Source organism: Carassius carassius, chromosome 17, assembly GCF_963082965.1.
Source record: "Carassius carassius chromosome 17, fCarCar2.1, whole genome shotgun sequence".
Taxonomy (NCBI): domain Eukaryota; kingdom Metazoa; phylum Chordata; class Actinopteri; order Cypriniformes; family Cyprinidae; genus Carassius; species Carassius carassius.
The window spans coordinates 25436434-25502125 of NC_081771.1; the positions used below are offsets into that span (position 1 = coordinate 25436434).

The following is a 65692-nucleotide window of genomic DNA, read 5'->3' on the forward strand; positions in this document are numbered from 1 at the left end:
AGCACGCGTGAAAACCAGCAGCTCTCAACACTAGACCGTTGGTGAGGATGTAAATGGATTCAAATAGAGGAATGACAATGGAGAGAGGGTGTGAAGAGACCGCCTCTGAAACACCCGATCCTCAGACAGAAACTGAGTGATAGACAAGTGAGAGCTTGTACTGGCCATTGAAAAATCTGTGTGTCTGGCTATTCTTTGTTTTTAACAATAACCACCTCCCGGAAATGCCAGTCAATAGATTCATGCTTTCATATACAGCGATATTTTAAGCCACACAGTTATTTTAGGTGGTGAGACAACTAGGACATGTCTAATGCAGTTTATTTTAGTAGCATGCAGTCATATTCATGAAATAAAGTGACACAACAAAAAAACTACAAAGAGTCTTTCATATTATATTCCAAGGGTGTCTTTCTTGAACGATTGCTATGAGCGATTGTATTTCTTTTTTCTAACGAAGCTTTTTTTGATTTGTGGGTCACTCTGCTTCTTGAAAATCTAGTAGTTCCATGAGTCAGCTCTGTTCTCTTTCTCTGGTGCTCTTTCTCTCTCTCATGACCAAGGTATCTCCATGGCTACAGGATCCTCAGAGATTCAGGTTGCAGACGTGGGTGTGTGGGTAGGTGTTAGATGTAGCCGTGGTAAATGAGCCTGAGAAGACGCATTGAAAATGCAGAAGAACACAGAAAAGTGATCATGAATTTGCTTGATTCAGATTCTTTTAAACACCTCCTCTTAACCCTGTTCCTGTTTTAAAGAACGTGACAGAAATGTACAGTCCTGAATGAAAGTAAAAGATACAAAAAGTGAACGGATGTCTAGAATAATTGTAATAGAAACTTCTTACAATGTCATTTAGCCATTTTGCATTTAGCAGAGGCTTTTAACAGAAGCGACTTACAGTGGTGGGACATCGGTGTCAAAGAGCCAACAATATTCGTGTACACAATACAAGGTTTATTATAAAAAATAAGACTTGTGTGTATGTGTAAGTGCACTAGTTTAAGATTTTAATTGTTTATAGATACTCATTAGGTTTATAGATTTAGATAAATCTATAAGCCTCTCAGTTATTCTCAGTGTTCTTCATAAAGTAAAACTAACCCTGCATTTCACGGATTTACTTGAATAATTTAAAAAAAATGTATTGAGTACATGTTTTCTGTCTCGTAAATGTCATTATTTTTACTGTCAAGCATTTGTGGTGCATTTATTTGATTAAATGCTTTCATATCCCTTTACACACATTCACATAACCGTGCTCATCCGCCATCAATCAAAGGGAGATTTTCGAAATTACAGCTTTGAATGAAAGAGAATCGTTCCCTTCAATTACAGGGAGCACTAGGCAATCACAGGTTTGATGTATCCTGTATAGCATGACACACCAGAGACCGTGAAATGAATTTAGCTCTCCCCGAAGAAGAAAACAAACACCGTGACTCACACCCAGCACAACAGCAGATCAAGGCTCTGTCACATATTAACAGTCAATTAATAACATACTGCTTTTCCGATCTCAGAAAGTAAGTTGAAACATCGGCATGAGTCAGAGATGAACGTTCATGAATAGAATGCTTATGACTCAACAGAAATGTGAAGTTGCTTTGGCTACAGTGTGCAGAAGAGGCAGATACGTTAGGTACTGCAGCATGGTGCCATTTGATTGAATTTAGAGCATATTGTTATATAATAGCGGCGTTTGAGAGCTATATTTAGCATGGCCTCACAGTCGCATGGAATGCTGATGAAAGCTGTGGCAACCTGTTTAATTTCACTATTACTGAGCACTATTACTCAGTTTAATGAAGTTTATGATGCTTAGCATTCATTGACAGGGATATCAGCCCTCAAGCAATTTACAGATCGGTTTTTCTACAGTATATTAAAGAAACAAAATAGTCAATGATTTTACTGGGGATGAGGCCTGCATTTGTGTGTGTGTGTGTGTGTGTGTGTGTGTGTGTGTGTGTGTGTGTGTGTGTGTGTGTGTGTAGAGAGAGAGAGAAGGCTGAAAGATGACTCACCTAGACAGTGGTGTGCAACATTCATGTTGCCATCAATGCAGCGGGAGTGCACAACATTTTTCGTCTCGCACAAATATTTAGTTTAATAAACCATATTAGTGTTCATGTTAAACTTATTATACCCTTAAATACAACTACAAGAAAAAGTAACTGATCCCTTTGGATTTACCTTAGCTCACACTAAACTCAGATAGCTTTTGAAGAAACCAGTCTAACTGTACTCTTTCAGTCCTGCACTGTAAATGTTTTATTGTTCAAACAAAGACAAGAACACCTATGATTATTTGTTTGAGCAGACTTTTGTTGTGTGTTTTTAGGAAATATCCAGAAATCTGGGTTTACAAACTGCACCTGAAAGTGATTTTTCTATTCCATGCACTGAAGATAGCATCAACAATTTATGAACTTTTTAGTAACATATAAAAATGGTTATGAATACTTTCTTTTCTTCAAACAGTAACCTCTCATAAATCTCTCCATGCTACCTTGCACAACCCTGAAATTGGTTATTCTTCCATGGCCTCCCACAAATTAAGCAATACGTAGGATATCTAAGCATTTGTGATCAAACATGATTATTTGTTCTGTGTACCAAATGAAATGAACTGAAACATAAGTATAGTAAAGTAATAGAGTATAGTAGAGTAGACATATTAGCTTTGAAGTTTTTAAGGTTGTAACCTATAAGCAGGGAAACCAGAGATCAGACATCACTGTCTGATGTGCAGATGTTTCTTTGAGGGGCTGGCATGAATAATAGATCAGACAACAAAGTGTTTTCCCACAGTGGATTTTCCCAGCAGGCAGTAACACTGATTTTATAATCTACCTCCTGACAGGGGATAGACTATAGTTGTGGTACCATGATCATTTAAGGTGGTATATTAATCTGTCTGTTTTTTAAAACTGGTGTGAATAAAGGTGGTCTCTGAATTGGCTTTAAAGAATGAGCAAAAACAGAGATGTTGTGAGGAACTTTTTCATTGGAATGAGATTATCACAGAGGATTCCAGTCATTGTCCACAGTGACACGTCCACTCTTCTGTCACCCAGGATAGAGGTCAGTGGTTTCTAAAGCCCAGTCAATACTCACACCAAAAAGGCAATAGCTAAACATTTTACACTTTCTACTTTTTATTTGTACATTGTATTTCTAATTTCTTTATAACTTTGAAAAAGTATGGACAATATCAAACAAGAAATTAATAAATTTAAACGCGCCCAAGCCTAAACCTGCAGGCTTTATTTAAAACGCAATATATATATGTGTGTGTGTGTGTGTTCTTGTTTTTGTGACATATCAGGACACAACTCTGTATAATGACATGGGTATGACCCAGGTATTACAAGGAGAGGGTGACTTATGAGGACATAACTCACGCTTATAAATCATACAGAATGAGTTTTTTTTTGAGAAAGTAAAAATGCATAAAGTTTCCTGTTAGGGTTAGGTTTAGGGGTAGGGTTGGTGAAGGGCGATAGAATATACAGTTTCTACAGTATAAAAACCATTATGCCTATGGGATGTCCCCACTTTTCACAAAAACAAACTTGTGTGTGTGTGTGCGTGCGTGCGTGCGTGCGTGCGTGCGTGCGTGCGTGCGTGCGTGTGTGTGTGTGTGTGTGTGTGTGTGTGTGTGTGTGTGTGTGTGTGTGTGTGTGTGAAAAATGAAGGTCAGAGCGGATTGTTAGTTTAGAGACCCAGTTGCCAATTCACTCTCGTCTCTCCTCGCTTCTGGCCCTTTAAAAGCCTCTTTGCGGTGGAGAAACATCTGGTTGTTGAATGAAACCCAGCCATTCATAAAAACACGACAGAGAACTGCTCTGATTGGCTGACTGCAACTTCAGGATGGCGTAGGTCATGCAGAGACAGCCATTGGTCAATCCCTTGCCTGACGTAAAGAACTAACCAATGAGCGTGAGCTGCAATGTTAAGCGGATGCTCTCGGAAAAGCAAGCGATCCCATTGAGAAAATTTCAGTCGCGTCAAGTTGAGGGAGAGCGCATACCCATAACAGATCGCAAACGCAGACTGTTTCTCGCTGGGATTTACCAAATCACGATTTTCATACAAGCAGAGGATTTAATCACCGCTGGGTGAGTATTTTCTGCACGCTGCACTAGTTTTGTATTGTTTAATTAAACCCCAATGCAAGTTTCATATTTTGCTTGATTTTTTATAAAGTTGTATTTACTCCAAACGACGCTTTTAATTTTGCTGTCTCGTACGCCATTTTCTTTGTGCTCATATTTGACAACCATTTCCCCGCTGTTTGTTTTCTCGGTACTTTTTAAACTCGGCCATAATCGCAGTTTGAGTTCTGCAAAATTCATATGCGGTTTGATGAAATGCTTCTCGCGCGTTTGCTATTTTTATGAATGGAACGACTGAGTTTTTTTCGGGGTCGCGCGCACGAGGATCAAATTTCACTTCATTGAGAAAAACAAGCGGCCCAGGGAACAGAGGGAGGGGGAGCGCGCGGCGATAATGGGCGCTGGGGGGAAGGGATTGAACTTCTTGAACTCGTTCCTATACCTGTTAACTCGCTGTTGTAATGATATAATCTCGATTTATTTATTTAACCGCTATAGTTTCCGCTGGCAGTTTTTTATTATCGCCAATAAAATCTTTAAAAGCACAAACTCTTCATTTTCGGCACGAAATGTGCAGACGCACGTTCCTCCTGTTTTATACGTGTTTCTGATAAGCTTCAGGAAGCAATAATGTTAAGCGATGGATGTTTAATTAGTTCTTGGTCCGGAGAGGTTAGGCGGTGTTGGATGTGAGGTGTTTTCTTGGCCTCGCGGCTGTAATACGATTTTATAGCCTGAACACTTGCGTCAGGGAAAATAAACACACGTGTGTGATAAATTGTGATGAATAGCTTAGGCTTCGTTGTTTTATTCCTGCCTTTCCACTGTTTAAATCTGAACCTTATTTGTTTTAAGACGTGAAGCTGGTTGTTTTTCCTCTAAATTATTAATTTAATTTAGACTCTTAAGTATGGAGTCTTGGGTAGTCTCACGGGCAACAGATGGCACTGTATGGTTATGTAAGGACCCCCATCTGTACCGTGAGTCTTAAATGGTTTGTGTGAGGAGAGGATGAGCGAGTGTAAGTGTCCTTCACTAATGCAGCACACTTCATCTGAGATGAGAGTGAGTGTTACACAAACAAAAAGGCTAGCTGAAGTTTTCACAGATCAAAGGGACAGTTGGTTCTGGACTGTCAGGGCATGGGACGTTCACTGACAGCTGCATCAGATCCTGACAGAGTGCGTTGTGTGTCTTTCTCTAAGTGCCACTTTTCTCGGCTCTTCTTCCGACAGGTGACGATAACACCCCCCTTTCTCCCAGTTTATTCCCGCTTTCCCTCCTGCTGCAGGAGAAGCAAGCGACATGGACGGGTTTTACGACCAGCAGGTCCCTTTCGTAGTGCCCCCAAGTGTAAGTCTCTGCTTCAACTCGTCATACCTCATTTTCTGGTATGAGGTCCAAACTCGATGGCTGTGAACTATGATCACTTGTTCAAACTTTCATTATTTGAGCTTTTTTTTTTCTTATCTTTTTTTTATACAGAAGTCTCGCATGCAGGAACCATTTTGCAGGCTATTCAATGACCGAAAAAGGAAGTTTGTTGACACTGAGTTGGCACAGGATACAGAGGGTAAACAAATTAACATGCAATCAATCCATCCAGATCCCTCTAAAGCACATCATTTAACCCAGGCCCAAACAAATCAGTCTGTTTATTCACAAATCAATCTTTGTGTCCCACAGAGCTCTTCCAAGATCTGAGCCAGCTTCAAGAGATTTGGATAGCAGAAGGTATCGCAACAGGCCTAAGCTCTAGAATAGTCATGGTTATGGAATATGTTTCATAACTACTGTTAAAACGCAACTTGGTTGTTAATGCATCATCCAGTGGTTTGATCTCTGGGGCCCCATTCAAACTGGATGAGACATTACGGCATATATAAATATACAAAATATTTATATTCACTTTAAATGTATCATTTATTTTTCTAAATAATTAAATTTTGTTTTCCCTCTCTATGTGCAGCCCAGGTACCTGATGACGAACAGTTTGTTCCAGATTTCCAGTCGGATAACTGTGAGTGCTCTTTGAATATTCATGCAGAATAACCTATAGAACTTGCCTTTATGAATTCTAGAAACTGCATTTGAATTAGAGAATCAATCCTGACACCTTCCTCCTTGAAACCAAGAAAACCAATTGAATGAATCTCAAAACACTGCATTCCAGAAGTTTCTGTGCCAAACCCGATTCCTAAGCATGACTTTAAGATGTTTCTATGGAGTGTGCGCACATGTGAGGCCCAGGCTGCCGCTGCGGTGCTGTAACTCATGGCAGCCTCCAGCTTGGTGACATTTTAATGGGGCTGTATCGTAGGCGCGCACACACTCTGGTTTTATGTGCTGGTAAACAGTGCTCTGGCTGTTTCGCTTGTTAGTTTTTCTTCCCATTTGGTTCTGAATAAGTCTGATTGTGTGCATTTTCTATGGTGTCAATGGTGTTTATTGTAGAAGGTGAATGCACGTGGAAGTGTTTGCATAGAAATTGTGTGTGAGAAGGGTATGTGTGTATTTGTCTGGCACAATTCCCCTTATCTGGAATCATGCCCGTAGCTCTCACAGGCCCCTCTTTCACCACAGCTGGGCAGTGGGGCCCTTTTTCCATAGGAATCATGTGATAGTCTGCAAGTTCTAACTTGCAGCCTCCTTTTCTAGAGGGAAAGGTCTTTTTTTTTTTTTTTTTTAAACGGAGTAGTTCTAGTAGTCCAGTACTTGCATATCCATCAAACATCTGACACCAGATGACGCTAGGTTATGATACCGGTCAAAAGTTTGAAGTAATTAGGGGCCAAGCACTGAAGGTGCAAACGCACCTAATGTATTTGCTGGAATTATTTTTCTTCTTCCTCTTTGAGTCTATGGCAGCCCATAGAACAGGCATAGGCAACTTCGGTCCTGGAGGGCACCTATCCTGCAGAGTTTAGCTCCAACCCTAATTAAACACACCTGAAAAAGGCAATCAGTGTTTTCAGGATTACTTGATAGATACAGGCAGGTGAGTTTTTATGAGGGCTGAAGCTAAACTCTGCAGGATAGTGGCCCTCCAGGACCGGAGTTGCCTATCCCTGCCATAGAACCACTTGTGGGAAAGTTTTGAAACTGTCGTCTAATGTTGAGAACAAATTTTACTACGAAAAGTGCATAAAAATGGATCTAAGGCTATTGAGACTAAACTTGGTGTGTGTTAACCATAGTAAATTTGGAGTCTCTAACTCGAACTCTCTAGCGCCACCACTTTTTCACTCATGTTTATGCTAATAAACATTTATGCTAAATATTTATGTTAATAAACTATTATGATAATAGTTTATTATACTAATAAACTATTTTATACCATAAGTCACAGAAGGAAAATTATTTAAAATGTTATCCTCTGAAACCTTGGCAATAAAAAAAAAAAATCAAAAATCGTAAGGCTTAGTTTTTTCTATCCTGCAGAGTTTAAAACACACTTTTTCGAAATGGTCCTAGACGGTTTGTCCGATTTTCACCAAATTTGGCTCAGGTCATCTTCAGATCATGCTGGCAAAAAGTTATGAAATTCAAGTGGATTTATCAAACCAATCTTGAATAACACATGAACAAATTCTACTACGAAAAGTGCACAAAAATGGATCTGAGGCTATTGAAACTAAACTTGATGTGTGTTATATCAAACATGCCCTGAGGCTACCTGCAGTGTTTCAGCGCTGTGCCACCTAGTGGTCAGGATATAGGAAAAATTGCTATTTTTTGCTTATAATTTCTGAATGGTTTGGCCCAAAATCATAAAATGCCATTTTTTTTATGAATGCATTGACATCATTACAAATCTCTATGTATATTCTTCACCATGCCCTGATGATACTCAAAAGGTTTGGGGGAAGTGCCACCATGACATTGTGGTAAAAAGTTATAATGAAATTTTGAATAATGCTAATAACTTTTGTTTATATCAGACTATTGTAATGAAACTGGTCTTAATATATTCCTTGGGTCATGCCGAGAACATCGATACAAATTCATAATTTGATGAATTTCTTGTCCACCATTTTGGATTTTGTTGAAAACCTACTTTTTCAAAACTCTTCCTAGCCCATTAGTCTGATTTTCACAGAATTTGACTCGGATCATTTTCAGACCATGCTGGAAAAAAGTTATCCAGTGAAATATACGAAACTGTTCTCGTTTAGCTTTCCTTTGCTGGAAAGATGCCAAACTGCATCCTAGGCTTTATCTCTGAAAAGCTTTGACATATTAACACCAAACTTTGTATGTGCCATTGTCAACTCACACTGACCATGCCACATCAATTTGGTAACAGCGCCACCTATTGGTCAAGTGATTCAAGCCATTCATTAACCATAAATTATGAAATTTCCAAGACTACTAATGACATTTTATAGAATAAGCCTATTGTAATGAAACTGGTCTCAAAATATTTTTTGGGTCATGCCGACAACATAGATACCAATTATTCCATAGTCGGCCCTACTTCTTGTCCGCCATTTTGATTTATGTTGACAGCATACTTTTTCTAACTCTTCCTCGATTGTTGATCCGAATTTCACCAAAATCGAATAAGATCATCTTCAGACCATGCTAACAAAATATTATGGATTTTGTGTTGATAGACAAACTGTTTTTGTATAGTGCCACTACAAATTTGAGGCATGAGGCCAAAATGATTCTGAGGCTGTATCTCTGCAAAGCTTTAAAATAATGACACCAAACGTATGTGCCATTGTCACCTCACACAGAACACACAACATGCCAACTATTAGTCAAAAGTGATAAGCCAATAAATCATATTACATCTTAAAATGTTTTTAATTACTCGTTATTAGAGCTGGTCTGATACTCCATGCCATGTTTAGCTCCTCATTTTGCCTCTGTAGTGCTTGGTCCCTTAATTGCTGCTTGCAGCTATATAAAAAATTTTTTTATGTTTTTGAAAAAAGTGTTTAGTGCTCCCCAAAACTGCATTTTAATTTTATTTAAAAAAAAATTGGTAAAAACAGTAATATAAAATATTACAAATGACAGTTTCTATTGAATCTATTTGAAAATGTAATTTAGTAAATTTTTATTGACACATTTTGTCATTTATAATGTGATGAGGAACCTAATTTTTTAGCAGCCATTACTGCAGTGTGTCGCATGATTCTTTAGAAATGATTCTTATATGCTGATTTGGTGCTCAAGAAACATTTAACAATGTTAAAAATGGTTTCCTCAAAAATATGAAACATTGAAAACTGTGCTACACTGCCATTCAAAAGGGGTAAGAAAAAATGAAGGAAATGTATTATACACATTAGTGAGCAATAAAGTTATCAATAAAAATATTATTTCTAATTATTTAATAATTATTTGACCAGTAGTCTAGGTTCCAAGTTAAAGAACTGTTTTTGTCAGTATTTGTGAGACTTAGAATTTTTTTCCCTCTCTCTAGTGATGTTCCATGGGCCCCCTCAAACAAAAGTAAAACGGGAACTGAGCCCAAGCAGAGAGTATTCCCCGTGTGGACAAGAGCAGAGACTGTCTCCATATGGAGAAAAGTGTCTTTATAACTACAGGTATACATTTCTTTATCCTTACCTTTTCCATTTTTCTCTCTCTCACTCCTTCTCACTGAATCATATTTATTTATATTTTGTCTTTCAATTTTAGTGCCTTCGACGGGAAGCCATTTACTTTTAACAAGCCACTCACTCCTCCTTCTACACCGGCATCACCCTTTGGCTCCTCCACCAGTGCAGCAACAAACCCTGTGCAGAAAAGAGTGATGCCACCAGCCCAGACTCAGACACAAGGCCCGCCACTATTACCTGGTCCCAACCACAGCTCCACACCTCCACATCAGAGAGCACAGACTCCACTCCACAGTCAGAGCCCACCTTTTGCTGTGCCCTGCCCACCTGTCAATCACCCAGATGCCTCCTACAGCACAGAGCACAGGTATGGATATATGATCCAGTACTTCGTAGTCACTTTTTGGGACACGGTGATCATTTTCTAACCTAAATTCTATCTTTACCTCCTACTTGAGCTGCTCGTGCCTATTGAAAGTGCTGTAATCAGCTCAGGTTGAGCCTTTCATTGGTTTTATCTTGTTAAAGATGCCACATTGACCTGGAAAGTAGTTCTATATTTATCCTATTCAAGTCTCCAGGTTTAACTAATGGAAAAAAAGAGCTTTAACACCAGACTTATCCCTTTGACGTTACACTAATGATCTCATTTCCCCTTGGTGTTGTGAATAATGCCATCTCACATAATTTCTAATCTTTTGCCTTTCTCTTTGGTTAGGTTCCATCGGCAGCTTTCCGAGCCCTGTCTGCCATTGCCGCAGTCCGATGGCCGCTGTCAGACACCTTACCCCACGCAGGCCCGTGGCCATTTTCCCCGACACGGCCGGCCCCATTATCAGCGCCAGATGTCAGAGCCATTAGTGCCAATGCCTCCCCAGCGATTCAAAAAGGAAATGCTGGATCCCTGTTACAATGAGCAGGGTTTGCAAAACATGGGACCTCCTCGTGCACCATTGTTCCACCAAATGTCAATCAAACAGGAGCCCAGAGACTTCGGCTATGACTCAGGTAGGTGTAAATCCCTTACGGTACATTCATACGTGGTGTCGATGCTTGATGGAGGGCATTTCTAAAGCTTGGTGCTGATGCGATGGTCATAGTGTTAACAGCCACTCACATTATTTCCCTGGTGTTGCATGAACATGATTGTCTGCACCAGGGTATTTGCATAAGGCGATTTGATTGGCTGACGCCTGCATTGGCACTTGAAAAGTTGAAAAGTTTTCAATTTCTGCCACGAGCAACGGACCCACATTTCATTTCGGCAAAGCTTAACGCCATTTCATTTTAAAGTAAACGAGAGATGTTGAAGCTGAATCCCCATGTGAATGTACCGTTAACGAGTTGCTGTAAAATAAGTCACACTGGCTGTAAAATTGTCATAATGGTGAAATTTCAACAGCAAAGGTCAATTCTTAATAGTTTAGACATGAATAAAGCACAGTTTACGCTGTCACTTTCTGTTGGTCAACATGGATAATTTATGAAAGTAAATCCAAATGAAATTCCAGTACATTCCTTTTGCAATGACTCTTATTGGCAACGAAAATCACCTGACAATAGTATATGTGACTGTACCATTAGTGTGAAACAATTAATGGTATAGATCTGATAAACATACAATTTCAAACTTTTTCATTTTTTTTCTTCTTTTTTTTATACTTTTTTAAACATTATTATATCGTATAGTTTTTATTACTTTTAATTTTATTTAAATATTATTTGAAATTTTACTTGACTTTAGAATTTTATTGTATTTAATATATTATATTATTTTAATCTGACTGTATAATTTTTCTCAATTGTCTTGCAGAAGTGCTGAACTGCCAGTCATCTTTTGGCAAATCTGCAAACTTCTATGGCACCAACAGCGAGGGTAAGACTTTTGTCAGTTTAGTTTAATCTACTTCTGCTTCCTTCAGGAGCAGATAATTTATTAATAAATGGCTTTTAATTAGTCTTGCATCCCATATTAAACTCAAAAAATGTTCCCTGGCTGCCAAATACAGGTTTTGGGTATGATGCAGAATCCCACCTGTATTATGATGATACATGTTTAGTGCCAGACCGCCTGGAGGGAAAACTGAAGCAGGAGGGTGGAGTTTTCCGAGAGGGTCCTCCGTATCAACGAAGGGGGTCTCTGCAACTCTGGCAGTTCCTGGTAACTCTGCTGGACGACCCATCCAACAGCCACTTCATCGCTTGGACTGGTCGTGGGCTGGAGTTCAAACTCATTGAACCAGAGGAGGTCAGTGTGTTATGAAAGAAAATGGCTTTATAACCAATTTATTTAGCCAGCAAGCAGAATTAACACGTGTTTTCAAAAGGTTGCTCGCCGTTGGGGCATCCAGAAGAACAGGCCTGCGATGAATTATGACAAACTGAGCCGCTCCCTGCGCTACTACTATGAGAAGGGCATCATGCAGAAGGTAAAGGCACGTTCCCGTTCCAATGTCATTTTTCTTCTTTCAATCCCTTTATCACAGTTCCCTCATTATCTGTAGTTAGTCAGAGCTACCCCATCAAAACATATCAGCCATTCATTCTCAAATATGTTTTTCTAAGCCATATCTCTTTATCTTGTTCATATGCAGGTTGCTGGAGAGCGGTATGTGTATAAGTTTGTCTGTGATCCCGATGCGCTCTTCTCCATGGCATTCCCTGATAACCAGAGGCCCAGTCTGAAAGCAGACCCCGATGGGCTGCAGGTTCCAGAGGACGACACTGTTCCACTTTCACATTTTGATGAGAATAACAGTGTCCCGTATACAGGCGATTCCAGGGACCAGTGCTTAGTGGGGCTGTCTTTTCCTGAAAATTACGCTTTCTGATCTGTTTCACCACTGATGAGCAGACCAGAAGAACTCTAAAATGCATCTTCACACTCCAAATGCAGCTCATGTCAAATTGTAATCGCTCCAATGAGGAATCTGTAGCGCCTGCTGACAAGTCTCTAGACTTTCTTGCCACACTTTTATTGTTTGTTTGTTACTAAACGGGTTCCATGATGGAATTTTTAAAAAATTACAAACAAAAAAAAACTTAGAGACACAACAGTATTTTCCAGTGTAACCTATGATTTTATATATATATATAAATAAGTGTATATTTTAAAATATGGCTTTTGTGCACTGCTTTTTTTGTGTATCGGGGCTGGTGTCTTTTTCAATGCTCTGCTTTAGTGAGATTTGTAACAACTTCTGACAATGCATTATGATGCACCTCAGGCTGTTGTCGTCATCATCAAAGTGTATATAGCTTTGATCATATTCTGGAAAAATGCAAAATTTTTCTCCAGCTGGCCAAGTAAAATGCTTTATAACTGTTCAGAAATAGTTATTTCAATTGCTTTTGTAATGTGATTTTTATGGTATGGGGTTGGGTAGAATGGACAAAAAGTAGGTAAGGGAACTGAAAAGTGAAATCTATGTATATTATGAATATATTTTTGCAAAAGCTGAATTGAATTGCATTGTATAAGCTGTACAACAGACTTTTATCACTTTTAATCGGTTTAATTGGTGTGTGTAATATTGCAAACCAGCTCTTGATATAGGGGAAAATCAAGGCTGAAATATCTGATCCAAGATCAGTCATGCTTGTGCGACCTTTAACTGTTTACCAAAGGATTATAGCGAGACTGTCTGATCTCTGCTTAGTAGTAAACAAGCATGGCAAGAAGCTCTTTTCTCTTTCACTGTCAACCTTATTTGTCCGTACTGGGTACAACCCCCCCCCCCCCCCCCCCCCAAGTTTTGTTTCACTGTGGATAAAACTCATTGTCTTTTGAAGACAATTGTCTTTTGAATCTCTTTCATTAAGAATTTTCAAGTACAGTTTTGGTGTACAATTACAGGTCTGTATTTTCTAAGCTATAAGATACAGGATAAATAAACGTCCATAAACAGATATGGTGGGTCTTGGATTTTTTTCCTCCCTATGTGTTTCATTTAATAACTTAACTTGGACAAGGTAAAATTTATTCAAATCTATTCTGATGAAGAAACTCATCTTGGATGGCCTGAGGATTAGAACATTTTCAGCAAATCTAGTTTTGGGTTAATTTGTTGTGTTCGGAGCCGTGTTGCCAAGTCCGCAGGTTTCCTGTAATTGGGCTACTTTAACACTGCTACTGCTGGTTGTTTTTTGAAACGACCACAGTAATGCAATATTTAGCCCCTGAAATGTGAATTTGACTGGGGAATCCCTTCAAAAAAATTTGTATTTTATCCCCCCAATTGGGCGTGTTTTGTTATGAAAACCTGGCAACCCTGGTTCTGAACAACTCTGGTAGTGTGTGACCTTCAGTTCAATGCACATTTGTCTGTAACCATTTTCAATGTTGACCAATGTATAAGTATGAAAATCTGTACAAATTTAAAAAAAATTGTGCATTCTGTTTCAGCCTTTACAGTCTGACTATTCAGTCCATTGGCACATTAAAGGGATACTCCACCCTAAGATTAAAAGTTTGACATTAATCACTTACTCCCATGATGTTCCGAACCCATAAAAGCTTTGTTTGTCTTCGGAACACAATTTAAGATATTTTGGACGAAAACTGGGAGGCTTGTGACTGTCTCCCTCCACATCACTGTAGCGCAGGCTGCGTACGCTTTTCTATGTCAGCCATGCCGCAAGGATGCGCTGTTTTTCGTTGAAATAAATGCATAAATACACGTAGAAAACATATTCTTGTGGCACGGCTGACACAGAAGAGCGTAAGCAGCCTGTCAGCTCATATTCAGCTCATATTCTCCAAAATTGGGCTACGGTGATGTGGGGGGAGACAGAGAAGACAAATTGTTGAATCAAGTCATTATTTTTGTTTTCTTCTCATACAAAAAGTATTATTGTCGCTTCACAACATTACAGTTGTCTATAGGACAGTAACAAGCCTCTCGGTTTTCATCCAAAATATCTTAAATTGTGTTCCAAAGACAAACAAAGCTTTTATGTGTTTGGAACATCACTGGGGTAAGTGATTAATGACAAAATTGTAATTTTGGGGTGAAGTATCCCTTTAAGGAATCTCATATACATGGGACTGTGATCTTTCCTGGAGCCTCTCTGACCACTAAAACTGTAGCCCAGCAAAGCCTGTTTAAAGAGGCGATGCAAAGTAATAGGGTATTGCATAACAAAGTGACGCTCATTCTCTTTCTTCTCTGCTCTTTTCTTTAGCAGGGTTAGACTTAATTCTACTGGTGACCTTGTTTCATGGAGCCAAAGAGCTGAAGAGTTATTAAAATGTCATATAGTCTGATCATCATAAAGGAACTCAAGCTGATTCAAGAAATAAAAGTTACACTTTATTAGTGCAAGACTACAGCAATATTACATATGCCTAAAAGGTATTATTCTGCTTTAGGGTCTGAGTATCATATATACTGTTATACAACAGTTCCACTTCTCAAATTTGATTGGCCAAGTGGCAGTTTAAGAATAGTTATATGTAGTATAACAGCAATAGATTGTTTCAGTATTCGTATCGCTCAGTTCATTTGTGTTCATGCCATTCCAAAGGGATGAAAACAGTTCTGATTACTTTATGTCAATTACTGTGGTATAACAGCAATATCACACTCACTGTTGTGTTTAATATCAGATGTGATTTTCTGTAGCACAGGCTGCAGCCATGCAGATATTCAGTGCCCTCACACTCCTGCTCATGTGATATTACTTACATAAATTAACAGTTGTTGGTGTGAACCGAACATAAGACTTCTAAAAAAGAATAAAAAATGATTTCATTTTTCATTATGTCATTTTAATGTAATTCTTAAATAATAAGAACAACAGCAGATCTATAAAACAGCCCATTGGACTCCCCAAAGAACACTGTCGGTTTACAGTTATTAAAAAACATTGTTTTCCGAGTATGAAGAACATTTGAATAATCTAAAGAATGTTTTTTTTTTCTTTAATATAAAGAACCTTTTGTGCACTGTAAAGTTTCCATGTTATTAAACGTTATTAAACTGTTATTAAACGTTCTTCATGAAACCGCAGCTGACAATAAACATCCTTTATTTTTTTAAGAGTTGAGTAATGGCGTCAAAAATATACGCCCCAAAAACATCCTGAATGGAAGGAAACGGCACTGCCCAAAACTTACCTCCAAAAAGTCTGGTGGTCAGGTTGAGTGAATGAGCTGCTGGTTAAATTTTAGTGTAATAGCGCCGTCTGGTGGTCTTCAACATAAATGACAGGTTGAAGTTATATAAGCACGCACGTCACCGAACACAGAATTTTACGTCAACGAGAGGAGTAACTCTATTAGTTACAAGTAACTACATCTGTGTTCACTTTGGGCGTAACTAAAATTTTCATGATGAGCTAGCTTGTTTAATAAGTAAAAATGCAAGCACAATATCATTGGCCACAAAGGTAATCAGTCAAATAGCCAGAAGACTTCCGTGTAAGCTTGGTTTTGTTTTAGAGCTAGCTGATCCAAAACACGCTCTCCATAGTATATATATATAAAATGACGTCAGATTAAACTTGAATTGAGCGATCAAAGCCTGTCTGGCAGTCACCCTTCCTACCCTAATGACGTCATCAATCACTTCCCGTTACAGTCGAAGTACGGAAGAGATAGCACGTAAACTTTCCCATAAGATTCATTTTTAGGTTGGTTCTATTCGCAAGTGCGGTCATCATAAAGTATGGCGTATCAAGGATATAACAATGTAAGTGTCACTTATATTTTTATGTTCAATTGCAGTTTGTTAAATGTAAAAGAAATTGATAATTAGCTTAAGAGAGATGACCTCTTGCTTGAAAAAAATCGATGTAACGTTAGCGTGTTATTACGCCACAAATAGTTTAATCAAACTGCATTTTCTTTCATATGAATTAGGCATAAACTACAACACACAGCAAGTCATTTGGTAAACAGAGCCCGGGTCAGAAAGTATTTTTAAGTAATGATACAGGGCAATATTTTCCCGCTGGAATTGGTTTTCAATGGCATTTTTACCTTTGTAAGGACACAAAAATAAAGAAATAAAAAAGAAAAGAAAATATTTCGAATTATTATTTTTGCCTTACTAGCAAATATGTTTTCTCTTCTTTTAAGCATAGACTTAAAAATGTGTTTGATTAATGCTTAAAACATGTCTTAATGTATTAATATATCAAGTGAAATAAATTAACTATCTGAAAAATTATGCTATTATCTAAGGTGTCAGAAAAAAATGCAAAATCTGCAAATTATAATTTATATTAACAGGTTTGTCACTGTGGCATTACCCTTAAAAGCACAACTTTATACCGTATCTATCACAGAAAGGTACACATGCACCCTTAATACTTTTATGGGGTAAATAACGTAAAAAGAAATTAAAGATACTGCCCCAGTGACAGGCTGCTGTAGCCCAAAAGGTACAGTTAATTAAAAAATGTTTCTAAGATTTTAGTCAAATACAGGTAGCAGAATAATAAACAATATACCAAGTAGTTGTTCAATACTACTTTATAAGCTTATTAGCCTTTTAAACAAATGTTTGGTCCCTATGCTAGCATGTTACTTATTAATATCACAGTTATATGTTAATGTAATCTCTGTTCACTACTGAGAAATTCCTCCCCCCGATATGGTCTTTACTACACACACAAGCCACACTTGTATATGTATCGACCTCTCAACTATATGAACATGTAGGCTGGAGTTTATTTAGGTCAAATAGTGATTGTCCTGTCTTTATTCTTGGTAAAACCCTGTGGGATGTATCAGACTATATATTTGTTATCTGTCTAATTAGGTAATCGTGCGTTGTGGAGCAATTCCAAGTGGAATTATATTTACGTTTATACAGTGTCTAGCAAGTGGAATACATTGCTCACCATTCAGTGTTCTTTGAACAGAAACTAAAGGTTGATTTGTATTGCACTTTTTATTCTAGTTGTAAATAGGACTATTGTCATGGGTGGACCACTTGATTTTAAATGATAGTCCTTGTTCTAAAACATTTTAAAAGTAGCGAAGGGCAGAAATTTCATCAATCAGGAATACTGAGCGGATATGTTTGCTTTTAATATTTGTTTTATAACTTGGTATTTTAGTCTATATGCAGTTATTAGGTGATGTATGAACAAAATCCAACTATAAATTTGTTTTAGTGTGCTGGCCATCCAGTAATTGTAATATGCATTGTACTTTGTTAACTTTTATGTGAAACAAATTGTGAGCGTTCAAATTCTGTCAGTTTCATAAATGAAATTCAAACAATATATGTTGATTTTTCTATCTTTCTTTTTTGCCAACACTTGTCCAAAGTGCACGTGGACCAATCATCTCTTTGCTACTAGTTATAGCACAAAATAAACATGAATGAAAATCAGAAAGTATCAGTTGAAAGAACCAGCACACTTTACTAAAATATATGATTAATCAGTGTTTCAACTGTGGAAAGCCATCAGTAAAATAGCATGTAAATAATGTGATGTTACATATACCTCAGGAAAGCCATTCAGTGTCCACATTCAGTGTCAATAACTGGTAAATTAGTACTAATAAACCTAGTAAATTGGAAAAACAATCTTTAGTTAGAAAGCATTTTGCTCATTATTTTCACTGTATTACATATTCACCATAACCTGTTTTCTTCATTATTCAAAGAGATAGTTCACCCAAATTCCCTATGATTCACTCAAGCCATCCTAGGTGTATATGACTTTTGTCTTTCAGATGAATACAATCAGAGTTTTATTAAAAAATGATTTCGATATAAGCCAAGAGGAAACTGATTTTCCTTAACGTTGTTCTCATGAGGCTAACATAGTCTCACCGGAGCTTATGCTGCATTCTAGACAACTCTAAATTCAGATTTTTCCCACCTCCTATACGTGCAAATAACATCTAGAAGGCCACTTGAAGTCGGACATACAACCTGTGAACTCAGGGCAGATCGATCAACCCCCACTTCAGTGAGATGTGTCATTTGACATCACTGCTTACAAAAGCATAATGTGGAGCTACCTAGTGACCTACTTAAAACCAGTAAAATGATACCTTAGGTTTTGCTTTCATCAGATGTTTTCAAACCGAACAGCAGCATTTATGTAATTTTTTTTTCAGTTTTTGCCATAACTGACACAAAAACAGGAAATGCTCCCGTTGTGTCATAGCGACATTGTTTAAAAGTGACAATAATGACTGGAAATCACTGAGGTTGGAAGTGGGATATTTCAACTCAGATCTTCCTAGTTACAACCTTGTCTTGTCTCTCTTGGCAGGTCTTCTAGCCATTTCTATCAAACCTCTACAATAAATTCAAAATGCAGCTGCAAGATTAATCTTTAATGAGCTGAAAAGAAAGCATGTCACACCTCTGTTCATCAACTAACTAATGGGGTTTGGAAAAGTATGGAATTTGATTTAAGTAATTTCCAGGTTTCTTTTGGCCGTCACAGAATATGCATTAAAGAGACATAAGGCCTTGAAATATGACATACTGCCCTAAGCCACATTTTGAACACTTTCTTTTTTTTTTATCGACCCTTGAACTTGGTAAATAGGACAATGCACAGAGCCATATTATGCCATCAGCCCATTTCTTGTTTTTCTGATGCCGCAGAGGCCAAATTGGATATCGGGCCTTGATATTAGAGGTACTACTAAGAAAAGAGCAATTAGATCTCTATTAATTTGTGCAGTGATGCACAAAGTAAATGGGTTATATAAAACTAGAAATTGTGTATGCATGTACATCTTAGTTTCTCGAAGGGCACAAAAAAGTTTCTTGTGTGCACGCAAAAGTCTGTTTTTATTTTTATTATTATTATTATAATTATTATTTAATTTTAAGGTATGTTCAATTGCATGTTTCTATCACTTAAAGAATATCAATGAAAACAAATCCTGAAAAAATAAAATTATTTATAGATGACTGTACTATATATCAAACATAAAGCTGAAAATAGTTCTGTATTAACTATTTATGTTAAATATGGGCTAAAAATCTAGAGAAAATCTTTTTTGAGCCAATGACGATTCCGATATTAGGGAGAACAAAAAGACCAATATCAATATATAAACAGATATTCTTTGTGTTGGCTGTATAACAGTACAGTATATTCAAAACCTTGGATACACTTCCCACTTGTGTGTCCAAACTTTTGACTGGTACTGTACAGGTGCTGGTCATATAATTAGAATATAATCAAAAAGTTGATTTATTTCACTAATTCCATTCAAGAAGTGATACTTGTATATTGTATTCATTCATTACACATAGACTGATGTATTTCAAATGTTTATTTCTTTTAATTTTGATGATTATAACTGACAACTAAGGAAAATTCCAATGCCGCTGTAGACACCCAATTAGGAAATGTTATGTGACCGATGTGATAAGCATGACTTCTGGGCCGCGGCACGGCCAGTATTAATACAAGCATTCACTGAGTGGCGGCGATCAGCTCCATTGGCCGTGGAGCCGTATGCGCCACAGAAGCATGTCGTGATGTGCAGATCAGCTCTAACGTTAAAGTAAAAAATTGACTATACATTCATTATATCATCATGTAAAACGAAGACTTTGAATCATTGTAATATGATGATTAAATATAGGTGCGGTGGGTGACGGGCAGATAATTTATTTGAAGTAGTGAACTCGGGAGAAGTTTGAGCTAATCAATGCATCTCTTCATTACACTGACCTGAGACGTCAGTAGCAAACAATGGAGCACGCTCTGCTGGACAAACTAAGTTATTACACCAATTAGAAGCATTTCATCCTCATTATACTGTATGTTCTATAAAAAAATAAATTCATATCTGCACTTTGGCAGCATATTCACCGATACCGATATATCTGCAACAGGCTCATATTGGCCGATAACATCGGAAAAACAATATATCGGTCGGGCTCTACAAAAATCTATTGAGAAGTTTGGAATTGTGAGTCTATAAACGTATGGAACTTTGAAATGGGAATTGTGTAGGAACCTTGATACATATATATATATATCTTACTACGCATACTGTGTTAGCCTTAACGAGACTTGTTATTTGCAATTACATGTTGCTCATTTGTTAGTTTTGATTGCTTCTATTGTCCTCATTTGTAAGTCGCTTTGGATAAAAGCATCTGCTAAATGACTAAATGTAATGTAATGTCTTGAACGTAAAATTACGCTACACCTGTCATCCACTGGAGTGGCACTCTTATGAATGTATGACAGTTAGTGGAAGCCAGAGAGTTTATAAAGTTTTAAATAAGGATATTTTTCTTGCACAAATTCACTTCAGAAGGCCTCCATTAACCCCTGTAGCCGTGTGGAACAATTTTTATGATGTATGGATGCAGTTTTTCTGGGCTTCATAATCTTAAACCTCATACACTGCCATTATTAAGCTTGAAAGAGCCAGGACATTTTTTTAATGTAACACCATTTGTATTCGTCTGAAAGAAGTAAACCATGTACACCTAAGATGGCATAAATGAGAGTAAATCATGGGGTAATTTTCATTTTTGTGTGAATTATACCGCGGCCCTAAATGATTAGTTCATTTTTAAACAACTAATTAGAGTAGAATCATAACTGGATCATGAATTAAATTTAATATAGACTGTCTTATGTGCAATCTAAATGTTTATATACTTGTGTATATATATTCACCTATTATTAACTTAATTTCAGTTTCATTCATTTTGGTGCATTGATACTTAAAAGTACAGCTCTTTTTCTTGCAGTTTGGTGGATCACCAATGCCAGGAGTTCCTGCTCAGGGTATGGCAATGCCAGGAGTTCATGCTCAGTGTATGGCAATGCCAGGGGTTCCTGCTGCAGCTGGTTACCCAGCACAGCCATATGGGGGTTACCCTGGGGCATTTCCTGCTCAGGACCCAATGTGGGGCTATTTCACAGCAATCGCTGGTCAGGTAAGAGCAGCCTGTTTGAATATGGAATGGATATAACCTGATGTCTTTTCTGTCCCCTCATGTTGTTCATGGAGTAACTTGATTGTTATATCAGGATGGTGAAGTTGATGCTGAAGAACTTCAAAGGTGCCTCACCCAGGCTGGATTCAGTGGCACCTACACTCGTAAGTATAGAGTGAATAGAAATAGAAAATCAACATGTAACACTCTATTTTGATAGCCCACTATAGAGGTTTGAAATCTTGAGATATGCAATGGCTTACACTAATAACTGTCTAATATTATTCCAAGCAGCTAGTCCCATTTGTAGTGTCCATTGTCAGCCCAGCAACACAGTTCAATAAATCCACTTCAGAAACGTTGTTGAAATAAAAGATGAAAATCTCCGGTTTTATTCCTTGGTTTCAAATTTACAAAAAAGAAAATGTGAGCTGACTAATACACTTATTCTATAGTTGCTAATGAAATAAAAGATTACTAATAAAAGTAGCTAGAAGTTAGCAGGTAAGAAAACCGTTTGCTTCCACAGCTCTCAAGATCTGAATAACATAATGAGAATCAACGTAATATAGTTTGCCTTTTCTTAAAGAGGCAGTACACTATTTTACCAATATGTACCAAATCCTATAAACACATGAATTCTAAGATGCTTTTAACCTTTTAAGTAGTATTTAAAATTTTAACCATTACATGAACTTCTAAATGAAATTATTTACATTTTTAACATTAATTCTTATTCACATTAATATGAATTGTACTTTGGCCTCTACACCCACTTTATACATTCTTTTAACTACAAGCAACTCCATGTCAACTACCGGTCGTTATAGTGTTAGTAGACTCTTTGCTTAATATGCTAGACACTTTATTTTAATGGTCAACAGACATTTGACCGACTTTAAGTAACTTTGCAAGAACAGGTCAACTTATTGTACTTAGTGTTAGTAGATTAAATTGACCTGTTCTTACAAAGTTAGTTAAGGCTAATAGTCTACTAATACTCTATTGAGAGTAAGGTGTCTAAACTGCTTTTTTTCCTCAGCCTTCAGTTTGGAAACCTGCAGGATTATGATTGCCATGCTGGATGTATCCTTCACATAAACATGAAACAGATCCGGCTCTGTTCTTATCTCTCTAGCTTGGGTCAAAAGTTTGCTTCATGCTAGTCCCAGTAACCCAGAAGATTCCTTGTTGTGGATAAGTTTCTTTAACCATGCGTGTGCAGATAGATTACACTGGAAAGATGGGTTTCAATGAGTTTAAAGAACTCTTTGCAGTGCTAAACGGCTGGAAGCAGAACTTCGTAATGGTGGACAGGGACCGCAGTGGAACAGTGGAACCTCATGAGATGTCTCAGTGCATTGCTAACATGGGTGAGCGGTAACTTAATTTCTATCAACTGAGATTAAAAAGTACCTAGTTCTCAGGGCAAAATATATCTAAAAGAATAAATAATAGGTCACTCATTTGGAGCTTCAAACTGAATCAAAATCAAACTGAAAACTACATTTTTCTATAAGGGATCTCTTAGCCAACACAGTTGCACCAAAAGGGCTATGTGATGTAATCGAATATTTTGTGTCATGATTGCACAGGCTTCCGAATCAGCCCTCAGGCTCTGAACGCAATCATCAAACGTTACAGCAGGTCAGGAAAGATCTACTTCGATGATTATGTGGCCTGTTGTGTGAAGCTAAGGGCACTTACAGGTGAGAATTTTTGTAAAAATGGAGCAATGCCAGTCCAAAACTTGATTTTAATAGTTGTACTGATTGGATATATACTGAGTATTCTGTTTAAATACTAATAGTCTTTTTAAAATGTATTAATGATTAAAAATGTGACTTAATTTTTTTTTCAATAGACAACTTCAGGAGGAGAGATACTATGCAGCAAGGAATGGTGAACTTCCAGTATGATGATGTAAGCGATCATTAAACTAATTTGTCACATTTAGTGCCTGTTTTACTGCCTCACTGGCACTTAATTGTTTAACTGGAACAGTTGTTTAACACTGAATAATTGTGAAAGTAAAATGTTACTTCATTGAAAGCTTATGGGAAGCTGTTTTAACATGTTGTAACAATATCTTCAATTTCCCCTTGCAGTTCATCTTGTGTACTATGTCTCTCTAAAGGGAGTTACAGACAAGTACAGGATGCACTCCAGGAAGAGCACCAAATCACTGAAAGTCCAGAGAAATATATATAAACTACTATTTATATATATAGTATGGGCATTATGAAATTATTTGCTGATTTGCCAGTATGATGTTTAATATATGAACATAGGAGTAAAACATATATTGACTCAAAACAGCTTTCAATATTTGTGCCAAAGTAGACAGTTGTTTTTTTAACAATCTTTTTCATATTCACTCTTTATAACGTCATTGTATTAAGTTAAAATGTAACCACATTCAACACATATTTAGCCAATTAAACATCTTGTATCTTAAGAGTTGTGTTCTGGCTTTATTTAGCAACAAGGACAGTGAGGACGTGCTGTCATGCTAAACATCATAATATTGACAGGGATATAATAAAGCAATGAGAGTATCCCTTTTGTGTCTCTTTTTGATATTCAATGCATATTTGAATGTTATTTTAAATTATTCTCATCACTAATTGTACAAATATGCACCAGCAACAGAACAATTTCTGTCTATTTTCAATTTCAGAAGAATCCACTTAGGAATTAATAGTACAGTTCATTTGCAAAACATAATTGCTCAATATTATCAGATCTACTTAAAATTCAAATAAAACAAGGAATAAATAAAAAAGACGTACACAGTGATGCTGCTGCATCACTTAAGTTTTATTAGTCATCACAAGATACAAAATATGTTTTTTAATTTTTTTTTTTTTTTTTGATATGCAAGAAGAATAGAACATTTAAACAGACCACAATAACCAGAAAGATAGCAAAGTAGAGAAAGAGATTTCGACCAAGGAAAGGAAAAGAGGGAATTCTATCTCTCTGGCTTCACTATAATTTTCACAGCATGTTCTTCAGAATCAACACATTCTTGCTGTCACAATAGCATTCGACTTGAGTTCTCATGAAATTAAGTGTAATGGATTTGTCACTGAAATGTGGATTAACTGTGGAGACACATGTATAGGCTCAAATGGAATCTAAACTTTTTTTCCACATTATGTTCTGCTTGTGTGGGCAGTTGTCATAATTCTGTGTAATAGATTAAAACTTTAAAATGGAAATCAGTGAACATGCAAGAAGCTGAGGCATTTTTAGAATTCTGAGGGCACACATTCCATGCAAGCCTACACTTGACCATGGCTTAAGTTGAACAGGAGACCCGACAACAGCAACGCTTATGCTCATGACACTTTCTGTTTTTCCTCCAAAGTAAACAAGAGGATTGTGAAGCAAAATCACATAACACTGATGAAGTGTACATAACAGGACTAAGTCATACCACGGTGAAACAGAGGGCTGCGTAAAATGCACTTCCCTTTAGATAATTACATCTTTGTTACTAAGAGTGAAGGCGAGGAAGAAATCTGATCCTGAAGATCTTAAATATAGGTCCAAGTAGTATATTTTTGTGTCTATGAGCATTAATTTAAAGGAGATTTAATATTACATGCTGTAGGAAGGTAATATTGGGCAGAACTGGTTGGGATATGTGGTTTTCAGTGTATAAGTGCAGGAAAGCAGCAAAAATGAGTAGGGATGGCACGGAGTAAGTACTGTAACACTGAAAACAAGAATCATTTAATATAACACGTTATTTTTCTGTTTTAATCACAAACATAAGCCTACATAATGCTTATAATGATTTCACAAAATAAATTAAACTATGCCTGTCTAAAAAAAAAAAACTCACCCAGATTACCCACTGGGTTAAAAGAAAATCTGATTTTAATGTTTTTTTATCTGATATTTACCTATTTTAAAATTGAACTTAATATTATTCAGAAATACAAGTGCTAAAAGTTGACATTTTAATTTGCTAATAGCAGAATCTTCTGCGGAAAAAAAGGCTGCACAAATAGTTTCTCACAACTCTTGTAGTTAAGCACTTGGCACCATAAAAGTGGATCTTTATCTAGTGGAAAGCATGACTCTAACAAGAACCATAAAGATTAAAATATGGCACAATAAAATCTCTCACCCCTCTATACCACAGTGCAACCCAACACACTTTAGCTGTAACTCGATTTAAGTAAAAGATTTAGTAAGAGAGTATTGATTACTCATGCACATCCCTAATACTCGGTGGCCACATAAGGCATGTATGCACACATGCATGAAGTTGCTATGTAATTTATAAGTGTGTATGTATGCGTTTGTGTGCCTGCTCAGTCATGGGCATTCGTTTCACTGCGGTAGAGCTTTGAGAATAGCATTAACCTCTTCAGCCACAGCGGTCAGTGCGAACTCAAACTGATCCTAAGGAGAGAAAAAGCATAGATCTGCATTTCTATTTCACAATCCACTCCAACTCTTTTCATAACACTATCAGCACCAGTAAAAAAGATATACAGCAGTTACTGCAAGTGAGGGGAATAGGAGAGGCTGCTGATACTATGGTGTTTTATGGGTATAATAGTGCTTTGATTTTTGATATTGGACTCAGCTCTGCTTTTTTTTCCCTTCATTACCTTGGTGCGCACCATTCCTGGCCTCTGGTCTCTAATGTGTTCCAGGGTTGCAGCAATATCGATCTCCTTTACTCCTGAGTTGAAAACAAAGCAATAAACAACAATGTTCAGCATGCCCTACTTTTTAAACACTATTTCTTCACAAGCTTTACAAGTTTTCATCATGTGCTGACCTTTAGCCATGCGGTTCAGAACCATGTCAATCAGGATGTATGTTCCAGTCCGGCCTGTACCATCACTGCACAGAAGAGTGATACTGTGAGAAATATGTTCTGAAAAAACATCTTATGTGCAATTTATGAACATACAGTACATTCAGAATCAATGCAGTACTCCATATACAACAAGAATATTGTTTTTATTTCAAAACACCTAATAAAATGCATTTCTTGCATCTTGTCTTTAAATCTGATCAAACTAAGCTACTCCATTTAAAAAAAAAAAAAAAAAAAAAAAAAAAAACCTTGAATTCCTCAAATGCATCAATGTGTTATAAATACCTGCAGTGCACAATGATGGGGCAGGAGCGGCCACGGTAGCACTTATTGACTTTCCTAAGGAAAAAAAAAGAGATTTCCTGAAGGAAATACTAGTGCTTGCAAGGCAGCAATAGTTTTAAAGTCGGATTAGCTCAGGACTTAGGCTGTTTAGGGAAGTCGTGGCCTAATGGCTAGAGAGTCAGACTCCCAATCGAAGGGTTGTGAGTTCGAGTCCCGGGCCGGCAGGAATTGTGGGTGGGGGGAGTGCATGTACAGTTCTCTCTCCACCTTCAATACCACGACTTAGGTGCCCTTGAGCAAGGCATCGAACCCCCAACTGCTCCCCGGGCGCCGCAGCATAAATGGCTGCCCACTGCTCCGGGTGTGTGCTCACAGTGTGTGTGTGTGTGTTCACTGCTCTGTGTGTGTGCATTTCGGATGGGTTAAATGCAGAGCACAAATTCTGAGTATGGGTCACCGTACTTGGCTGAATGTCACGTCACTTTCACTTTCAGATGATGTCACGGGGTTCTGAGTAAATGAAATGACGGTTAGCAGTTGTCATGACATGTCGATCTCTGTCAGCTAGCCACTTCGGCAGGTTGAATTTTATATATATTAAGTAACAGAGCTTGTCTGGGACAAGAAGATTTTTTTGAAGGGGCAAGTGAAAGAGAATTTTACAACAAATGTGATTAAAAAATATAATTAGGGAATCACCAAAACTTCAGTGAGAATGATTCTGATTTTATTAAATTAGGTGCAAACAGCTTGTGGGCGGGGTTCGGGCTGGCACCCAGGCTAATTTATAGTGGTTAATGTACTGACAGTGACCAGGCTGTGCAGTTGAGGTTCACACAGCCTTTTTCTAGATGTTATCCATGTTTTATTTCTCAATGACATGCAAGAAAACAACCAAATAAAGGATTTCAAAAAAAAAAAAAACATACATACATACATATGTATATATAGTTTTTTGTGTACTTAGTCAAAAGTCCAAGCGGCAACTATAGTTGCTGGTGGGCAAAATGACTTCTAAGTACATATCATGAGGAAATTGGGTTTTACTGTGTTAATAAATCAAGGTTATTGGTCTGGTTTAGTGCTTTTTGTTTTCATAATATCCCACCTAAAACATAACTAAACACTTTAACTGACATAACTACTGTACAGTAGGCCTTAATTTAATAGGGAATAAATCTTTCAAAAGGAGGAGATGAGAGAGCAATCTTTCCACCGCTCTACTGCCCCTCTTCTGTGTCTGCTTTCGTCGTGAGGGGTGGGAATTTCCAGTTTTCAAGTGACAGCAGCAGTTTACAATAACAGTTTACAATTTTGTCAATAACAAAAAAAGGTAGAATGGAAAGATAAAGAGCTAACACATGGGATTAATTGATGTATTATTTTCTTCATTCTATTTATTTAACTAACACACCTCTAAGAATGAAAATATCAGCATGATCAATAATAAGTAAATAAATAACCAAGCAATCATGGGTGTAGCCTACACATGATAATTATTTTAAAAAGCATATATTTTAAAAAGAATATCATTGATTTAATGAATATCAAGGACTTCTGTCAGGGTTAATCCATTTGACCTAATCAATATGTGCCTATTCATAAAATATATTATATTTTACATATTTACGTCACAACGTATAGCATGCAAACATGTTTATGAAAATGTATAAAACTATTTATACCTTGACTAAGTAAAGGAACGTTCACCCAAAAATGGAAATTGTTTCATCTTCAAGTTGCAAACCTATGGGTTTCTTTCTTCTGTTGAGCAAAAATATGATATTTTGCTGAATGTTGGTAACCAAACAGTTAAATGCGTATTTTTCTTTCAGATATAATTTTGTATTATACAGATGTAATATTTTCTTTATTCTATTTATTTTTATTTATTTACTTTAATTTAACTTTTTAATACACAATACCTTGTTAGGGCTACTTAATGGCTGCACTTTATTCTGCTCTATGTTTCACCATTTTAAGACAAATGGATTTGTTGTTATCATATTCAAGATATTATAAGATAGATGCAGCCTTTTCCAGGGTTTGCGTCAAATGTTCTTTGACTTTTATGCATGATATATTTGTTTATGAATAAAGATTGATCTGTTGAAAGCAGTTAATATGAGTTAGATGCCAAATTCTCTCCTCCTATTCAAATTTGACATTAAAGGGGTGAATACAACATATTTGCCCACTGGCAACTATAGTTGCCACACATTCAAATATGATTTAAAAAAAAAAAACCTGGAGAAAATAATCAAACTGTATGGTTTGATTTGAAACACAGTAAAAAGTTACTCAGTTACACAGTTAGAAAACGGTTTTCTGTTTAGTAGTGTCGTATATGTTTATTATTCCTTTTTTAAATGTTTATTTTGGTATAATGATGATTGTGATTTGTATTGATGACATATATTTCATTTTTGAAGTTTAAAAAAACTAAAATTGTGATCTTTATTTATTATGTCAGAAAATACAAAAAAAAAATATGTTGCTCTGGGTATTATTTATTTTAGTATTTATAAAATATTATGATGATTGTAATTAAGTTTAAATAGTGCCTGAAGTGGAACAAATTGAGTAGTTTAAGACTAAAATAACTGCAGATATTTGTGAAAAACTAAATGAATAAAGATGAGAGAAATTTCAATACAGTGGTTGCCTTGCAAACACTGTAAAAATCGAGGTTTATGTATAGTAGAGACCCACATAGCTCAGAGGAAAACATCAGGACCACTTCACAGCAGAGAGCCAGAAAGATCAAAAAGAGCAGAATTATACCAGTCAAAAGTGGTAAAAAACAAGCAACTTTAACACTGAAATTTAAGAACACTAGTAAAAAAAAAGGAGAGGTAGACAGAGAATCACACAAAGAGAAAGTGTGAGGAGGGAGTTAGGCGATGGAGCGTTTCATCAGCGTTGCTGCAGCCACACCTGTCTGTGCTCATTTTTGTGACTATGCAACTGGAACCAGACTACTAGCTGCAAACCACAAAAATGACACAGACAGCTGTGCAATACTCGCTACTGCGCTCCATCGCTCTCAGAAAGAGACAGAAAGTGAGTAAGAGGTTCAAAGAGACTGTGGTAAAGAGACTGAAGAGAATGGAGGAAATAAAGTGAACATTGATGGAATGACATCATGTAATGGCAGCTAGAAGAGAAGAGAGAGCAAATGGAAGTGGAAATGACACACATAGAGCTGTCACAATAATGGAATTTTGGGTACAATAACTTTTGCAACTAATCATTCAGTCACTTTTTTGTGCATGACACTTATAATATAAACTTACTACACACACAGCTTAAGAACTCATATGTTTACCCTGAATTAAAAAAATGTATAATTTCCAGCTGTATAACAGTAATAGTAGACTTAGAGTAAACATTTTATAATACTACTACTACTTAGGTGTGTCCCCGACTAAGGATTTTCATAGTCGAATCGGAATTTTTAACACACAGGAAAAATGTGTAATGAACACCTTGCAGATATAAACGGGGTAAATAATGTTTTATGTTTTGATGAACAGACAGCTAACACTTAACGTCGACGAAACTATAACAATTTTTTTTTTTTACAGTAGTGTAATAATATACAATAGCTTTCATTATAACGTTAGTCTAAAACGTTAGCAGTTAATGTTCTGCATTTCTGTTTTGAGCTGCGCACGCTGAAGATAACCAGTAGAGTGACGCATTTGATAGCAAGTTTTTAATCAATGGGATTCAACTCATAATTTCATATAGCATACGCTTCGTTATTTATACAACATAACGTTAATTTTAAGACTTATAGGCTATTTACAAAAAGGGCTCAAATGCACATGAACTTATCTGCGGGGCTCCGAATGCGAACTCCTTTTGTGGAAGCATTCTTCACGAAACAATGTGCAGAAACACGGCAGCTAAACTCTAAAAATTCATAGCGTTTTAGTATAATGGTTTTCTCATTATAATAGTATGTATATAACAGTCCCAGTCATAGTTATTAATATTCTGCATTGTAGTTTGACCTGCTCTCGCTATGCACTGAAGAGATATCACCTTAATACTACAATGAAGGGCTTGACTCAAAACCAAAAGCATCTTATATCAGGTAAATAATATATCCACGATATATATACACTGGCTGAAATGTTTTGAAATCACTTGTACCCTACCTGTTTCGAAAAAAAATCCAGTTTCTGCCTGTGTCAGTCTCCCTGCCGCCAAGATGCTCCTCTGTCGGTAACGGATTATGGAAAGTGAAACATAAATCTATAGGGGTGTTTGGATTTATTCAAGCACTTTAAAATATTAATTCGAAGCTTCTTTCTTTTCAGATTCTTACATCTTTATCATAATAGGCTGTATATTAACTTATTGGGATAAAACCGGTAGTTCTATGTGAAATCAGACATTTGAGCTCCCCCATATAGTCAAAATGGCATAATCAATAACACCCCACGAATATTCGATTGTTAGAGTGGTAGTCGAATCAGGCTCCTTGAATCAAAGCATCGATTCGTCGACTATTCGGAGTCACCCCTACTACTACTACTACTACTACTACTATTGCTCAGGGGGAAATTACATGAATAACAATATTTTAAATATGTATAAATTTAACTTAATATTTAATTACTAATAATAAATAGTAACTGAACAAAATACAAATATATCTCAAATTTAAATCATTAGAATGATACAATTTCTGATTTTATTACATACTTTTATTACTATTAGTATGCAATCACTTTTTTCCTGTGCACTTTTCAGATTTGCACAGCAATTGTGGTCATTTCAAATAATTACCATTAAAGCAAACCATCATTGCCAGGTGATTGTTGGGCCTAGATGTGTAAATAGTAATATATACTTTAATACAATAAATATATAAAAAGAAATACACACATACTATATAGTATATAGTGTTCCTCTAGCTCAAGTGGTAGAGCATTGCATGTCAAGCGTAAGGTCGGGGGTTCGATTCCCCGGGAACACATGATAGGTAAAAATTGATAGCCTGAATGCACTGTAAGTCGCTTAGGATAAAAGCGTCTGTTAAATGCATACATTTATTTAATTATTTTATTTATTACATACTATGTGCAAGCATGTGCTGTACCTGCGGAAGTCCAGCAGAGACCGTGTGGAGGTGGGTATTCCCTTTGCAGGCCAGCTCAAGAAGTGGAACTGAGTGAGAGTACGAGTTTCCTGGGTTTGGACGTTCTTCAGGTAGAAACTCCGCACAAGGAAGTCATTACACCAGATATGCTCAGACACCAGGTTCACCTGATTGAGATAATTAAAGGTGAACATAATATTTGATGTAGTTTACACTACATAAAGCAAACATCTCAGAACATCTAATGAGATTCACAAGTTCACACAAACCTCATAAATGTGGTAGAGAGAAGAGCCCTCATCGGGCCAATAGCGATCACACTGCTTTTCTCCATCCTCAACCAGAGCCGTCATCATCACTATGACTGTACACCCGCTCTCCCAAACCATCTGTACAATACACATGGCTTACAAAACATGCCATTTACGCAGTATTTACATAAATGCACAGAAAAGAAGCACTAATTCATAGAACTGTGTAAAAAAAAATGAAAAAACACTACCATTCAAATATGTGGCATCAAGATGTTTTTAAAATTCACCAAGGCTTCAGAACCAAGGCTCCACTTTTATACTCCATTTAAATTTTTTGTGTGTTTTTTTTTTTTTTACTTCTGTGTTGGTAAAACGGAAATTTCTGCAGCCATTACTCCGGTCTTCAGTGTCACATGATCTTTTAGAAATCATCCAATAAACTATTCTTAATATCAACCATGAAAACCGTTGTTTAGCTTAATTTTTTTTTAATTATTTGTTGACGTTTATAAATCAGCTTATTGCATCCTTGTTGAATAAAAGCATTAATATCATTGAGAAAAAAAAAAGAATTTCATTGACCCCCAAACTTTGAAATGGTAGTTTACTTTTCAAGCAACTTGAATATCTTTTAATATCAATGACTACATTGCTATTAAATCCACACATGTGACTGACCTGCCAGAAATCAGAGATAGTGTGTGAGAGAGGACCTTGGGTGGCAATATACGCAGGCATCCGGGGGTCATGCTCGATCTTAAGGGTCAACAGGAGACAAAAGGTCAGGGGTCAGTGCTTTAGCCCTCTTAACCCTGGAACTGTCCATCACCACGACAACAAGCCATTAATGTGATATGAAGTGCATGAATGCTTAATTGATGATCCCTAGCTCTCAACTACAACAGAGCAGCGGGGAATTCCAGACCTACACATTCTGAATGAGATCAATACAATGTAACCATGGCAACACTGAGAGGGGGATTCCGAAACCAGTGGCAGCCTTGCACGTCTATGAAGAATAAATGGATTATCGCCTTGGTAACAGAAAGGGATGCAAGGAAAAGAGGGCTTTCTAGCCTTAGCTTTCTATCTTAGATCTCAGCTATAGAGAGCAGGAAAGAGACCATGATAAAGGCTCTTCAAACTGTCATGTTTCCATTTCTAAAGAAATAAGTCACATGATGAGGACCATCAAGTGCACATACTTACAATGGTGCTGGCATTGATGTAATCTGTCCTGGAGGGGTTAATCTCAGCCTTCAGCTTCACTCTTGAATGGTCATCTGCAAAAACAACTGACATTTACACACCTAATCTATTTAAAAAGAGGAAAAGTTAATCAGGTTGTGTGACGAGACACAGGTTGCGTTCCAATTTGCGTACTTATGCACTAGTCTATGCCATTTTTAGTATAAATAATAGTGTGAGTAATGTGTTCAAACCGAAGATTTCCTAAAAGACAAAGTGGACACTTACCCTTCAGACACACTTGCATAGAAAATGAAGGAGTTTCAAGACAAGCAGGGGGGTAGGGGAGCATTGGGGTCTTACTCACAGGGCACAGCATCGGCGCAGCGGTTCTTCTTGACATTACTTTCACTCTGGGCAGCTGAGATGGTGCTGAGTTCTGCCTGATAGGAGCACAGAGCCTCCCACTCTTTGAGCAAACGGTCTTTATTCTTCAGATGATCCTCCATATATGCCTAGAAAGCATGAAAGAGAAAATAATAGAGACCCCTTATTTCTCAGCTGCTCATTCATGTGATTCTTAAAAAAAAAAGTGAAAAATGTGATAATGATAATAAACCAACTATATTAAAACAGAAACAAAGCATTCTTTATAAAACCATGGCATTAAAATGAATGTATATAAGCAGCTGAAGGGCAATTTATATTCAAAGCATTAAACAAAGTGAAAAAAAGTCACAAAAAAAAATCACACTAAGGATTTTAACTACAAACAGTTACACTTAATTTGTACAGTGTACACTAGGGGTGTAACGGTATGCAAAAATCACGGTTCGGTACGTACCTCGGTTTTGAAGTCACGGTTCGGTTCATTTTCGGTACAGTAAGGGAAAGAAATGGAAACATGTAGGCCTGCTCATATTTAAAAAATATATATAACTTTTCCAAAGTGTAAAGTTGCAGCATCAACAGTTTCAGTTTTTAGACCTGCTTAGATTTCGTTATTGCGTTGGACCGATCGGAATTAAGAACAAAGGTTTGTTTAAATGCCGACGGGAGCTGCGTTTGAATTACAATCGTTTTTTTCCTAGTTGTAGTGATTTTCACACTCACGTGATGCCTTTTGAAAACCTTAGGCCGGTGACACACTGGCATATTGCACCTGTCAAACATAGTCTATTTTGCCGTCAATACTGTTGACAGTGTCCTTTATCAGTAGGCTTTATATTTATGCTCACATGAAGTATAGATATTGTTGTCGTGAAGACAAGATCCTGGTCTGTCGGCGGCCTCCCTCTAAGTCACCTACAGTAGCAGCAGCACGCCAGCGCCTCGTCAGGCACGATTCTGGTGTGTAAAGACACAGAAAACGCGAGGCAGCCATCACACAACTGACACGCAGCAGAAACGCCACGCTCATGCCACGCAGCCAGTGTGTCGGTCTCACCGGCCTTAGAATCAGCTGCAGGGCGGGATTTATTTATTTTTCCAATTAGAAGCACGATTTGTGCTGAACGCAGAGACTTCTGCCACTTAATATGTTCGTTTGGAAACATGAAAATGTACCTATGTTCCGCGCACAAAATATTGCATTCGGTCATTCGGCACACACGTGCACCGTACCGAAAGCCCTGTACCGAAACGGTCCGGTACGAATACACGTACCGTAACACCCCTAGTGTACACATTTTTACAGTGCAATTAAACAACAAATATTAAGTAAAATTACTTGCATGTAACTGCATGTACGTACTAGTTACTAGGGTTTGGTTTAGGTTTTTTTTTTTTTTTTACATCTAATTATACTGTTATTACTATGTTATGTACATGTAACAAGTGTTACACCTTAAAATAAAGTGTTATCCTACAAAGTTTTAATAATCATTCTAATTCTATGGTAGTATGCAAGTCCACACCAAAAATATATAGACAACAGCAGAGGAACAATATCATTGGAATCACTGTCAGAATCATTTTTTTTCCAGCTGATAAATGATAAACACTAACAGACAATGAGAATCCAATTCAACCTTAAACAGCACAAGCATTTAAAGTGCCAAATGAATAACCGGCAGCATGCTTATAACAGACCTTATCTGACTATAACAGAACGTAATAGTCCATGCCTTTGGATGCTAATATAGTTATCTTTACAGTTATCATTCTTGGTGTAAAATGGGCTTTTAAGGTTATGCACTGAAAGCTCATTTTTATTTATTTTATTTTTTTTGCATCTGTAAATAGGGGGTTGCATGTCTACCAGTATCATATGGCCCGTGGAGATATCCATATTAGACTGCGCTGGCTCCTCACACCAGGAGGGGGTGCTGCTGTGCGAACTAGGGCTTGGCTGAGGTGCATCACTGAACTGTGAGGACACACTGCTGACTCGTGACGTATCCGTTCCTCCCCCACCTCCTCCTCCTGGACTGGCACCAGTTGCAGCTCCGACCCCGCAGTCCTGCCTTCCGAGAGAGGACTTAGCAGCCATGTGCTGTCGACAAAGATCCTGAGAAATTAAGAAAAGACTACTGACAAACTGCAGCACATTCTGCATATGCAATTCGCAGTAACTAATTATTGCAGCTAATCAATTTGCTCTGGTTTGCTTATGCTCTAATCAAATAAATCTGATCACATTAGTATCTGACAGTCACATGCCATCATGAGCAACCCTGCTAAAATCAGTTGGGATTCAAATAGATGGTTGCAGAAAATGTTTGTACTGCAGATATGTGATGCAGTGCGTATGCCAAACCGTTCCAAACCTGGTACTCATAATGCGTCACATTTCCTGCTTCAGGTCCAAGTCCCAGTTTCCCTGAGGCCAACTGGCGGGCATGGGTGCGCAGGCAGGCGATGGTCAGGGCCCCCACCAGGAGTCCACCCACACAAGCCACACCCACAAACATGAGGAACACCCACTGGGTGTTGTCACGTACACGTGTTGCCACTGGCAACGCATGACCATCACTCTTCTGGAAAAAAGGAGAAATGAAAACTAACATATGAATCATAAATCATTATTACATCCCATAGCCCCAATTAATGCTGTTACAATCAAAATAGCAGATACAAACAAGAGATGTAACCCTTTTAATAAGCTGGTGTTTGGTAGGCGTTCTGGCACACTATGACTGCCGTCGCATCATCCAGGTGAACTGATGGTGAATCACACTAATAGTGGATGAGGAATCCCCCCACAATGTATATATATATGTGTGCAATTCATTATGATTAATTAAAAATTTACTCTCCAGAAGAACCACAAAGGACTGTGCAGCTGTAACACTTTGAAATGCAAAAGTGCAAGTCCATGAGGGAAAGACAAGTATTAAAACCGTACATTCCCACCCTGCTGTCTGGAAGTATGATCTCTGTGGGGTCACCGGTTGCTATGGCAACATCACAACCTTTGATGTAAGCGCCATGGCCATTAAAATGTCAATAGACAGAAAGCAAAGAACTGATGAGAGAAAACAGAGGAAAATACTATACAAGTCGTTTATTACAAGGCATTTCAACACATATGAATCCCATAATATTCTCTAGCCTTCTGCTGGAATGATGCAGACCACCACACAGGAGACAGGGGCATTACATCACTCCTGTGCACACCGCACTGACCTTGTCTCCACAGCAACCATCTTTACCTGACATCACTGTCTGTGCGGAGATTCTGAGTTGCAAATCATTCTGATTGGTCATTTTTATTGCGCGTTCTTTATTTCAACAAATCACTGAGTAGTTCAAGGAAAACAGTTTAACGACTGCCGCAGGTTCCTAGATTCAAATAAAACCAGACTGGACCGTCTCTAATGTGGCCAGTAAACTAATTTATTACAATTCACATTGAAACCACTGACTTCGAAGGGTGAGTAAAATGAATGAATGCAGGGGAAAACAAGGAGTTAGACAGTATGTGGTAAAAACAGTCACATTTTCATATATTTTTTCCCGCCACATGTTAGTCTGTAAGAGATTTCTAACGATAAGCAAAAAACGTCAAATAAATCAAGTAAACTGAAATGACAGCTATTCGCCTATTAACGGGATAAAATAATGTAAGATAACATTAACACAACATAAAATGTATTTCAGTTCAAGAGAAAGTTTAACTCACCAAATAAATCAATAAATGGAGAATATAATGGAGAATGAAAAGCGCTCGCGCCCGGTGGTCCGCTGAAGATCAGCAGAAACCTCTAGGTGCAATAACCGTAGAGCTCGTTTTTTCCCGCCGGTTTGACATTTGAATTTTGATCAGTTTTTTTAGGAACTGTAATGGCTGGTAAATTTATGTTCGCAGGAAACGAACAACGGTGACGGAGCTCAGCCCTGGCACGGACATCGTGCTGTTTCGCGGAAATGTTGCGTTCTGAGGGGAGAAGCATTTGGGATGCCAATCGGCCGCGCGCTTTGGAGTCGTGAACGCCCCTGACAGTTTGACACGTATGATGTCGTTGTCATAGCAACACAGCAAATGAGACGGGGGTGGGTGTCAGGGGTCTTGTGAGATAGTCCTCCTCAAGCATAGGAGAGAGAGAACTTCGTGGGAAAGGACTAAACAACGGGTACACAAGTTAAGACTGTATGTTTCTGCACATCCTTACCTCCCCAACACCTGCCTGAAGCACCTTTAGACCAGTCTCAGATTCTAGAAGGACCTTTTGAGCCACTGCATGTGAAGCAATAAATGTGAAGACAGTCACAGACAGCTTATTCTAATGTTGTCTCAGCATAATTTTTTTTGTAAGCTGATTCACATAAGACATTTACATGAACACCTTGCCAGTCTGCTTAATAAAGAAATAAACCACAAAAGTTCTGCATTACTGTGATTTTATCATGTGATAAATATCACTGTAGTGCACATGCAGCTTCAAGTAGCATTTGCTGTTAGCTGCAGTAACCGCAATATGATAAAATATACCAATGTTAAGTTACAGACCAAAAATGCTGATGACTCATGCTGCACTCACTTATTTTGTCAAATCAAATGCTCTTTAGAATAAGAATGCTCCTTCCCTAATAATACTTACGTCTGACCAGTGGCAACTCAGTGGTAATATAAAATAAAAGCCTTTTGCTATTTAAAAAATCCTGAATGTCCTGTTTATGTCAAGACAACAATACAAAGCCTATCAGGTATTTAAGTTTTACATTTATTTGTATGTCTTTTGAGCCATCTCAAAAACAATTGTGTGACAGATGTCACTCTTAATAGACATTAAACATTGTCTTCATTACTTACCAGCTTTTTCGGATACCTCACTTGCTGTTAAATTCTGGCTGTTTGGGAGCACCCGGAAAGTGACAGCTGGACCAACCACACTGTAGAGCAGAATTTTTGATCACATGCAAGTTTGCCATATGATTATGTGCAAGGTTTGAAGTTAACCTTTTTTACTCATCAGCCAGTTTGGCTTCAAATTATTAGAAATAAACCAGATTATCAAAATATAAGCTTAGATTTAAATATATTTATTAATAAGTCTGACTCTGAATCATTTAATGGTTTTCCGTTTTATGACCTTTAATCATTGTTTGCAGATACCATAAAAATTAAATGAAATACAAACAAATTCTCTGTGAATCAATTTTCACATATTCAAATTGTAAATGCATGCCATGGTGTGGTGCTTCTCATCCACTGGGAAATCTTTAAGCTTTGTCTTGGAGGCTCATCTTAAAGTAAGGGCTCTGATAGTGATTGCATGCAAAGTGATGACAATTTATGGATCACAATTTGTCAAATTGGCTAGTGAGTTTACCCACCTTGTTTGATTTTCATCCGCATTTGGTGGGTTGGTGGATTTTAATTTTAGACCCTGATTATGTGTTAGATATTGGGATCCAAGCAATAAAGAGAGGACAAGTAGTGGAGCAAATCCACTTTTGAGGTCAGTTCATTCCACTACCTTTCTCTCTCATTCTTTCCCTCTTAGCCATCCCCCTCTGTCTTCCAAGGACAATGGATCAAGGTTCCAGCTCACCACAGTTTGATTTAGTAAAAAGAGGTAGTGGGATTAGCATTTGCTTCCTAACCACATCAACAAACAGCAATCAAGACTGTTTGCATTGATTAAATAATTATGTCAAATAAATAAACCATAGGTTAAGCTAAGTAAGGTTAAACAGCTTGTCTCCGTCTTTCCATTTCCTCAGATTCTTTGTTAGTAAATGCCTTTGCAAGCTTTGTGAATTAAAAAAGCTTAGGGGTTAGTACACTTTCAATATCTAATCAAGGCCCACTACTAAAGCAAAATATGGGACTATACTCAGCTGTTTCCACCTCCCTGCTCTAAACCTAGGCCTACCTGATATTGATGAAAGAGCCAGTGGTGAGATGGATCCTCTCAGCAAGGGTCTTCAGTAGATGAACCCCATTGGACAGAGTGAGAAGGCTGTAGAGACACATACACATTCATACACCCACATACACACTTTCACAAGCACAAACTAACACAGAATTCACAAAAACAACACACAAACAGACTCTCCACTGAATAGCCAGTTTGATGTGTGCCCCCAGGTCCTTCGTTAATGTAGTGTTTTGAAAACAAATTCCACATGACTACTTTACTTTCAGATAAAAGGAACACCCACATAAACTAAAACTGAGTCCAACAGTCTGTTAGTTGTACCTCTGATTTGTGACAATGTATCCAAATTCCTCCTTTAACTTGGTTTCATTCTTTCCTGGCTTCACACTCAAGGCTCCCTTTCCAAGTTGTCCATCCTCTTGTTTGAGAGATGAAGGCCCTAGTACACTAGAACCTATTGGGATGGAGTTATCCTGGGAAGCCCCTTGGGAACCTTCCGGAGAGGTTTTGGCCCCGTTGAGTGAAGAATTGGAGGAATTTGTAGCTGGGGCAGAAGCCTTCTCCACCACATGGGTCATCTCCCCCTCCGTAATCTTCATCTGATGAAGCACATAAGACATGCCATGTCAAGTTGACTGCCTATAGATAATAATTTGTTCAATGTTTGATGTACACTGAAAACAAATAGGTGTAGGATAAAAAAAATTAATTCAGAAATTGCAGGTAAAAAAAAATACAGCTAAAAAGCAATGGCAAATAACGCATTGAATGAAACATGAAATTTAAGTAGAAAAAATGAAATTAAGGTTTCTTGTAAAATGTACTTCATTAGTATTTGTTTTATTTGCAATTTCTAGTCTTTTCTCTCTTTTTCTCTTTAAAATGCTTTTGAGTGGGCCATAAAGCAGTGTATGTTTATTTTCTGACCAACCATGATTATTGATGTAACAGGGCCGAAAGGTTATCATGTTGCAGCAGTACTGAAGCACCTAAAATACTATTCAGAGATAAACTAATGTTGGCTTAGAGGCCTAAAATATAAAAGACCTACAAAACAAATCACACATAATCATGCCTCATGTTTCCCACATATAATATATTTATGTTCATAATATTTTGAGTTAAGAATCGCTGCCCCCTGCAGGTAATATATAGGATTACTATTGAGATCAACCAAACTTTTAAATTTTATTAAAGGCTGGAATACTCTACAAATTTATTTATTTATTATTATTATTTTTTTTTTTTACATATTTACAGTTTGGACAAAGTCAAAGCCAGTCTGCAGAGCTGACAGATATGACAGTAAATTGAAAAGAGTTTGATGGACACCTCCAGTTTTTATCTTCAGACTATGATTACATTGAGTCCATGTTTGATATTTTAAGCCAGAAATTTTTTTTTTTCATTTGTCTTGTGTCTTCCAGCTGCAGTTTATTGTTTTCGGAAAGTACTGAAAGTCTGGTAGTACATGATCCTCTGCTGTTTTAAGGTGGGATGTTCAGTTTTTCCTCTGGAGCAAATTCAGCATGTGTAAAATCAAATCCGAATTTTAGCCAGGTAGTGTAGTCCAGCCTTAAATCACTTAAAAACAGCAGAAACATTTTGATGCTCACCACTTTTGGAGAGACAGAGGAATCCTTTGTTTCAGCTGAATGAAGGAAATCAAGCAGTTATGACTTTACATATATTTTGGAGTTCCAACTATATGGTGTGTATATCTTGAAGATGTATACTGATATTTTATAGAAAGTGAAATCTAAGCGTGCTCACGTGTTCTCTGATTGTTTGTTGGTTCATTTTGCAGGAGCTGAAGGACAGTAAATAGACGCTCCATCTCTTCAGGTTTCAGATGGTTTAGATCAAATCCATGTTGCAGGAGCAGCTCATTTAGGCTCTGTTGAGTGGTTCCTGGGGTCAGAGTTTAGAAGTCATTGCCAAAATAGGCAAATACTTTGTAGAAACACATTTCGAAATGATAAACGTTAACACTATCTCACCACTGTGCCTAGATAACACTCCATACTTCTGAGGACCTTTCTTTTGCTCCTGTTGGCTATTGATCTTTTCATCCTGGGAAAATAAGTCTTTGTTATAGTCCTTGTAGTCAAGCGGAAAGTCCAGATCCTGGAAAAAAGATGAGGAGGAGTGAGGTGCTGCCACACCATGGCGTGATGTGGGCTGTGCAGGCGAAGAAAGGAGGAGAGTCATCAGATCCTGCAGAAGCTGATCATCTTTATCTAGAGATGGAGGAAGTGGTGAATTTCCCCTAATATGAGTGGAGGCTGGTGGGTACCTGCCTCCCTCTACCAGGTTCAAAGAACGCTCCTCTTCATCTTGGTAACCATACTGTAAAGCAGAAAGACATGATGATGGAATTAAAGAGAAGTAGTTGTAGACCAATGCTCCAAGCTACAATCAGTGCAGTTTAACAAAGGGCTTTGTGTTTGGGCTCTCACTCTCTGGTAACTATAAGGATCCAGACTCTGCATATGGAGAGATGACTGAGGTGGATCAACAATCATGTAGTCCATATAGGGCTCCACCATTTTGGGCTTGAGCTGGATTGTTTGGCCACTCTGAGACCTTTAATAATGGAGAGATTCAGAAAGAAATCAATGCAGTGAAATAAAAAAATGGAAACTGAGAGTAATGTGATTACATGACAAAAGTAAGAATTACTCTGTGGATGGGCCATTCTTTATCCCAGAAGAAATTGGGATCTTCGGAACTTTGCTAAGCTCTTTCTTAATCATTGATTGGGTGACATCATCCTGCCAAGTTAATCCTGCAAAATAATTCACATTGACTCAGAGCAACCAAAAAGGTTTATGTTTGTAAATGACAAAATAAGAATTTCAATGATAAAGAAAAGGACAAATCTAGTTAAAAACATGTCACATAAGTTCTTATTTACTCTTTGCATTTGTTTTGGATTCTAACGACACAATTTGTGGTAACCATTAAGTAATAACATTACATATCAGTAAAAGTAATATCATGAGTTATTAATATGTATTTAAGCTTTTCACAAAGTAAGGATTCACGATTGCCCACAGTGGTCCTCTATATGATGTATCATCCTAAGGTTTTCTTTTTAAGACTCAAAAAGGCTTTTTATGCCCTTTTAACTTTATGCCATAAAAAAGAATTTAAAAACATTCTTCATAGAAGTAGTGTTTTAAGTCCTTTCTATGAATTACATTTTATTGTATTTTTTTATTAAATTACAAAAATGAGCATCATGTCATTGACTCATGGTACATTTACACATATATTTAAGTATTCATTTGACCTTGGTTACTGTGGCAACATGTGGGCGATTTTCTGTCACATGCAGGTGGATGAATCGTCGCTGGGTCCATTGTGTTTACATTGTGTTGTTGCTATGGCAACGACATTTTTTTCAAGCAGGAAATGTGCTTAGAAATTCAGTCTGCACTGAAGCATCTTCAAATTTCTGTGAAACTCACCTTCCTTCATAAGTGTCTGCAGTAATGACTGCAGTCTGTCCAGTAGAACTGTAGTCACCCTGTAGTGAAACCTTTCCTTCTTTTGTGTAAGACACTGACCAAAAAGCTCATCTGTAACACACATACAGAAACCTTAGACTATATCTTTTGTAGGAATACAGACAGTGGACATTGCCTGCTGAGATCAGCTTTTTATTTAATGTATTTGTACTAGTCACAAACAGACAAAAAATACAAGTTTATCAACGTTTATCTGAGGGTCTCTTCCTTTCTATATTACACTTCCTCACCCCTGCTCTTTCTGCTTTTATTTGACATAAACAGAGACTACGAAGAAGGTGAAGTTGTGATGTCACAGTTGCCATGGAAACGGTTGAAGAACACTGATTAGGTAAGGCCAGGTGCTGCTGAAAGTGAGTGTTTACTGTGTAGTCAATGATTTTTTTACACACACTACTGCACATATAAGCTTTTATCTAACAGCTACAAATATTCAAAGATCAAACCTATGTATATATATATAAAACGATCATTACAATATTTGTTTTTTTTTTATAACAAAGTCAGCAGATTTATCAGCTTTACAGTGAAGACTAAGGTAATTATATACACACAAAAACACCAAAAGGACGGCAAGACTAATGAATGAAAGCTAAATAAAATAAAAGATTGTAGGATAGTGCTGATACCATTAAGTTGTGCCATAATTACACAACTGTGCCAGGGACATTTGGCAAGTCTCATTATTTAGCTTTTTTTTCCAGTAGTGAGCTACACATTGTACAAGGGTCAAAAACTGGATCTGTAAAATATGGCTGCACTCACCATCCCAGCAAACCTGACCACTGAAGCACAGGCCTCCATCAAACAGACAGCCTTGACAGAGAGAAACAGAAAAAGAGAGCGTATGAGAGGGTAATTGTTTTGACATTTGACAAAACAGACAAGCAAAGACCCTCTTTTCTTGAATGTGTGCAGGTTGTTTCAAGATCTCAAGACAAACATGCCATAGGTGTGAGTTCCAGTTCCAGAAAGAGCTAAATACAGATCACAAGCACAGATCTAACTACTTCTGGACCATATGACAGTGTGTGCAATTGATTAGCAGATACTGTCAGTCAATTTAACACAATAGCAACATACAAGTAATGATTTGGAATAATATCCGAAGAACATAATGGACGTTGGTAAAGATTTGCCAGAATTCTGTGAGACAAAACAAGCAAGGGCGGCTCCAACTACCATCTGCTTCTCCATACAAATGTTCACTAATAGCATTTACACAAAAGAATTCTAAATAACTGGGGGGGGGGGGGGGGGGGGGGGCAATATCAAGATCTTTAGGACAAGCCAACTGCTCAAGTTTGTTTGAAAGCATAACAAAATGTGCACTCTGCCAATCTTTCATTTCCTCCAGTACCCTTGTGCTCTCTCAAACATACACACACACACTTGAGAGTTGGGCAGACACACTAGTCATACATAATTGAATCATTGAGATGAAAGTTGTTTACATGAGTGGGAGTTCCTGCTCAAGTCTGCTGTACGCCTCCTCTGTCAAAATATATGTAAAGTCTTACTGAGACTGTATACAATGTAGAAAAGAAGAGCTCATTGTGCACTGTTTCTTAATCTAGAAACAATCATTTCACATTTTCTATTTCTTCTGCCACCTTTGACACATGGAGATCAATTTAAGCTGTTCGCCTTCCTACACAACAGCTCTCTCATAGCTTTATGATTTATTCCCAGAGAGTTCTGTATGCTTCTGAGAGACGTGTTCCCTGACAGTGACGGCTGTTACAAGAATGACGTGGGATGGCTCGTCAGTGGTGAGTCAGCCTGCAGAAGAGGAGCTAATACAAATGCAATGCACAAGCGACATACCATCTCTTTATGACACATGTAATCCGACCCCCCCCCCCCCCAAACATGATACAACCCATCGACTTCAAAACAATTGAGTACAAATGTTCTCAAATCGACCCATTGTGCGCTATTACAGATTAACTACTTCCGCTGTCCATGGTGCTGAATTTTCAAACCACAACAAACAGAACAAGACCTCGCAGCAATGGACTATAACCGCGAAAGAAAATCGTAAAATGTTTATGAAGACAGGGTTGTTGAATTGTTGAAATTATAGTAATGACACTAAATATTCATATAGTACCACATTAAAAACACTGATAACTCTTCCCATCCCAGCTAAGGCGTTATTGCGGGGTCTATGAATCATGCCGTTATCTGATGTCGCCAGATTGTCAAACGCTGCCATCCCTTTTTCCTGAGAATACGAATATTATATAATACAGTAAGTAAAAAGAATAATGCAAATAAGTAAATTTAAATTTTGCACAACACCACAAACTTAGTTTAATAATAGTGTATTTACATTTTGAAAAAAACAATTCTGGTAACGTTTAAGCTAAAACATTTAGCCAAAATAAGATCAATTGAATGCTAACAATTAAAATACAGATTATTTTCCCATAATCTTAAAGACAATATTTGAAAACGAGGCACATTTTCCACAATTAAACATTATCTTTAAGCGTTGCCATTCATTCAACCCGAGACAAGCTTTATCTCATCGACGTCAACATTTACAGCAAGCACACGATTTTCTATGACACATTTCTATTAAATTAATGCAAACAAATTTACAAATAACGTTTTGCATGCATGTTCATACTTCTTGTGCAAGAGTTCCAAACCAAAAAATAACGCGTTTTTACCAGTTCCTTATGCATCTTTAGATGATGAATGTCACATAAGCGTTTAAGCAAAAAAAAAAAAAGCAAAAAAAAAAAAAAAAAGGAATCTAGTCTATAGCCTTTTGCATATGCATTTAATATAAGTTGTTGGGGGTGCATTGTAAAATCTGATATTTAATAATTATCGTTTTCCAAAGTTGGATCATGCATCATTCAATCAGCTGAAGGTAACCTGTGGCTCGTGCTCGACATACCGTATCTATCACCGGTGCCAAGCTGACAACACGCAGTCCCCAAACAGACAAGCATCCACAGAAGAGACGCTTTCATCTTCCCTCGGCTTTTCTTTGCACTATTCTCGTTTACATCGACATATTTAGATGACACAGCGAGCAGTGTGATGTTGCGCGTGCCAAACTCAACAAACACGAGACTTGGGTAAGAGTGCGATAAAGATGAGTGTTTGCGAGCAAAAGTGCGCTCCCGAAGGGAGGGGGTGAGAGGACTGGACAGACAGAAAACCCGGAAAGTGGGCACGACGATCAGTACAGTAATGCAGTTATTTTGAGCAATACACAAATTACGTCATAATGGCCATTATTGGTCTGGGGATTGGACTTCATGCTTACAAATTCAAGACACGTGACATGCTCAGAAAATAGCATTAATGGAAGACATGAAGACAAGGCATCAAAGGTTTTATTGGTTTTATTAACAACTTCACAAAGTTGAGTGTATGGCAACACTTCAAGAGCTACAGTATATGAGTGCACAAATTCTCCATGTTTCTCCAACTGATAAATGAATGGACATTTGTAGACAAATAGACAGGTGGCAATGATGGATATGATAACAAAATGAATGAGAGTGGAAAAAGTGATATTGATTTCTCTAGTAATGACGTCCATGAATCCCATCTGTGTGGTTCTGGAGAATCCCTCTCAAAGTCTAGTCCACATCTACTGTGCTTCTTACAAAGGGGAAGTGCTCAAAGAAGCCCTGCATATTACAACACAATCAGAACAACCTGAAACAGACTTGGTAAACATTCATAAGAAAATTGTTAAAGGAACAGTTCATCCAAACATTCAACCTCATGTTGTTTCCTTCTTCCATGATACAGAAAAGTTGAAGTTGAAAAACTCTACCGGTCATGCCTTTCTACACAATTATAATGAATTGAGTATGAGGCTTTAAAATCATTATTATGCGTGTATATTTTTAATATATTATTAAAATCCTTTACCTGTTTCTGGTCAAAAATGACAGGCCTTTTTCAAAATTGTTTGTAAATTTACCTTAAAGAGGGTGGTGGTCTGGAGAACTCCAGATGTGCAGCACATTTCACGAATGGAGTGCATTGCAAGTTGTGGTGCCCCGAGATCAAGAACTGCCATTCCTAAACGAGCTGCTAAAATCGGCCCAATTGTTGTTCCACATGGACTGTCATTCCTAACCATCACATCCTGTGTTTAAAACATTTCTTTTTTTAAAAAGGAGATTTCACTTGACAAGACACACCTCGTGCTGTATCTAATATCAATGTCCATTCCACACAGAGAGAAGAGAGCTCATTTCTATCAGTATTAATGGTTTATTCAAAGAGGGGATATAGTGTCCTGGTGACCAAGGCAAGATTTTCAACATCATGCTGATGCACTCTTCTGTTTTTAAATCCCACACGGTCTTGGGAGCAGCCTGTTGCTAGGAGCAGTGGTCATGCATTTAGATGGTATGTAGACAGATCACATTCTCTTGACATACACAAACATCAACAAACACACTAAATCCCTACCAACAAAAACAAACCACCCAATATCCTTATGTTAGATTTCACTTCTTCACTTCAGTTATACTCATTTTAACTTAGTTTACGAGGATCACTTTAACCCATTTATATGGCAGACGATTCTTGGGAAGGACAGATGGTGAAGCAGGATGTAATTAAATATAAGTGAGGAAAAATGTTCTGCTTACCTGCAGAGGTACGCTCACTATTCCAGCAATCTCTCGTAATATGGCAGCAGTTACACCATTGGTGGCATAGCGCTGGTTACTGTTAAACTTAATGACTGGACCCTGATCCAGGACACACAACGTGAGAGATTTAGCTGATTAGGCTGTGCCAAGGTCTTCATGAATAGGAGGCATTAGTGTGTGTGTTTGTTACCTTATGAAAAGCAGGCCTGTGGTTTTCCTCATGTTTCTCCCTGTAAAAATAATGATACATCATCATACTGCACAAAACTACGCATACACATACTTGTATTTGTGGTTTATGAGGCGCAATGACTTTTATACTGTATAAACAGTTTTTTCGATTCCTCCTACCCCTCACAGAAAACTACTGCCAATTTAAAATTAAAAAAAAAACACAGTTTAGTATGTTTTTAATCCATTTGCTTTATGGTCCATGGTCTTCATAAAATATTATTACATTGTAATACCCATGTCATTATGCACATTTATGTCCTCATAATCCATATATTCAAGAACAGATGGCAACTTGCAGCAGAAAAAAAGAAAATTTCCTGGTAAGTGATTTAAATAATTTGTTTGCACATATACATACAACATTATATTATATTACATATTCACATTACATATATAGACATACATATATGTTAAAAGTTTGGTCTCTGAAATATTTTTTCTAAGTCTCATATGCTCACCATTAGGTCTCTTAGGCTGAATTTATATTTATAAGTCATTACTCTTAGTTTTGATCCATTCAATGCAAACCAGTTTTTTTTTTCTTAAAAAAAAAAAATCTCACTTGTGCCAAGCTTTTGAATAGTAGTGTATATAAATACAATTAAAAGAATATATATATATTAGAGAAATGCCCAAGACTTGAGATTTTATCAAATTTTATCATTTTCCAGAGACTGAAAATAATTCTTGACACTCCCAGGTCTTTCTCATGGATGGGAAATTTGTTAATTATTGAAACAATACAACAAAATCTGGTGTGACCATAGTGTTGATAGATTGTACCAGTGTAAAAAAAAAAAAAAAAAAAAAACTATCTAATTTAAGTGATACTGTAGAGACAAACAAGTTGCCATAGTGACAGACTGACTGGTAGTTAGGGTGTGCAGCATGTGCCATGTCAGCACTGATAATGTAGGATAGCGGCACTGCCTCCTGAAAGGCGGTCAGATTGTCAGGAGTCGAAGCTAGACGCTGCAAAATCATCTCAGTCAGGTTAGATTGAGCTCCCTGAGCACTCTCAGATCCCACCTATTTATAAATAAAAAAGCCAAATTATTTGGATGAGGAGACTGGAGAAAGATGGATTTAGAATCTATGTTTGCTCATAACTGCATTTTTGTCTCACCTCTTCGTGGTCATATAGAGTAACCATACGGATGTTTGGATCTTTTGCAAGTGAATCAGGTGTGCTGGAGTCCATGAGAGCCTGGGAGAGAGGACATAATTATGTATTAATTATTCATCATCACTCCTTAGATCATTTCTGAGTGGGTGCATGACTGAATATTTAATAAGATGTTGCTCTCTGTCTTCTGTCATACCGTGAGAGCACAGAAACAACTGTGCAGGTTGTCCAGACGAGGAGAGAAGATGAATTCTTCATAGACACCTCCTAGTGCCTGCAGAGCACAAAAACATGTCAAAACTCATGATAATCAGTTAAAAAGCCCTGGTGAGAACCCATAGCTGCCGCTCTGACAGTTATTTTATGTGTAAATCAAATGAAAATGAGAGTTATTAGAGCTCTTATTCTTGTTCCTTCGAGATTCTCTAAAGTAGTGTTTCATTCAGCCGGTAATCCAACTCTCACATTTGAGGCTTTTCTTTAGTCTGGTAAAAATAACAGAAATCCTCTTTGCTGAGCAAAAATGTACCCTGCATATTAATCCTCTTTATGTCAGCACAATTTTGTGCAAAACCTCAAAAAAATAGAAAGAGTAAAAAGCAAAACTGAAATCTTTTGGGCATTTGTCTAACATGAAGACAAAGCGACTTACGCCAGGCTGCGTGTCTGCCAGACAGAGATCAAAGTCACGTAAAGCATTTGGCTCAACCCCGAGCTGTCCACACAGCATCTGGACCAGAGGAGGGTGATGCTTCTCTGCCTGAACACAGCAATATAATTAGAGAAGGGATCATAAAATGTAACTTTTGTTAAGAAATGGTTACCTGGTAGCAACCATGTTTGAGCGTCCTCAAGCTCAAGGATTGTTCTCATGTGTGCTGATCAATGTTTATTTGTGAACAAAAGCCTCAAATAAATCTGCTTATCATATACAGCAATCTTATCTCTTTAGAAGACTTGGAGCAAACTGTTGGATTCATTTGGATTACTTTTATGATATCTTTATGAACTCGTTAAAGCTTGAAGGTTTAGATGGATCTTCATCTGTGTTTTTAAGATAAGCAAAAGTTGCATGGGTTTGGAACGACAAGTAATTATCCTTTTAATATTGGTGCATCCCTATTTTACAGTGTTATTCATTATGTTGCAGAATAAGGTCAACATCAGATCAATAACAGATGACGATCACGGTGTTAAAACAATGTTTTTTGGTGTCAGCCTAAAATTTCCTGATCAGTGCACCATCACTAATTAACATTTGGCTCCACAGAAAGTGCATACTACAACTTTAAAGGGATAGCCCACTCAAAAGTGGTCGTTTGTCGTTCCAAACCCACAAGACCCACAAGAAATTAAGATGATCCTGATCAAATTCAAGAGCTTTCTGATCCTGCATAGACAGCAACACAACTACTACGATCAAGACCAAAAATGGCATAATTTAAATAGTCTATATGAGATCAGTGGTTCAAACGTAATTTTATGAAGCTACAATGATTCTTGCAAAGAAAACTAAAATAATGACTTAATTCAATGATTTCTTCTTTTCTGGGTGTGGTTTGGTCTCCATACAGTTGAACCACTGATGTTACTATGTTTCTGGCCCTGAATGTGGTGGTTGCATTGCTGTCTATGCAGTGTCAGAAGGCTCTCAGGTTTCATCAAAAATATCTTAATTTTTGTTCCAAATTTGTGTTTCGAATGACATGAAGGTGAGTAATTACAGAATTTTCATTTTTGAGTGAACTAACCCTTTAATAAGGCTTGTGTGGGTTTGTACGCTTAAACCATTTAAAATAAATATAAAATAAACCATTTGTGTGATCTTACAATGCATGTTGCATTACAGGCATCTCCACAGGAGGCAGATCCTGTTTCCAGTTCCTCCTGTATGGCAGTGGCAAGCAAAGGCGCTCTACAACATACACACAAATGCAGATACATACGGATTAAATCAGCAGAATTCCAACATGATTATACACATCTGTCTTGTACCTCCAATCTGTCCTTTCCTATGTCTAAATACATGCTTACAGATGGTTTTCTTTGTTAGGTCCAAACGAGTCGTTAATGTCTCTCTGAAGGTGAATGGCCAGATGGGGGATCCTGAGGATGGGACGGGGAACATGAACCAGACGCTGCACCAGCTTGCCTTCGCTCTGAATGAAAACATACAAATAGACAAAACTGGTAAAAGTGAGTGTTACTCATATATAACTAAAGATATGTTTTACATTTCGGTATCTCAGAGGCTTACCTTAACCATTACACGACCTGCGATGGTCAGGTCACGATCAAACCAAGTGTTCCATATTCCCCCTCCATAACACTCCACTCCTACTTGCAAGAAGCCTAACTTTGTCTTCTTAGAACGTGGCTTCACCTGAGATCACACACACAAGAAATTAAGAATGATACCCGAATACATCCTCTACGAACGTTAATGTGGAATACAGTTATCTGAGTGCTATGATGTAGTTACTACACACAGCTACGGAACACTCAGAGAACTGATGATATATTTTATCTATATCAATGCCCTTTCACAGGGCATGTTGTGTCTGTTCATCTCACCCTCAGACATGGACTGTCCGTATGAGCCCCGATCATGGAAAAACCATTTCCAGGCTTGTAGAGACCGCCGACAGCAAAGGCAATAATGGTGGAGTAATTCCTAGTTACAAAATACTGGACAGAAAAAGATTAGTGACTACAGTGCAAAAATACTTGTTTCTCATTTTGCTACATATGGCCAAAAATATGTTATCATTATTATTATAATATGCACCTTTTAAAGTCATTTCTCCAACTGTACAGCTCCAGTTCATCAGTTAATGTTTTGTGAATTGAAAAACTGAGTGTTTGCGATAAACAAATCTATCATTACAAATGTCCTCAATCCGTAATATCTGAATAAGTAGAGAAATATGTAGAAAAAAAGCACTGTGAAATTAGTCCAAAACTGTTATAAATATGTTTGGATGTGAGAGGACAACAGGTGATTAACTTATGCACCTGAGGATGCGTTATTATGGATTATAGTAGTTTGTATAGAGGTGACAATTGAAAGTTAAAACTAAAGATTTTTTTTATTTTTATTTTTATATATATATATATATATATATATATATATATATATATATTAGGGGTGTAACGGTTCACAAAATTCATGGTTCGGTTCGATACAATACAATGGTGTCACGGTTCGGTACGTTTTAGATACAGCAAAAAGAAAAAATTGGCAGATAAATTTCCTTGATTTTACATTTTTTTTAAATTAAAACTAACAAAGTGTTTTTTACATTGAACAATGATGGAGCTATTCTTTACCCATCTTCTATGGTGTTTTCTTAGCAGCATACTGTATAAAACAAAAAAAGCTCCTTATAAAAAAAATGAAAATGTTATATTATTGTAGTAGTTATGAACAAATACAAAGATGTAACTTTTTATATGGAACTCTATAACTCTTTATATTGAGTGTGTTTTTACTCAATTGGTTCTCTAAATGGCTTATGTTTTTTGGAACAAAGCAGGAATTACGGTCTGTCTGAAATGGGCTCGTGAAGGAATATTGTAACGGGGCTCAATTACATTAAGCATGTTCTTAAAACCTACGTTTTCCACTACAGAGTAAGGCGCTCGCTCACTCAGTAGGCGCTGAAGGCTCGTTACAAAATGGCTTATGCGTTTAACAGACCAGAAATAGAAGATCCTCCAATAACCAACAGGTCTGGTGTTTGGGTGCACTTTGGATTCCCTGTAAGCTATAATGGTGATGATAGAATGAATGGTAAATAGTAAGGTCTCATATCCGCGGCTATAACGTAAATGTAGCCTACCAATCGCCGTGGTGATGTCTTTTGCCCTGTTTGAATCCGTTGGAAATGTCTGTCTAAATGCTGCGGGGATAATTTTTTTCTTGTATGTTTCTAATTTTTTCCGTCTTTACCCAGATACTGACACACTAAGGTGTAAATGAGTTGACATGTTTCAAGTATTCCCGCTGGTGTTTTTTTTTTTTTTTTTTTTGTATTCCCGCTGATGTACCCTAGATGCGACATATCCTTGTTTTTTTATCCACCACTCTCTTGCTATCACCATTATAGCTTACAGGGAATCCAAAGTGCACCCAAACACCAGATCTGTTGGTTATTGGAGGATCTTCTATTTCTGGTCTGTTAAATGCATTGGCCATTTTGCAACAAGCCTTCAGCGCGTACTGAGTGAGCGAGCGCCTGAATGAGTAGCCTAACATAAACATATAGGCTAAGTTGGTGTTTCTTTTCTTCTTCGGGGTGTCAGGGGCGTTGCCTGTTACGTCGTTTGGGTTATTGGGCTACCTTGTTGAACGCACATCATTATATTTCACAATTTTTTTTAATTTTCCAAATATAATTAATTAGTCCAACGAACCATTCGGTCCATAATGCGTACCGCGTACCGAACCGAAAGCCTCGTACCGAACGGTTCAATACGAATACGCGTATCGTTACACCCCTAATATATATATATATATATATATATATATATATATATATATATAGTTTTTTAGCTTTTCAATTCTCAGGATGCATTGGAGGCATGTGGATTATTGTGATGTTTTTATCCATTGCAGAAAGTGATGTAATGCTACCTTTCTCCAAATCTCCAAAATTTATCGACATGTTGGATTTTCAGCTAATTCTTATTTTGAAAATGAATGTGTTAAGATTAAAGTGCACACTTACCTTACTGGCAGGTTTAATGTCCCAATGCTCAGCCTCCTTGAGCTCAGTAAAACCAGCCTTCAGCAAGCGAGATTCACACTCCTCCACCACTGAGACAAACGAAATAGAAAAAGATACAGAAGAAGGTAGCGTTAAATATACAAAGAGTTAACTTACATACAATTAAACTCATGCACGTTCCAGTACAATGCTTACATCACAGTGACATTACAAAGCCTGTGATATAGGGAAAAAGTGAACATTTCAAAGTCTAGATCAAGATATGTTGTCCATATCTGGAGCTCATTCAGCCATTGAAGCACAATGTCCAAGAGCCATATCTAGTGAGACTGTAAAGCTAGTAAATCTTATTATCAACAAAGTGTAGCTCAAACTTTAAATAAAAAAAGTGGAATTTATGTATTACAATGCAATTTACATTGTCAATATACAGCATTTCAATCCCATGTCATTCTTACCATGGTAAGGTGAAACTCCCTTATTGACAAAAGTAAGAAATTCTTTGGCAGCAGCCTGCACAGCTTCTTTAGAGCTTTTCATGATGAAAGACTGTAAAACATACAAGAGTGCAGACAGAGAAAGAAGTCAGATTATTTCAGATAAGCTACCATATGAGTGACCGCGTGAAACCATCTGTATTCTTGTTTCGGATATATAATCGATACCTACATAACCAAACAACAACACTTGTAGAATACTAGAAATCCCCACACGAGGAAGACAAAACAGACCAGTAACCGTCAAGCTTTCCGACCTGCATATGAAGAAGTGGACTTTCATATACAGGCCAAGAATGCAGGAAGCTGTGGGGATTTGCTGTTGTTTGGTAGCGGAAGAAGGCCCTCTAGTGTTTGGAGGGGCAATAGCTTTTATATATGTGTGTGTGTGTGTGAAATTAATTAGTATTTCCTTCTTTTATTTTATATCTTCATGCAAGACATTTTGTGATGTTTTAAATAATTCAATAGTGTACAATGAATTTAAGCTTAAATCACAAGTTTTTTGCCTCAAATAAGTTCAGTAAACAAGTGTTTTCATGCAATCCTTGACATCTGAAGCAGAGCCCCATTTATGATCCCAGTTCAATTATTATTCAGTAGTTTTGCATTCAAGACTTTTATTTTTCCAACATAATTTAAACAGGTGCTGGTGTGAAAGTAGAAGCTGACAGAGCATCTTAGTCTGTCAAGACACTTTCTTTGAAAAGTTCATTAGAGAGTCAAGGTGATGTAGTAACTGTTGATCATGTCTTGGCTTCTTGTGGCTAGATGGTAAGATTGTTGAGCAGTGTTGCAGCACGTCTGCATGAAAAATAAACAGCAGTTTAAATAGATCTGGATTATAAAAAGACTTTCAAAACATTGTTAAACATATTTTTGTCTCATTTAGATTTAATTTTACCATTGTTTAACAATTTACCACACTCCCACCATGACTATATTCACTGTTGACAGAATTTTTTCATAAGAATTATTGCAGGTTAACACATTTTTTCACAAAATCAGCATCGTTATTAAGATCATAGCATCTTTCTATTGCAATAAGTTAGGAATGCTCAATGGCGGCTTTAAGCAGACTGTGAATTACTATTGTAAAGAGATTTTTACCAGCACTTCTTCATTCTCAGATCTAGTGTACAGTGGCTTTACAACAGACAACGTTTACATGATCAGTTACTCCTCCATTTTCTCTAATAAACTATGAAGATCTGTATTCTTTGCAAATAATGGGTGGTCTGACTCTCTTTACTAATTTACAGACATTTTACTCTTTGAAAGTACCGTGTGTTCTTGTGACTAATGCCAGATATTTTTGTTCTTGAAAAAACTGTTGCACCAACTAAAATAATTTAAACTCAAATCAATATTTCATCTGTGCACAATAAAAGCAAATAAATACATAAAAAAAACTTGACACTGAATTCAATGTGGATGATTTATTTTTTTACATTTATAAGACATTATATATTTTACATTATTTATCTTAACTTGATGGTTTTATTCCCACTTTACCGGTTGCATTTGCTCTGAATTAACACTGTGACCATTTAAGTGCAGGTTTTCATTGTTCATTGTGTATTTAACCAGTGTATGTATGAATTTTTATCTCGTCAGCATTTGAAGGTTGTACTGCTACTTTACCTCTTTTATTTGCACTACACTAACACTAGGAACTTTTCAGTAGTTTTTCATTGAACATTCTGCATTTAACTTATTTATTGCCTTTTAATCTCTGTTGTGAGTACTTGATTACACTGTCACTTCACTTTTTTTTTTACTGTGGACTGTACACATTTACTTCAGCTTTACACAAAAATAGAGATACAAAATCATTTATTATTAAAACGTGACAAGGTAATGGAGAATATAGAGTCCACATTTAGTCTGTTTTATGTCGTGGTTTACAGATTCATAACACTGGGGCACATATTAGTCAGGGCACAGCACACAGTCACAACCTTGTCAAGGAACATCATGTCCTCATCATCACATGGGGCGATCATGCTCACCGGTACGGCTTCACTAAGCATGGTGTACTTTCTGCGCACACTTCCTACCACCCTGTTCAAGTGGACCCTGAGGTGAGCTATCTTGCGTGTCTCCTCCGCATCTTTCATAACCAGCTTTTGTTTTTTCACTTCTGCACACATTAGTCTGACATTCTCCCCGATGTCAAACCCACGATCTGCCAACACCAAGTCTCCAGGTAACAGTTTATCAAGAAGGCCACTACTCTCAATAACATACTTGTCACTGACACCATCTCCCCACCCTTTAGAAACGAAAGCAATAGCTCCACGTGGTGTAATGCCAATGAGATACTTTAGCGTGTGCTTTTGTGAAGATCTCTGTGCTATAGCTCTCTGACTTGATGCTCTCTCTGCATTAATTTCAAAGCAGTCCACGATTACTGCAACATGATTGCCAAAAGCTTCTACAAATTGTTGTAACATGCTGCCCTTCAAGCAATATCTCTCTGGCCAGTGCACCAAAGGGCTGAGTTGTGTAAACATTGCACTTATGGTGTCTCTGAATGTGGTGGACACAGTCTGTGGATCTGTGCCAAAGAGGTGTGCAATGTGCTGGATTGGCAGATTCAGCCTCAGGCGCATCAGAGTTAAAAAGAGCATCTGAAAAGGCGAAAGTTTGCATCCTGTCTGCGGTAGGCAAGGAACAAGCTGTGTCAGCACACCCATCAGAACAGCAAAACTTGGCAGCCCAGTGTAGTACTTGACCCTATCTTCATCATCTCCCAAAAAATCCTCAGACATTGTCTTTTGGGAGAGCTCTTCCTTCAGTAGCCTGTTCTCCTCTAATAAGCGGTTAATTTCAGCACGTCTGCAGTTACAGAAACTACATTCCTGCTGTTCTTCAAGTTCATACGTTGATGGCGCTTCATCATTCTGTAAGCTATGTGAAGCTTCATCCGATAGTGAATTTTCATCCGATGGTGGATCTTCATCCGATGGTGGATCTTCATCTGGTGGTGGATTTTCATCCGATGGTGGATCTTCATCTGGTGGTGGGTCTTCATCCGATGGTGCATCATCTTCCAGTGGTACATCCACATCCATCTCCAATTTCACATCTGGTAGAGCTGGTGATGTTGGAGGTGCAGCATTGTTCTGTTTGAGAGCTTTCTGTCTCTTTGACCTACGGGTACACCGCTCAGGATGCGGTGCTTTAACCTCTGTGTGCCCGAGGTGTAATGACGGCACCCAGTCAGGATGACACTCAAGCATTTCATAGGCTGGTTTGCCTGATTAGAAGAAAAAAAATAATTCTTTGATTAGTCACACTAACAACGAAACATTTGAAATAATCATGAATTTTCCACATAATAAAGTGACTCATCATTACAGTTTAAAATAATTAGATTTTTTATTTAATTCATTCTTTCGATAGCGAAGCTGAATTACTCCGGTCTTAATTACTCCAGTGATCCTTTAAAATTCATAAAATATTTTTATTACATGCACAAGCTTTTTTTTCTGTGTAATATTTCTGTGGAAACTGATGCATATTCAAAAGAACAGGCTTTATTTAATAATATTATTACAGTCTTTACGTCACTTTTGATCGATTGATATAAATAATATCTTACTTAATCAGTAAAATCACGTAAAATATTAAGAAGATAACAAGAAATGTTTCTTGAGCACCAAATCAGCATATTACAATGATTTCTGTAAGATCTTGTGACACTGAAGTCTGGAGTAATGGCTGCAGAAAATGTAGCTTTGCCTTCACAATAATACATTGTATACTGAAACAGCAAATGTATTTTAGCCTTAGTAAGCATAATGATTCTCCAAGGACAAAATAAAATCGTGATCTTTTGACCGATAGTACGTTATATTATATGCATTATTTTTGTGTCAGCTAACGTTAGTTGTTCAAAGTTGGCTGTGTAGCTCCTCGCCATGTTTGCATTTCTAGCAGCAACCACGTAACGGTGTGATGTGTCTTGATTATAGTTTAACGTTACCTGAGAGAAAATGCCGTGAACACACAAACATGTGTCGGGAAATGTTGTCGAATGTGATGTCTTCGCGTTTTATGGCTGATACCCAAGCCATGCGACGCCTCTTTGTTAACTCGGCGATCTGATTCCCAAGATGTTGCTTCCAAGCTGGAAAGCTGAAAAATCGCACTCCATTTAAAATGCGTTTTCCATACCGGTCCTGCGAACGGTTATTGCAGTTAATAACACAGCAAGAGTTCACCATTCCTGCGTGTTTTTGTTGTATAATAATAAAAACTCCGATGCCCGCCTACTGTCTCAGCTTCCGTGTTCTAAAAACCCACAATGCCTTGCGTTCTTCTTCTTTTTCTTCTTTTGAAATTTTATGGTGGGTGGCAAACAAACGATAGGTGCATTCACGCCACCTACTGGGCTGGAATGTGGACCATTGAAGGAATAGGGAGAACCAAATCAATTACAATAAAAACAAATCTAAATCCTTTTAACCAGTTAAGCTCAAATGCTATTTTGGAGATTTCCGTCTGCCATTTTCCTACCTAAATTAAAAAGCTTCCCATTCCTACATGCAGAGGTGTAAATACAGAAGTTTGGTATCATTTTAAAGGAAACCCTTTGAAATTACATAAAACACTGTTGAAATTGATAAAAATTATTATATATGCTGTCTGTGTTATAATAAATAGGGGAAAAACAAGGTGCTTTTTTATTTTATTTTTATAAACTGAAGTTTGAAATAGTATAGCTCAGACAATGAAGGGCCTAGCAGCTTCAGACCTATTTTATGTGTTTCCAGCACATGTCAGCTAATAGAGGAAAAAGGAAATTTGTTTCTATCATAATCTATGCAAAAGTTATTCGATTCCAACTGAAGGAAGGAATAATACCCTTTTTGTATACAATTTCTGCCTACACAAATGTGAAATGTTCCGATAAATACATGCAGAGGGGAAACATGCAATATCTGTATATTGTTTTACAGAAAACACTCAGAAGTTACATAAAAAGCTGCTGTTTCTGACAAATAGTATTATTTATGTTGTTTCACATATGATGAACCACCTCAATACAATGTGCTTTTTTGTGTGTGTGTGTTTTCTGAACAGTCTTTGAAAGAGGATAAATCAAACTGCAAACTAGCAAACTGCTTTAAATTATTAAATATATATGGTCTATCACAATCTAAATTAGAATCCACAATCTCCAGCTTCATATCATTTCATTTATGTCCATTCTGTATTGGTCTAATGATTGGGACTTCTGACCTGTCTCCATCACCTGTATCTCTCATCTTCCAGTTTGTTTTGACGCATTATCAGCGCTAATCCGCGAGCCGGACGCTGCTACACAACCTTCGAAACGTCAATAAACGAATATATGTTCATCCACACAGTACTGTAATAATCCATGTGTATTTACTGTACTTTCACTGAGATGCATCATGTACTGTACTTTTCTGTCAATAAACAGTTTACCATATTGTTAGCGGAGCTTCCAGGCTTCAAAATAAAGATTCGAAGAAATAAAAGTAACTAACACGCGTATAGCCTCACCAGATGCGCGTCCTGTCCTCTCCACGGCGACGGTGGTCATCCATAACTTGTAGTATGATTATTATACATTTGATAATCACCACGACGCGTCTCCTCAGACCTTTCCGCGTGTGATCTGTGTTTACAAACCCGAGAACGCAATATCCGGCGCAGAGGTGTCAAATTCAGCAGCTCTGACTGGAGCACACAGCTCAGACTGACAGCTGAAGGGACAAATAGTGCTTCACAAACGAGATCCGATCGATATATCATAAGATCGCCGCTCAGGCCCATCAAATGAGATAGAGAGCGGTTCTTGCGCAAGATCGCGTCTGTCCCCCTGATGCGCACTTGGACAAAATGCTTTATATCTCACCGATGGAAGCACGCAGAAACGTAAAAATGGTCTTGTTTGAAAGAAGAGATTTATATAGGTATTTGTGGCTGTTTGCGGCTGACTGAAGGGGTGCTAAGATGGATAAATAATAATTTGCACTGAGGTGAGAAATTTTACATCGCGATTCAGTTGAAGATCATTCGATCTGTGATTGTCACAAAATAAAATGATCTACATCGTCAAATTCCTGAGAATGAGAGCTTTCTTGTGATATATGACTTGACTGTTTTGTGAAAAATATTTTAAATACACATTCTTATGAAAAAGTATTCACAATCGTTAGACTGAAATTTGTGGGGGGGGGATATATTTCTTAGCTTAATTTTACTACTTTATGAATCATAAAACCCCCATTAATGGTATTCTTTATAAATAAAACACTCTAAGCTTTCAAATTAACCCATATATGGGCTGATACCATATAAGGAAGGCTTTGCAAATGAAACATGGACATTTTGCATGCTATTTTCGGACCCGGTACCGGGTCCGCAGAGCAGATCTACTTTTTGTGTGATTAAAGAATTATATATTTTATTATGATTCAAGCCATTATTCAACAGAGTTTTAAGTGTAATATTTTCTATCACAATTTATTTTAATTCTTCCAACAGAAATGCTCTTTCATTATCATAAGCAGAACAATGTAACAGTCGATACTCTGCTGTTTCTGTTTCCACAACAGACTACAGCTCCCAGACTCGTGCTTATTTATTTTATATAGATAAAATTGTAAAGTAGTAAAGTAGTCTGGCAATGATTGATCTTCTCTTCTACGACCAAAATTAACTCCTCCAACACAAACTTAATATTTAATATGATAACGATGTCTTCCTCTCTCCTCCTTATTACAAACTTCTTGCCATCTAATTTTTATTGCTGTTCTTATTTTAGCCTTAACTTCTTTGCTTAGTGGAATAATAATTTCTTTATGTGCTCATTTCAGTGTCTGTTTTGCTCAATGATCCGCAACCTCACGTGTGCTAGGACCCACAGGAAACATATCTTATTTCCGGTCTTATTTACTCTATACATATATGTATTTAAGAATTTAATACAAAATATCTTGTCTTGAAGATCTTCCACTGACCAGACTTGATAATGCAGCGAATGAATCTGAACATTTCACCGCATTATCCTCCTAATAAAATTACTACCATATCTGTAGTATAAACTCCTACTTGATCAGAAACTCTTTTACCGATTTTGATTTGATAAGTTGGGATGAATACAGCAGCTAATGCTCTTCCTGTCTCAAGATCTTTAGATTGATTTTGAGATTGCAGAGTTGTAATTCTGTTCTAGATACAGTTTACCCATAACATCTTTTGGTATTACTCTAGTTTTGTCATTAATAATTTCTTCTAAAATCAAGTCAATTAATGGTAAAGGGAATAATCAGGATGAAAAGGGTTACACTACTATTGTGAGGTTCATTTCTATATTTAATATACAGGAAGAAAGACTAAGCTGAGAGAAATAAATAAATAAAAAATTGAAAGCATTTCTTATTACCTTAACATTAAAATGTAAAAAAAAAATTCTTGTTAATTTGGTAATATCTTTTGGGACAAAATACGTTCTGTACTTACAACATTAAAGAAGTGTCTTATGAAATACATAGGATTTATCCAGATTTAAGTTGAACATTTCATATACTGTCAATTCTGTGGACAGGAAAATGCAACTATTTTAGAAAATATGTTTGATATTCTAGAAAATAAAAAACAATATAACAAGTATTGCTTATTCTTCCATGTCTACTTTTGGACAACAGTGGTATTACTGCCTTCATCTGTGAGGTAAAAGGTCTATTAATTTAAGGAGCTCGGCTGAAATCACTGTGGGGCCCTAGCCGGGGGTTTCGAAAGTTTGAAAAGGTAGGCCTAAATGTTTTTAAAAAAATGATAATGGTGCATAAACAGATTTTATGCTAGTATGTTATTGGTTGCTATAATCTGATTGCCTGATGCTGGCCATATTTGTTGATTTATCAGTATTTTTCATTATAATATTACCTTTTTCCCCAAAGAAACTTTTCATTTACAACTTGATTGCAAATACTCTTATGGATATATATATATATATATATATATATATATTTATTTATTTTTTATAGCACCCCCATGGATAGAATTTGTCACAACTTCATGAGGCGTGACCTCATGTCTTTTGTTTCTTTCAGTTTGGACTTTGCATTCAGCACTTTTACAGTAAGTCCATTAGTGAAAATAGGCAATGCCCAAGAATTTTCATTGATTTTATCTTAAAAAAAAACTATGACTTAAGCTTTTCTGTTAACTGGGAACAGCCTTCCAAGTTTGGAGTCTCTGTGCTTTATATAATATATATATATACTATATAATATAATATAATTTAATGTAATGTAATAATTCAGCAATGGGAAAATAAGCAAACCATGGCGAAGCACAGCATAAAAGGAAACATGTTCACTCAAACCAATAACCACAAAAACATACATCAGCATTAAAATAATTAAAATGTTCTGAGATGAGTACATAAAATAACTGCACTTACAGTTAGATGTGCTTTCCTATGTTTGTGTACTGCTGCCAGGTTGCAATACAATATTTCGAAACATGATCTACCCCCCTTTCCCAATGCAAGAGCACACACAGCCCAGGAGCAGGAAGTTAAACTGATGATTCACAAAACTTCATTACAACGTATAGCATTTCTATATACATTTTGTCTTATACAATTCTAAATAAGGAATAATTAAATTATTTAATCGTATGCATGAATTGATTTCCAGCTTAAATCTGAGTGACATTTTACAGCAATGTGCTGTATGCCCCTGAACTTTTAGGGTTTGACGTGGGTGTGGGTGTGGTTTTGGCCACAGAATATTTTTATTCAGTCACAAAACTAAAGTGAAATGTAACCGCTTCTATGTGAATAACAATATAAACATCTAATAGTAAAAGGTCACACTTTCTAATTAATTAAAGCAGTTTCAAAGAAAACAGGAACTTTGTATAACTTTGATAAACTCTGAGTTTATAACCATTTGATATGTTTTGGCCAGCAATTATTTTGTATTAATTTAGCAAATAAATTAAATAGAGTAAATACAAATCAGTCATCTTGGACTTTACTGACACCTAAAGGCGCGATAGCATCATGCAATAGAAATGCACTTTTCACGTGTTTTTGTGACACATTATTTAAATGAGAAAGCCATTGTTGAAAGCACGTTTAAATACAACACTTTTCTTCATAATTTTATCAATTCAAACATTCTCAGTATCCCTCTGCTGAGCTGAGAGGCTTGTACACCTTATATAGAGCTTCAAGAGATAGAAGAGTATGGGAGAAAAGGCAAATAAACAGGAGGAGAGGGGGAAAGTAGAAGAAAAGAAGATGTGTTTACATTCTCTGTCAACTGTGCTCTCTCTCTCCTGTCGGCTGAAGGCTTCCAGAGAAGCTTTTGTAAAGATGCAATTCCAGTCCTCTTACTCTGTGTATAAATATGTTTGAGAAGAACCATTGACAGCCACCAGAGGCTTGTAACAATCATATGCCTTATTTGATCAAAGGTCTGAAATCCCTGCACACTTTACAATATTATAGATTATATATGAAAACAGGCCTCGATCTTTTTCAGCATTTAATGAACATTTGCAGAAATATAGGTTTGTCTTTACATGTACAGCTTTTGTTTATTTCTCCTATACTACTGCAGATCTGAATCAGGAGTTTTCAGCAGAACTATTAGGTGGTTTGCTAATATTTTTTATTTCTAAATATTATATGTGAAATAATGAACATATAGGGGGAATTACAATAATAATTTACCCAGAAATAAAGGAATAGTTCAACCAAAAATGAAAATTTACTCACCCTGAATTGTACAATTGCATGACTTGTTCACCATTGACTCCCCTGCAGTGAATGGGTGCTGTCAGAATGAGAGTCCAAACAGCTGATAAAAACATTATCAGTTAACATACTGTGAAGTAAAAAGCTGTGTGTTTGGAATAAACAAATCCATCATTAAGATGTTTTAACTGCAAACCAATTGCTTTTGGCTAAAATATGAATCCTCTATCCATAATTGCTTTCTCCAGTGAAATCTTGTCATCTTGTCTGAATCCTGAAAGAAATAGACGTTAACTGATGGACAGGAGTCATGTCAGTTACTTGTGGGTTATTGTGATGTTTTATAAGTTATTTCAACTCTCATTCTGACGGCACCCATTCACTGCAGAGGATCCATTAGTGAGCATGTAATGCGAAATTTCTCTTTCCAATGAAGAAACAAACTAATTTACATCTTGGATAGCCTGAGTGTGAGTCGATATTTTTAATGTTCCTTTAATGTCAATCAAGTTAAGGTAAAGTTCTAGATGTTTAATTGTCCCTCACACATTAAAAAGTGTTGGATAAATTAAAACATATTCTACATATAAATATTTTAATTACTTTGCAATTTATTAATTACATACAGTATATGCAGTAATATTGTAGTAGGTTACTAGATGTGATTTTAGGGAAGACTTTATATGCAACATTGAGTTTCATACATGTATGTAACAGGGAATCCCTGCTCTCCATCTTGTCCACTAAAAGGAGTCCTTGGCCTAATAAACAAGACCACCCCTGGTTTATAGCATTGTTTGCAACTTCAACCAAACTCCAACATGCCTCTAAATCATATGAAATCTTGGACTTTTGATCTTCAAAGACATCTTCCATTGGGATAGGTACTTTTATTTTTATATTATATTATTTAGGGTTGTGTTGAAACATCTTAAATCTGCTCTCCTTCAGTAGTGACATGGGAAATGCCATTGTCAATAATGACACAATGAGTTGCAGGAGGAGAGGATCATGTCCCTGCTGTTTCCAGAGAAGGTGCACAGGCTTGCATCTTCTCCTCTGTTCATGCCTTTCCTTTTAAAGGCAGCTAAGATAAACCTTCTGCTCAATCTGTGCTCATCTGTTTACCAGCTTTAGGTGCTGGACTAACAATGTGACATTTTCTCAAGCTGTTATCAGGACATTTACAAATGGGGGCTGCAGTGACGTGTGTGGTAATTTATGGAATTCCAATGATTTTAAATTTTTCTCATTAAAAAACAAGACATCTTTGAGGAATGATTTTATTTTCAATGTGGCCTTTTGCATTTAAAAATTAAAATTCTTTCATGACCCTCACCCTCATGTCTTTGCATACCTGTCTGACTTGCTGCAAAATAAAATATTTTAAAAGTTTGATATGATTTTGTCGATATGATTTTGTCCATACCAGTTATTTTAGTATCACTGAAATACTACTAGTTTGTGTTAATATTTTGAATTTTGAGTATTTATTTAGATTTTTTTTTTCTAATTTCCAATTAAATTTTAGTCCGTTTTAGCAGTTTTGTGTTTTTGAGTGTTTTTGTCATTTTTTATTAG

The 65692-nt window shown here is 37.0% G+C and overlaps 5 protein-coding genes across 10 annotated transcripts; 2 read left to right on the forward strand and 3 right to left on the reverse strand.

Moving 5' to 3' along the window:
- Positions 1-3955: 3955 nt before the first annotated feature.
- Positions 3956-13606, forward strand: etv5b (ETS variant transcription factor 5b). Of its 4 annotated transcripts, none has more exons than XM_059571387.1 (12): positions 3956-4124; positions 5357-5474; positions 5610-5694; positions 5808-5855; positions 6091-6141; positions 9559-9682; positions 9777-10064; positions 10416-10705; positions 11511-11573; positions 11707-11945; positions 12025-12132; positions 12292-13606. In XM_059571387.1, exons 2-12 carry the CDS (start codon positions 5427-5429, stop codon positions 12526-12528), a joined length of 1581 nt encoding a protein of 526 aa, XP_059427370.1. In that variant the 5' UTR covers positions 3956-4124; positions 5357-5426; the 3' UTR covers positions 12529-13606. The 4 variants fall into 4 exon arrangements, with proteins under 4 accessions (XP_059427370.1, XP_059427369.1, XP_059427372.1 ...); XM_059571386.1 differs by having other exon boundaries at positions 3958-4124; positions 5607-5694; XM_059571389.1 differs by having other exon boundaries at positions 3958-4124; positions 12025-12126.
- Positions 13607-16251: 2645 nt separating this feature from the next.
- Positions 16252-24046, forward strand: gca (grancalcin). The gene is made up of 8 exons (XM_059571407.1): positions 16252-16389; positions 21400-21588; positions 21683-21752; positions 22631-22674; positions 22814-22961; positions 23184-23297; positions 23453-23511; positions 23697-24046. The coding sequence occupies exons 1-8, from the start codon at positions 16366-16368 to the stop codon at positions 23721-23723; spliced, it is 675 nt and encodes a 224-aa protein (XP_059427390.1). The 5' UTR covers positions 16252-16365; the 3' UTR covers positions 23724-24046.
- Positions 24047-24387: 341 nt separating this feature from the next.
- On the reverse strand, positions 24388-46364 carry ptprnb (protein tyrosine phosphatase receptor type Nb). Of its 2 annotated transcripts, XM_059571399.1 has the most exons (23): positions 46045-46364; positions 43899-43949; positions 43074-43184; positions 42283-42388; positions 42060-42186; positions 41620-41949; positions 41374-41509; positions 41217-41251; positions 39922-40199; positions 39595-39681; positions 38529-38608; positions 37888-37952; positions 36043-36252; positions 35535-35783; positions 33642-33789; positions 33296-33369; positions 32765-32842; positions 32102-32221; positions 31833-31999; positions 26720-26773; positions 26393-26457; positions 26220-26293; positions 24388-26007 (listed from the first exon to the last, which is right to left on the reverse strand). In XM_059571399.1, exons 1-23 carry the CDS (start codon positions 46118-46120, stop codon positions 25936-25938), a joined length of 2793 nt encoding a protein of 930 aa, XP_059427382.1. In that variant the 5' UTR covers positions 46121-46364; the 3' UTR covers positions 24388-25935. The 2 variants fall into 2 exon arrangements, with proteins under 2 accessions (XP_059427382.1, XP_059427383.1); XM_059571400.1 differs by lacking the exon at positions 39595-39681.
- A 118-nt stretch (positions 46365-46482) lies between these two features.
- Positions 46483-54694, reverse strand: dnpep (aspartyl aminopeptidase). 2 transcript variants are annotated; one of them, XM_059571406.1, is made up of 15 exons: positions 54615-54694; positions 54319-54409; positions 53861-53949; positions 51705-51818; positions 51388-51513; positions 51165-51289; positions 50961-51045; positions 49783-49890; positions 49327-49404; positions 49131-49211; positions 48873-49033; positions 47961-48000; positions 47768-47869; positions 47089-47256; positions 46483-46789 (listed from the first exon to the last, which is right to left on the reverse strand). In XM_059571406.1, exons 1-15 carry the CDS (start codon positions 54618-54620, stop codon positions 46739-46741), a joined length of 1425 nt encoding a protein of 474 aa, XP_059427389.1. In that variant the 5' UTR covers positions 54621-54694; the 3' UTR covers positions 46483-46738. The 2 variants fall into 2 exon arrangements, with proteins under 2 accessions (XP_059427389.1, XP_059427388.1); XM_059571405.1 differs by having other exon boundaries at positions 54530-54646.
- Positions 54695-56187: 1493 nt separating this feature from the next.
- On the reverse strand, positions 56188-58683 carry LOC132161390 (uncharacterized). The gene is made up of 2 exons (XM_059571408.1): positions 58349-58683; positions 56188-57619 (listed from the first exon to the last, which is right to left on the reverse strand). Exons 1-2 carry the CDS (start codon positions 58587-58589, stop codon positions 56262-56264), a joined length of 1599 nt encoding a protein of 532 aa, XP_059427391.1. The 5' UTR covers positions 58590-58683; the 3' UTR covers positions 56188-56261.
- Positions 58684-65692: the final 7009 nt, after the last annotated feature.

What these genes read in the sequence shown, in the direction of transcription:
- ptprnb (XM_059571399.1), bottom strand. Translation starts at nt 46,120, where the DNA reads ATGAAAGCGTCTCTTCTGTGGATGCTTGTCTGTTTGGGGACTGCGTGT. An exon ending in AACAAACAATCAGAGAACAC is followed by an intron (nt 41,252 to 41,373) that starts GTGAGCACGCTT and finishes TCCTTCATTCAG; the next exon opens with CTGAAACAAAGGATTCCTCT. An exon ending in TGAGGTATCCGAAAAAGCTG is followed by an intron (nt 37,953 to 38,528) that starts GTAAGTAATGAA and finishes CTTCACATGCAG; the next exon opens with TGGCTCAAAAGGTCCTTCTA.
- LOC132161390 (XM_059571408.1), bottom strand. Translation starts at nt 58,589, where the DNA reads ATGGTGAACTCTTGCTGTGTTATTAACTGCAATAACCGTTCGCAGGAC. An exon ending in TTCACGGCATTTTCTCTCAG is followed by an intron (nt 57,620 to 58,348) that starts GTAACGTTAAAC and finishes TCTTCTAATCAG; the next exon opens with GCAAACCAGCCTATGAAATG.
- gca (XM_059571407.1), top strand. Translation starts at nt 16,366, where the DNA reads ATGGCGTATCAAGGATATAACAAT. An exon ending in TCACAGCAATCGCTGGTCAG is followed by an intron (nt 21,589 to 21,682) that starts GTAAGAGCAGCC and finishes TTGTTATATCAG; the next exon opens with GATGGTGAAGTTGATGCTGA. An exon ending in GAAGCTAAGGGCACTTACAG is followed by an intron (nt 23,298 to 23,452) that starts GTGAGAATTTTT and finishes TTTTTTCAATAG; the next exon opens with ACAACTTCAGGAGGAGAGAT.
- etv5b (XM_059571386.1), top strand. Translation starts at nt 5,427, where the DNA reads ATGGACGGGTTTTACGACCAGCAGGTCCCTTTCGTAGTGCCCCCAAGT. An exon ending in CTTTCGTAGTGCCCCCAAGT is followed by an intron (nt 5,475 to 5,606) that starts GTAAGTCTCTGC and finishes TTTTTTATACAG; the next exon opens with AAGTCTCGCATGCAGGAACC. An exon ending in GTTGGCACAGGATACAGAGG is followed by an intron (nt 5,695 to 5,807) that starts GTAAACAAATTA and finishes TGTGTCCCACAG; the next exon opens with AGCTCTTCCAAGATCTGAGC.
- dnpep (XM_059571405.1), bottom strand. Translation starts at nt 54,640, where the DNA reads ATGAAAGTCCACTTCTTCATATGCAGGTCGGAAAGCTTGACGGTTACT. An exon ending in GGGAGTTTCACCTTACCATG is followed by an intron (nt 53,950 to 54,318) that starts GTAAGAATGACA and finishes CGTTTGTCTCAG; the next exon opens with TGGTGGAGGAGTGTGAATCT. An exon ending in CGGACAGTCCATGTCTGAGG is followed by an intron (nt 51,514 to 51,704) that starts GTGAGATGAACA and finishes GTGTGATCTCAG; the next exon opens with GTGAAGCCACGTTCTAAGAA.